The sequence below is a fragment of the Cibotium barometz genome, chromosome 37 (assembly GCF_041138505.1).
Source record: "Cibotium barometz isolate CiBa-2024 chromosome 37, ASM4113850v1, whole genome shotgun sequence".
Taxonomy (NCBI): Eukaryota; Viridiplantae; Streptophyta; class Polypodiopsida; order Cyatheales; family Cibotiaceae; genus Cibotium; species Cibotium barometz.
Window position 1 is genome coordinate 47,852,399 of NC_141082.1, and position 72,089 is coordinate 47,924,487.

A 72,089-nucleotide genomic window follows, 5' to 3' on the forward strand; every position below is an offset into this window, starting at 1 on the left:
TTCAACCCAAACCGGGATGCATTCTGTAGGTTTTATTTTGACATCAAACAAAGGATCAAACGGAAAGACATGTATCAACCTTTGACCAAAAAACAAGGGTCCCTTTTGGCAAACAACTCAGACACAGACTGCCCTTTGATAAACAACACATTGAAAAAGCCCTTACCTAGATAGAAAATCTTAGACATAGAACAGTCATGCAAGATACTTTCCTGAAGCCACTTGCCTAATTCACCCTTCGACAGAGGCTTTCCCAGGCAGAAAAGAAACACAATACCCATTGATAACAACCCTACGTGGCTTCTAATGAACGCTTGGCTCACAGCTTCAGGCATACCTTACTTTTCACATGGTTACAGAGTCTTTCATTTAGCCAATCAAGAACGCACTTCCTCTTGACGCACTCCACCTCGATCTCCTCACCTCTGCCTCCGGATCCCAGTCTCCCCATCCAATCTCTCCCTCATCGCACGAAGGAGCCACCCGCCTAGAGGCCACTCCCATACAAGACCCAATACGTCGACCACCCGTCGACGTATGATGGGTATGCACCCACACGAGGGGGTTAAACTCACCACTAACCCACTCGCCCTTCGCATGCGCAACACATAGGAGGATCCGATTGCACTCCACACCTCTCTCCTTGTAGTGTCTCAATTCTTTAGCTTTCCCATGCTTGAATTTAGCCTTCCCCTACAATCATTCCTCCTTTGTTTGAAGCTGTAGTTTTTGCCAAAAATCAAATCTTTTGCCTTCTTTGCTCAAAATCATTGTGTAAAATTTGCTTTTCCTTGAGTGGTCCCTAAAGCTCTTATATATCAGTGTCATGACCTTCATGACACTTGGAGAAGAAATTCTAATTCTCAAGCATAAAAATCAGAGCATAGCATAGGCTTGCACAAATTAAAAGCATAAACCTTAATAAACAAAATTAAATAAACAAGAGAGATGGAAAATAGAGAAGAGATCATCAGCGACACAAGATTGGGTTGAATCTCTCCTGGATGAGTGCGGCTCTCGTACCACTCACCCATATTTATATGTATTAGAAATCTTGCTTTTCAAAAAGATAACTCCAAAAACAAGCACAAGTGCTTTTTGAGTTTTTGGGTGTAAAAGCTATCTAAAACTATAGTAAGTTACAAATATAAAGTCTTGGGATTACCAAAAGTATAAAATACTAATTGGTATTGCACAAAGGTTTGAGGCCTTAGCCTTACAAAATATTAATGCCAAAATATGAAACCATAAAAAGTGTTCACATGTCTTCTAAAATATCTCATAATGGTCTAACACATGTTCCACCGGTGATTGACACTGCACATAATTGATTAAACACATTAATCTTGACTAGATAATATCAGTGCACACAACTAACCACATTAATCTTGACTAGATAATATCAGTGCACACAACTAACCACATTAATCTTGGTAGTAGATGATATAAATAAAAGGCGCATGCAAAATAAAATATCCCTGTTGCGTGACGAGTGAAGATCAATGCAAGGATACAACAAAAAGATACTTAGGGCTCTTGAAAGGAGTTCCAAGTTGTAGATGAGTGTGGGGGTGGGCTTGACAATAATCCCACATGGGAACTTTTGGGAGTTTTAGAGTTTTTGTATAAAAGGTGGCTCATTTGAGAGCATGGACACATTGGGCAAACTCACATTTGAGCTCTCTTGAGACTAGCTCTCCCTCTTTTCCCATAGAGGTGCAAGCTCTTCTCTCTCCCCATCTACATTATTGTAAGTTCTTTTGTTAATTCAATGCAATGAGTTGATGTTTGTCTCTCTTCTCATGTCTATTCTCTAGTATGCATGTTTCTTTGTTGATAGCTTCAAGGTTTGTGTGCATGCTAGGGAGTAAGAGCTTGAGAATGAAGGATGCTTTGAGCTTGTGTATGCAATAGCTTAGCTTTCTTCTTGTTTTGGATGCATGAAGGAGTGGGATGATGAGTGAATGAGTATGGCAAGATTGAGCTTGTGTGTGTGTGTTAAGTCCATGTCAATAGTAGTAGTTTTCTTAGCATTCTCTCCATCAAATGGATAAGCTTTTGTGCACCGGTACGGGTTGAATCCCTAGCTCCGAAAGGGATGAAAATCCCATTGGATTGAGCTACGTGTGGATCATACTACTCTTGCTACAAGTGAGAGAGTTTTCCGTCTCTCCATTGGCGCCGCTGTCGGGGAGAAGACTCAAATCCGGTTGAGAGTGTGTGGAAACCACCACTATTTCCTCTTTTGGTTGCAAAACCATTGAGTGATTAGGTTAAGTTCGGGTGTGCGATCCCGGTGTGAGTGGATAAGGTCAGGATAAGAAAAAAAAACCATTGAGCGGTTGAGGTTTCTCCCGCATTGTTTTTTATGTTTTATTGCTTTTCAAGTACCGTCATTATGCTTACATTCATTGTTTTTTTTGCCATTTCATGCTTTCATGCTCTTCGTTAACATGTGATTAGTAAAATTAAAAAAGAAAAGAAAAAAAAAGAAAAGAGGTGCGTTGCTAAGCTCTTCCATAGCTTATGCAAGCTCCATAGGCTCCCAAGCGTGAAGCCCGCTTAAGGAAGAGAGGAGAGAGGGAAAGAGAAGGGAAAAAAAAACGTGGAGAGAGGTTGCAAATTTTATTTTTGTTTCCAACAAGTTCCAAGCTGATTGAATGGCAATTGTTTCGCAGTTGCTAAGCGATGGGCATTCAGCCTTTCCTTTTCCACGTAGGCACTGACCTTGGCTTTTAAAAAGTGCGGAATATTAAGGTTATTATTATGTAGTGTAGTGTATAGAGGCTTAGGCGTGTGTTCATTAATTAGGCTAATCATACTAAAGAGGCTTGTGTTCATAGCTTGATAGAATGACTCGGAAGTCCTCTTGTTTCTTTTAAAAAAAAAAAAGATAAATACACTGAAGGCCGTCGAAGGCTGCTGGCAAGTGAGGCGTGTAGTTGAGTTCTGCACCGTTGTAGGTGAATGCGTGCAGGCGACCGGTGTGGAGAAGCCAGCGTGGAAGAAGGTCCGTGTAGAGGAGTAGCAGCAAGCGGTGGCCGCAAAAAAGAAAAAAAAGAAAGGAAGCTAACTGCAGAAGGTCTGTGTGGAAAGTGACGTGGAAGAGAAGGTCGCAGAAGGTCTGCGTGGAGAGTGATTGCAGCTGTGAGGCGATGGTGAAGCTGGCAGCCCAGGCGTTGACGGGGTTGGCCGTCTCTGCCTCACCCGCAGCAAAGAAGGTTGGGAAGGCAACTGACGGTTGGTTGCAGCAGACGAGAAGAAGGCGAGCGGCCGCGTGAAGGTGGTCGGTGTGGAGAGCCTGGCTGCGGATGAGCTGGCGAAGGAGCAAGGCACAAGAGCTGCTGGCCGACGAGGGCATGAAGAGCTGCTAAGCCGGCGGGAGGTTGCAGTTGTGGAGGCGACCGGCAGCAACTGAGGCCGACGAAGAAGAAAGAGGAGGCGCCTCATCCGAAGAGATGGTGGGAAGGTGGAGAGGTGGCTGTGTGGAGGCGACCGACTGACTGGAAGCGAAAGAAGGAGGCACGCCTGCAGAGCTGAGAAGCACAGAGAGCGGAGAAGGTGCTGCATCTGAAGGAGACGAGCTGCAAGGTATCTGAAAGAGCATTGAAGGCGCCGCAAGGAAGCACGTGAAGGAGCAACAGGCCGAATCTGCAGAGAAAGCGCCGAAGATAAGGTTAGTGATTTTTTGTTTTTTGTTTTTTTATTTATTTTTTTAATTTATTTTTTGTTAATTTCTTTTTTAATTATAAAAAATAATAATAATAATAAAAACCATAAAACAATAAATTTTAAAAAAAAAAGAGAGAAGAGAAAAAAAAAGAGAGGAAAGCAAAAAAGAAAAAAAAAGAAAAAAAAACAATTTTAGTCCATTTTTTATTTTTTAAATTTTTGTAAAATTTTGCATAATTAAAGTAGCTTGCATTTTTTTAAAATCTCTGTAATTTTGTGCATAAGTAGTATATTTTTAGCGTCATTCATATTTTTATGTAATTAGTATGAAATTTATTAGTTTTAAAAAAAACAACAAAAGGAGAAGAAAACAAAAGAAAAGAAAGAAAGAAAGAAAGAAAGAAAGAAAAAAACCATAAAACAATAAATTTAAAGAAAAAAAAAGAGAGAAAAAAAATAATTTTTTGTATTTTGAATCCATTTTTCATTTTTTAAATTTCTGTAAAATTTTGCATAATTAGAGTAATCTGCATTGTTTTAAATTTTTGTAATTTTGTGCATAATTAGTATTTTTGTTTAGCGTAATTCATATTTTTGGCAATTAGGAAAAGAGAAGAAAAAAGTAAAAACATAAAATTATTTTTTAAAAAAAATTCAAAAAAAAAAGATAGGTATACACATATTCATTTTAGTTGCATTTAGTGGTTAGGCAGGGTAAAATATATATATATATATATATATATATACACATATATATATATTAAAAAACACAAAACAAAAAACAAAGACAAAACAAAAAAAATAAAAAAACACATAAAAAACACATAAAAAACCAAAAAAAATTTGACCTTATGCACTTACGGTCGGGACGTCTTATAGATTCTGCCATAGGGCCTAGGGCACCTTCTAGAGTACCTACGCAGGAAAGTGGGACCCAATCGGTAGGAAATTTGGCAGATATTGCTGAAACCCTTTCTGAATCCCAATCCGATACCCTTTCCTCCAGAACAACTAGCTCATTGTCCATGGACAATCTAGGGCCGACAAATAGTCATCCCTTAGCTCCAAATAGGACAAATAGTCATCCCTTAGCCCCAAATAGGACACCCACAAGATCTTTTAATCCATTTGAAGCCGACACCATGGGGTTAACACTCAATGTGAGACTCCAATATGTCTACATGAATGCTCAAGGAGCTGAGATCTTTAGGGATCCACAACAACGGTATCTTGTTAAGATCGCAGACATTTTCTCAGAACTTGATAGAGCACCTCTAGTCAATGACCAGGGTAACATGTACATGGGTGGAGATGGTGTTCGCTACGAAGTCACCTACCATCCAGAAAATGTAGACAAATTAGGGGAGCTCTCTAAAACCGAGTTCTTTGACTTATCGAAGCTTTCCAACGCAAGGGAGTCTACAGATGACTGGCTCATTGAGCCGGACATGCCTGGACCCTCCAATGCCCAGTTTTCAAAGCCATCCATAGATGATTTACTTCTTGTAGATCTAAATTTGGAAAGGGATAGGAAAGGCAAGAGCAAAATGGATCAGGGGGCTGAGAACCAATGGGAGTTTGTACGACAAATTCCAATGACAAAGGTCTTACAGGATGACCCACTTCAAGAGGTCTATAAGGACTCGTTAGAGGGATATTATGCCACAACTAGATTGCCACAGCTCGATCTTCCTCTAGCACTGGTGGTGGTAGTTGAGAAGCTTGCAGGACACATGAACCGAATAATTGATAAATGGGCCAATGAATACCGAACCTTAGATTGGAAAGAGATTCGGGAACTCACGTGGAAAGGACAACCATTATTCATGGAAGTGTTCTCAACAAATACAGCCAAACCAGGAGAGACAGCCTTTCTTGGAGAAACTGTTGCTCCTTCCCTATGAGAGTTCACTAGAGAGGGACCCTCAACATCAAAATGGACCACTACTAGTAGCCCAACTCTAGCACCAAGACATTATCCGACACCAAAAGTGCGACCACAGATCACACCACAACAACATTTTTCTCACTATGACAATCGGAGGGTAGGGGAGCCAACTCGGCCTCCCATAAATGCACCTCCTGAAATGCGGGTGAAAAGATCTTTGGAGGGGTTTGGTGAGGCTGGTAATAGGGGACCCACACCAATTTTGGATGCATGTGGACCATCTTACCAAAGAGAGGAACAATTCCCACTGAGAGTGAGAGGCCGTAGGCCCTATGATGAGTATTCAAGACAAGTAAGGCCATCAACTCTTCAGAAACTGGTAAAGAAGTATGAAGGGTCGGGAGATCCATACGACCATGTAGCAGCATTTAGGCAAGCAGTTCGAGCTGAGCAAGTGGCTGACAAGCATACTCAAATTGAAGGATTTGGACTCACTCTTGAAGGAAAAGCCCTTGCTTGGTTTCAGGCATTAGAGGCTTCAGACAAATCTTCTTTACGAGTTCTGGAAGAGAGATTCATTGCTGCTTTTTCCTTGATGGGGATTCAGCATGACACAGTAGCACACACCTACTCTTTCAAGCAAGGCGAGAATGAGAGTGTTAGAGACTGTGTAAATCGAATGAAGCAGTACATTAATCGTTGCCCAGAAGATGAGAAGCCCGCCCAAAGTCGATTAATTTCTCTCTTCTTAAAAGGACTCAAAAATTCAACACTACATACACATCTCTATGCAAAGAAGCATACAAATTTCAATGAGTGTTGCCATGATGCTATGGATTTCACCGATAACTTCAAATTCCAAGATGGGTCTGGCCCTGAGGTGAAAACTAGAGATCAGTGGGGTGATGACCAAAGTTTAGGGTCTAGCGCTCTAGTAAATCCAGACCAGATAGCTAACCTAGTACTAAGGAGATTGGGACAGACCTATCGTCCACCCATGCAGCCACAACAACAGCAGCAGAGAATGAGGAGTGTACTTCCTACAGGTCCTCATCTTTGTGGAGCATGTGGCGGTAACCATAAAACAGAGGAATGTAATACCTTTTCTCCTCTAGTCACAAACCAACCCACAAAGAAGTGGTGCCAAGCCTGTGCTTGGAACTTTACCCATACCATACAGGACTGTACTCGCATTGCAAGAATGAGACAGGAGCGTGAGCAGCCAAGGGGTGGAGTGGCTCCACAAATGTATCAACAGTATACTAATTTTGAACGTAAGCTACCGATGGCACAAGAGCAAGCACGACCTGTTCTTGGTGCTCAACCTCCTGCTCCTGGGACTGCTCCTGTGAGGGTTGTTGACTACGACAATTCAAATATGTGTAGAGACTTGGTAAACCCAGGCTATGTGGAAGAGGAATACGCATCATATTCATCCAAAGAAAAGCTCTTTGAAAGTCCCGCATTCCCAAGCCCAGCACTGGAGGCTCAACCAGGGGAACAAAACTCTTTGATGTTGCTAGGCGGCTACCAACCTAGGACTCCAGGCCCCTCAGGTCAATGGCAGCCAAGGAAAGTAGAGGCCAAACCAATGGGCCCCTGTTATGAGTGCGGAGAACCCCATTGGGCTCGTGATTGTCCACATCGCTCAAGGCAAGCATCTCGATCCAATACAACAGTACAACAGTTTCCACCAATTGAAAGATATTGTCTAGGGTGTTGTGTAGAACACTTCCCAAAGGATTGTTTGCTGAAACCACATGAGGAAGGCACCTCTCAACCAAAGGTCTCACTCAACCTTGTAGGGGCAGTTCCATCACCAGCTTCATCTGAGAATGAGGATGTCGTGCCACTTAGAGTCATGACTAGATCACAGACACGAAATGCCGAAATACAGACTGATGAGACACCTCGAACTAGGGATGCAAAGGCAAATCTAGTGGACAATAGAAAAAGACCACTAGGAGGAAAAAGAACCGAAACAAGCGAACTAAAAGTACATCCACTAGTTCTCAAGAAGCCTCTAAACAAAACATGAGGGATAAAACTTTTACATCCCAAGAAGTGCATGAGGAACATCAACCTCAACCTGGGCCTAGTGTTAAACAAGATGAGGTTAGTACGACTGAGGATAGTTCTGGGGGTTCTGTTTTTGTGGATAAAGTGAATGAGACTCTAGAGGCCATCCTTGAGGCTCATAGAAGTCGCATTGCAGCTTTATCTGAGCTACCCAAGAAGCTTCAAGAATACCCAAATCCTCGTGAGGAGAAGATCAATCTAGCTGTACATCAGCAACTCATTAGGGAAGCTCAGTCAATACTTGAGGGACCACCACCACCTATTCCTCGGGGCCCAACCTCTCTTAAGCCAACATTAGAAACCATACCAGAAGTGTCATCAAGTCGGGAAATGAAAAGTGAACTCATTTCACAAGCTCATAGCGAAAGGTCTGCACCAATTGACACCCAATTGACAGGGGGTAATCTGCCACCACCTAGCCTTGTCTTCCCATGCAATGATGAAGTTATTGATGCAAATGAGGACATGGCAAATGAGATGTGGGCCGCAGTTCATGAGAAAGTTAATGAGAACATGTCTTCTATTAGTTCGCCTCCATTCTCTGAGGTGGATTTTACCAGGGGCACGGAAAACAACTTTAGACGCCCAAGCATCCAGGAGGAAGTTCAAACAATTGTTTCTCCTAGAAGTAAGCATACACTGAAAACCTTACCATCATATCTGGGAGAATATGAAAACTGCTCTCAAACCTTGAGGATACCCTCCATGCATAAAAGGTTGACAAAGGAGAAGGATATGAGTATCGTGCAAGCTATTTTGTCAGCACCAGTGGCTCGTACCTTACCTTTGCTTGACTTGATAAAAATTCGTCCTGAGTTGTGGAATGATATTGCCACATGTTTGTCAGAGCAGGTATTGCTACAAAAGGGTCACCATGAGTGTACTATACACCCTGAGACAAAGCATGTTATGCCAGTTCCTATCAACAAAGTAGGAAAATTTTGTGAGGACGATCAGGGAAATGCTACCCTCCCATTAGAAGTGCGAAAAGTAGTTTCAACTGCAATACTTGATAGTGGTGCAGGAGTGGGCATTGTGACAAGGTCCATTTGGGAAAAGTGGGGCAAACCAGCTATTAGGAGTACCAGGATGCGCTTGCAGCTAGCAGATGGAAGCTTAGAACATCCCCTTGGGCTGCTTGAGAACATATTGGTCACCACATGTGGGATTGAATATGAGCACACCTTTGCAGTAGTGGATTTTGGAAAACATCCAAACTATGAAGTGATATTGGGTAGACCATTCATGCGACAATTTCAAATGATTCAAGATTGGGGATACAATTATTTGTACCTCCGACATGATTCTGTCATCACAAGGGTCAACTTAAGGAATCACTCATATCGTGATGTAACAAGGTCTCCAATAGATGAGTTTGATTCTGCTTCATCTGAGGGCTCAAGAGTTACATTGTCAGACGGGCGAGAAGATCTGTGGATGTGTGGAGCCTCATGTAGGGATTTCAACACTGAGAGACTTAAGGGTAATCGAAGTGTATCAGATGAGGCATATATTCCACAACCCTTCCCTGAGCATTTAATTGATCCACTAGAATGGAGTCATGTCCTGGCAACATTATCGACCTGTGCTTTACCTAAGCCAATTCAATTCTGTGACTCAGATGGATATGACATTATTCCTATACGAATGGTACAACCACGTGACCTTCTAGATGATTTGTACTATAGGAATGCTTCCACAACAGCACTGCATGTAGAAGAAGTCTCAGTGGAGAATTTAACACTCAAATCTGCTAGTGATGCTGATCAAAAGGGTGGTGTTTCTACCTTATAAAACCCACTTTCAAAATCTGCTCTTGAAGCTCCAAAACAAATGATGTGGATAATTGATAAGTACTCAAGTGAGGGCCATGGCGGCTGGCATGTTCCAACTACTCTAGTCGCTGCTCAAAGAAGGCCAGGCAAGAAGGAATTATCAATTTGGCTACCCAAAGATGCGTACAAACTTGTACCATCTAGTCCAGTCGCTAAGCCTCCTAAAAAGCACATCTTTTCCAAGCCTAAACCTTGGATTGTTACTCGTTGGGTCCCAAAACATGTTCTTAAAGCACAAGGCTATTATGAGGGTGCAACAGCAATTTGGCTTCCAAAATGCCATGGTTTGCTAGGGGTAAAAGAGTGTATCAGAAAGATTCCCAAAGCCACCCTTGGTTTTCCATATCAGTGGGGGTGCAAAAGAAATCAACGCAACCTCTTCAAGATAGGATAGGTGGCTGTGATAGCACCTACAAATCCACTTGTGTTGATCTTCCTAAAACATGTATTGAAACACAAGTTGTCCCAATTTCTCCTTGTTACACAATTCCACCATCAACTTGTGTACCTAAGTCAAGTCTAAATGAGTCTCATTTGAGCATAGATTCTAGCACTTCATTGCCTAAATCCTCTTATCTTGCTCAAATTCCTCGACAATTGCTAAAATTCCCACATCTTAAGAAGAACATACCCAAACCCAAAGATAAGGCATTAGCACTACAATTGAAGCTCTTTGGTAGATCAATGTTTGAATAGAGTGGTTCTTTATGCCTTTAGAGGATTATGTTCTTTTTGAGATGATCTCCACCACCAGCGCAAGGGTAAGCTCAGCAACTCCACAATAAGATCGACAAGCCAGGGCACTTTTCTCCCATTGGGTTTTTCCCCTCGGCTATATATCGGTGATTGGCACCACTAACAAATTTTATTCCTTTGTTTTCTTTTCTTGTTTGTTAATAAACATTTTGCAGAGACCTCAGCTAAACAAGAGCATCAACCACGACCCAACAGTCCACCTACTGTGAACACAAATTAGGAAGGGGGGAGACATGCTATGCTATGCCTACAAAGACCAAGGAGGAGCAATCTGTACAAAATCAGCAATGCATCAATGCAAACGAACAACATCAACGGGCACTACAACAGGTGTATTCAAATCTTAATCTTTTGTTCTTTATGTGCTTTTAACTTTTGGATACATTGTTTGCATGTTCACACAATGTTGGCTGGTTTAAGTTTTTGATTAGTTGTTAAAATATGGTGAGTGAATTCTAGATTCTTAGAGGACTTAGTAATAGATATTTCTATTTAAAGACAGTGTAGGATATATACCAATGGAGTATGCCAAGTTCTTATGCTTTAAAGGTATATTAGTTATCCCTAGTGGTAGCTACCTCTTAGGTATGAGCTCGGTGAAAGGATTCATAAAAAATTTACGAAAATATACCCTAAAAAATATATATACGAGTGAATCAAGACATGACGTGTCTACAGCCATGTGGAATGCTTGGTAGGACCTGGGGTTGTCTTAGCACCTTGGGGCCAATGCCTTGGTTTCCATGGGGTAACACTGACGTCTAAAAACTTCAAAAAAAGACCTTCAAGGAATTATCGCCTTGATAGATGTTGGTAGGACTCTGGGGTACACTATGGGCCCTCGAGACCAATGCCCTCATCTTCATGGGGTACTCCTTATGTCATAAAAGAAAGAAAAGGGTCTGTCGCCTTTGAGATACTTAGCGGCCTTTAGATTCTCTTGGCGGAGGTCTCTTGGCCATTGCTTGGGTCTCATCGGGATGGAACCTTAATCTTTATCATCATCTACACACACATCAAAAAAAAAAAGAAAAAAAAAGAAAAAAAAAAGGTCCAATCACCTTTGCTCATATTTAGGAGTAGGTTTGCCACTTAGGAATAACTGAAATACTTGTAGGACATTGAGACTGCGGACATAACCTGCGGTGTACAAGCACACTTGCCTTTACATAGCACTACCTACCACTTAGTCTCACTTTGACTAGTCTTTACTCACCTATTTTAGTACTCTTTAAAACTCTAATCAGCCTTGCACTTGTATGCTCACGTGTGAAATTATCATTGTTGGTATTTTTTCTTTTCTTTTCTTTTCTTTTTTTCAATAAAAGACTTTACTTGTATCCATTGTTTTTTGCAGCTCTTGCTTCTACCGCGCTCGAGGACATGCGCAAAATAGGAAGGGGCCAATGGAGAGACGGAAAACTCTCTCACTTGTAGCAAGAGTAGTATGATCCACACGTAGCTCAATCCAATGGGATTTGCATCCCTTTCGGAGCTAGGGATTCAACCCGTACCGGTGCACAAAAGCTTATCCATTTGATGGAGAGAATGCTAAGAAATCTACTACTATTGACATGGACTTAACACACACACAAGCTCAATCTTGCCATACTCATTCACTCATCATCCCACTCCTTCATGCATCCAAAACAAGAAGAAAGCTAAGCTATTGCATACACAAGCTCAAAGCATCCTTCATTCTCAAGCTCTTACTCCCTAGCATGCACACAAACCTTGAAGCTATCAACAAAGAAACATGCATACTAGAGAATAGACATGAGAAGAGAGACAAACATCAACTCATTGCATTGAATTAACAAAAGAACTTACAATAATGTAGATGGGGAGAGAGAAGAGCTTGCACCTCTATGGGAAAAGAGGGAGAGCTAGTCTCAAGAGAGCTCAAATGTGAGTTTGCCCAATGTGTCCATGCTCTCAAATGAGCCACCTTTTATACAAAAACTCTAAAACTCCCAAAAGTTCCCATGTGGGATTATTGTCAAGCCCACCCCCACACTCATCTACAACTTGGAACTCCTTTCAAGAGCCCTAAGTATCTTTTTGTTGTATCCTTGCATTGATCTTCACTCGTCACGCAACAATCCCAAAATATAATAATGGGTGTCTCCATAGAGGTTATGACTAACATGTCTAAAAAGAAAACAAGGTTAAGGAGTAGCTTGAGCCTTTCCACATTTGACAGCCTCATGTTCTTGTCTCTCATAAAACCTCAATCTTTTATGAAGGTAAATTTACAGAGAAGATATTTGACACTTGGGCTTCTATGAGCCTCAAAGACCTCAAAATTGGCTACATGAGCTTTGTAACTTTTGTTTTAAGTAGTTTCACCTATTTCAAGTGACTATATCGTTTATCATAGCTTTATCTTGTCTAAGAAATTTGAGAAAAAACTTCAAGCATTGGCTTCTTTAAAGCTTCAGATGCCTCAAGATTTGTCTACACAACCTTTATGGCAATGAAGTCTTTATATAGGTTCGCTAATGAAAATTCCATATTAATGGAATAGCAGTATCAAAGACTACAACAATGTCATGTTTAATTCTTGAACAAAAACAGCTGCCGTTTTGGAGGGTGCATGCAATGGCGATTAGGGTTTAGTAGAAGTGCATCCATCCTCTTTCTTTTTTATTTTATTTCTTAAGCTACCTAACTTGCTTGATTAGGCAGAGCAGCAACCCCCCCTTGGGTGCATGGGCACCAAGTGGAGGGGGTACCCCGACCCTACTAATTCCAATGCCGCACTAGCGTAGAGCTCCTAGGGCATCAAAAGCAAGCATTTACCCTCTCATCAACTGTTCCCCCCTTGGCCCCCAGCAATGGACCCCAACATAGAAGCACTGACAAGGTATGACAAAATGGTCAAAGATTTTATGGAAACAAAGAAGTAGTTGGAGGACTTAAGAGCCAGAATCAAGGAGTTAAATCTAGTTCTGTTACTGAAAAAATGGATGAAAAGAAAGAGACTTTCAATATGGTGCCCCTGAAGGATGTCACTGCTCCCCCACTATAGGTAATCCTCCTTCCAATATTTCACAAGTCTGCTTGCCCCCAGACATGGTGAAATCTTTGGAAAAGGATTACTTAGCTAGATGTCTAGGACTACTATTTGGTCCTAGACCCCTTGTTAAGTTCTTAAGGAGCTGGGTAAGGGACAACTGGATAGGTATTGGAATAGAAGTGGAGGTCATTCAGGCCCTCCCCAATGGGTATTATATTTTTCTCTTTATGGACTCTAACATGGCCCTTAAGGTCATGGGATCTGGTCAGTGGATGTACAAGAATCTCCCCTTGTGTTTTTTTAGATGGTCTAAAGAGTTTAATCCTAATGGCCCCAAACTTTCTCCTTGCCCCCACCAGTGTGGGTGGAACTTCCCAATCTCCCTTTCTACTTATACCCATGGGTGAAGAAGATAGTCTCCCCCATAGACACAGTCCTTGGCGTGAGACCCAAGAATGACTATAACCCAGCCTGGCATCCCCAAATTCTTGTGGAAGTTGATCTTGACAAATCTCTAATTGATGAAATAGAGATTAATTATGGGGAGTACAACATGCAATAGAAAGTCCTTTATAAACATCTTCCCAATGTGTGTTTCCAATGTGGAATGCAAGGACATGTAATTAGGAACTTCCCTATTAAGTACCCTAACTTAAGAGTCCCTAGTCCCCCTTCCCCTCAAACTACCAATAGTAAAAGTCAGCAAATTGGTGGGATTAATCCTCAAGCCCCCCCCAGTGCCCCTGCTACTACAAAAGAGAAAGGTGATGGGTTTATTCTCCCCAATAGGAGAAGAACCTTCAAACAGAATAGATCGGGCCAACAGAGAGCATATGAAAACTCTTATGCCTTATTAGATAACCTTTCTGACTCCGAGAGGATATTGAGGATTCTCAAGAGACCATTCAATCCACACCCCTAGATAGATCTAGGATCAATGCAGAAATCAATCAGATGGACCATGACCTTATCAACTCTTACCAACCCTTAGAGGAGCACCTGAATGATGAGCAGAACAGGGTGAACTTGGTCCTATTTTGATAGAGAAAATGGTAATACAAATGAAATGGAGATGGCTAAGGAATTGAAAAGGGGGCACTCTTTGGTGGGCTCCACTACTCCACAATCAGCATCTAAAGGTGGTCATAAGAAGGTCGATTCCCAAAGAAAAGGTAAATTAAGTGCTCTACACTGAATGTCAAGGGTCTAACTGACCCCTCCAAAGTTCAGCTGGTTAGACAATGGCTTAAAAAGCAAGGTAAGCTTGATGTTATTGATCTAACTTGAGTCAAAGTTAGTAGTCCTAAGTCGGATAAAAGGCTTCAATCTATCTCTAAAGATCATATATGGATTTACATTGCCCACACTCAAGGTTCAGGTGGAGTTGCAGTAGGTTTACACATTGACCTAAAGGATATATAACAGGATGTGTATGACCAGTGGGCTGCCTTTGAGATGTCCACATACTCCTTTATTGGCATATATGCTGCAAGAGCCTAGGCCAAGAGAGCCAGAACATGGAGAACCCTGAGGCTGGTTCCAGATCCCATTATCCTAATGGGGGACTTTAACATGGTTGAGACCAGAGAGGATAGGTTTAGAGGACTAGGCCAGATCATCAAAGGTGCAGAGATGTGGTCCTGGCAGAACACCTTAGATCACTTTGGGTTGTGTGATCTGGGGAATACTGGTGATTTCACATGGCATAATTATGCCTTGGGGGAGCTAGCCAGGAAGGCAAGACTAGACATATGATATGTAAGCAAGAGCATTTGTAATGCATTTGTGAGATGTGAATGCAAAATTGATTTCTCTACATGTTTATCAGATCACTACCCCATGACCCTACTACTGGACGATTATGATAAAAAGGTTCTTAACCAGTGGTTTCACACACGACCCTGCATTGTTTAAGTTACCCATTGTGCAGGAGGAAGTCAAAACAATTTGGGGGATTTTTTTTGGGAGAGGACTCACTCCACCTAAGACCTGGAGTCTCGCCATTAAATCTACTCAATCCTTACTGATTTGCATCAGAAAGGAGGTGACCAGAATTAGGAAGTAAAGAAAAGAATTGCTCTACCTAAAGCAGAAGGAGCTGGAAGAAAATACAAACAAGGAGGACCTCTCAGTACAAAATGAGGTGTGCAGGACTAGAGAAGAGATTAAGGAGGAGGAAGAGATATCTCTTCAGCAGGCCAACCTCTTTTTTAGATATTGGTGTGGGTAGGGAAAAGTGATCTTCCCACACCAAAAATGTTCAAGATGCTGAATGTTCAACAAAGCAAGGATAAAATTCCCCCTCTCAAAGACAACAATGGCATCAATAGTAGTTCAAAGGAAGGGAACAAAAAAATGGTATTCCAACACTTTAACAATATCTTCAATAAAGGGGGGTGAGCTCACAAAGGATCAAATCAAATGCATATCAATCATAGGGGAGGCCAAGAAACCTACCATCCCAAAAGGAATCTCTAAAACAATGGAATGTAATCTCTCAAAGGAGGCAATAGATAATTTAAAGGGGGAGAAAAGCCCAAGAGTGGATGGCATGCTATCAGAATTCTACAAATCATTCAGGTGGGTCCCCTATTAGTTGTATAGCAAGAGGTTGTATCCTATGGGACTCTCCCCCTCTCAACAAGAGGGGTGGATCAAACTATTTCAAAAGAAAGGGGAGAAAGAAAACCTAGGTAGTTGGAGACCCATCACTATGTTAACTTGTGCATACAAAATTTATGCTAAGGCCCTGGCTATGAGACTTTCCAGCCAACTAAAAAGTTGGATTAGATAGGAACAGAAAGGGTTTGTAAAGGGCAGGTATATCCTTGATGCCATTATTGCTATGTAGGAGGGTATGGAGTATGCTGAAGAATTTGAACATGACTATATTTTTTTTTCAAAATTTGATTTTGATAAAGCCTATGATAGGCCTAGCTAGCACTATGTATTGGAGTCTCTCAGGCAAATGGGTATGGAGTATGCTGAAGAATTTGAACATGACTATATTTTTTTTCAAAATTGATTTTGATAAAGCCTATGATAGGCCTAGCTAGCACTATGTATTGGAGTCTCTCAGGCAAATGAGTGTAGGCAAACACTTTACCTAGATGGTGGGGACCTTATTTGGTAATGCTACACAGCAAGAGTTAATGTAAATGGGGTGCTCTTTGAGGTCTTCCCCCTAACTAAGTCCATTAGGCAAGGCTACCCTTTGTCCATTAGATGTGGGTAGCCTGGAATGCAGTAAAAGGGGATCTAATCCTATCAGAAAAGCCTAGCCACACATGGGGCCTCCATGGTAGAGACTCGATTTGGTGGCCTATTCTACCCTTTCCCCGAGTAGATGAGAACAAGGTTGAGGCTGCTCTTAGGATGCATAAGATAGGCATTTGTAGTTGGTGGGATGTGTGGGATACTTCTAGAAACACCTGCCTATCCAGAGCAGAGTTGATAAGGATTTACAATGTCTCTAATGCAGAGTTAGAACTCATGGTTTGGTGATAGGATGAGTTTGTGGAGTCACACTGACTATTGGTTACTCTCTATTAGAAACTTGCCACACCCTAAAGCGTTCCAATGGAGTTCACAGCTAACCCCTGCCGATCCTTGCTAAGAAAAGGGCTCCCCCTGTGCACTATAAACTTAACAAGAGATAGGGTCTTATGTGGGTCAGATCACAATGGTACTTTCTCTTTGGCAAACTGTGGAATAAGTATGTAGAGCCAAATAAGGCTTGCCTGGCCTGGCTAATAATGCAGAGAGCCATCTTGACTCAACAAAGAGCATTCAATATGAATATTGGGGGTGGTAAATGCCATAGATGCCAAGCTATGGAGGATGACATGCATATCTTCATCCACTACCCCCAAGCCAAATGATGCTTTGACTCTTTGCTGGCAACTTGTATTCAGTCCTAGAATGGTATGTCCTTAGGTTGGAAAAACCTGGTTTTGGGGAAACGTATTGGATGTTCTATGGAGTTATGGGCTGTGCTGAGGTCTGAAATGCTTTGGTGCATGTGGTTAAACAAACTAGATTTCATATATAACAGTAATCCTATTCACCACATCTAGCTAAAAGATCATTTGATGCATGTAGGTGAAAGATTCATCCAGACTGGATTTCATATACAACAATAATCCTACTCACCACATCTAGCTAAGAGATCATTTGATCCATGCAGGTGAGAGATTTATCCAAAGGAGACTGAGGGACTTGGAAGCTAAGATAACTCAGCTACACAAGAGAGCAAAGGACAGACATGATGACAAGCTGATCAGTGCAATCCAGGATATGATGATTTTGAGAGAGGCAGTAGTCACCAAGGATACTATGTTGGTGAAAACTCTCTATGTGATGCAACTCTTCTATAACTTCATAGCCATTACTTTGAAAAAAAAAACTCATGTAATAAGAATTGAAGTGCAAAGAGTTTCAACACGTGCATAGAGAATTAAATGCTGAAAAAAAGGCCACGTCCCCAAACGGCCATGGTAGGCCCTCGTGTCTAAAAGGCACGGTGCATTTAAGAGGGGGTTCAAGTGTGATCGACGACTAAGGGGCCCGATTTTGGGTGGGGGCGATCCGGGCCGTCGGATCCTCGAAAGTAAACTAGGGCCCCAAAGTAAACTAGGGATGCCCCGCATAACAAAAGCATATATTAATATGGGCCGGATACACTAGCTAGTAGAAATTATAGCCTAATGGTAAGACTATGGCCTCCCTAGCGGCACGTCGTCGGTTCAAATCTTTTCTTTTGCATTTTGAGACTTAGGCAAAAAAAATTCTAAGTCCAAACTCGGGAACTGGAGTAAACTAGTCAATATGGCAAGCCTGACTTTACTACGAGGTGGCCCTAGTTTACTTTGGGGCCGTAGATCTTTTGTAAACTAGAGGAGGCAAAGCACGACATCTAAAAAAAAAATTTGGCCTGTGAAGTAAACTAGGATCCCTAGTTTACTTCACACGCCGAGTGCGGACATCACAAAAAAACCTCAGCTTGTGAAGTAAACTAGGATCCCTAGTTTACTTCATAGGCCGAGTTTTTTTTCGGCCCTAGTTTCCTTTTGGCGATCCAATGGCCCAGATCGCCCCCACCTGAAATTGGGCCCCTTAGCCGTAGATCCCACGTCCTTTTCCTCTGTGTCCATAGACTCTGCCTGGCCCTCAAACCACTACAAACTTGAAGGGATATCAACTCACAGGCTCTCTACTACCAACAATTACAAGCCCACAGCTAACTCCGAATGACTTTCCTCTCGAGGATGACTAACTTTGACCTAGCTAAAGTAGAATCTCTCTTTTCTGAGTCAACTAGCACTTCTAGTTGCTCACACCACTCAAACCACACAAAATCCCATCACAATGGATACTCATCTGACAACACCTGAATCACTGCTGCCACACAGAAAGCACTCAGAACACAAAACCTTCCATTAGGAGATATGGATACATTAGACTATCATGTGGATCAGTTTTTTATTAGTGATGCATCCATTAGCATGCTTGAGATTGGGGATGATGATACTTTACATGTTGATGAGAGCATACAATAGTGCATGAGGAGCATAGACCTGAGTTCCTAGTGCTAGATGAGTCAAGCTACTCTTTTAGGGCTTCTATTCACGGGGATATCTATGATTCTATCTCTACTCCTAGCTCTCATAGCATACCTGGTAGCATTCACTTAGGTTTAGTGCATATGTTTGGGTAGTCAGGCACTGCACATGAGCATAGGAGAAAGGATTATGCATATGGATCTAGAGAGATTTTCATAGCCATGATTTTGTTGAGGTGAGACCTCGTAGGAGAAAGGATTATGCATATGGATCTAGAGAGATTTTCATTTGATCTAGATATGTACCTAGATCCATTTTTATTGGAGATAGATCTATCTTGGGATCTAGGCCATATAGGGGCATCATGGATTGGTATATATCATGAGCATAGCCATGATATTGTTGAGGTGAGACCTTGTAGGAGAAAGGATTATGCATATGGATCTAGAGAGATTTTCATTTGATCTAGATATGTACCTAGATCCATTTTTATTGGAGATAGATCTATCTTGGGATCTAGGCCATATAGGGGCATCATGGATTGGTATATATCATTCTTATAGGGGTGACCTTAGTGATCTTGGATATTCCGAGGCTTATAAGCGTGCATTCACAGCATTAGGAACATGTGTGGGGACCTAGGAACATGTGTGGCCCAGTATGATTGTGAACATGCATCCCGAGGTATGAACATGTGTGGTTGGATACCTGCAAACTTATGAACATGCATTCAGTAGAGTGAGAACGTGCATTTCTAGTTTGGCATGTTGTGAGGGGAAATCTGAGCCCCTCACAAACATGATGTATGTATATATAGAGTGTTTGTATGATAGTGTTGTGAGAATCCAAGGTAGCCAAAGATGTGTGGCAGGCAAAGGAAAAATGCAAATGTGCTAAACCAAAATAGAAGCAATACGGGCGATCATGGAAGCCAGGCGGCATAATCTTCTAGAAGAGAACAAAGGCAGCGACGACAAGGCTTGAAGAAGAAAATGGGTGATTAACCGAGTGTGGTTGGATAATAGTAAGGTTGGAGAGACCATCAAGAAAGAACTGCAGTTGTGTGGGCTTTTGCAAGTCTCACTATTGCACGCTAGAGATGCCTACATGTATTTCTAGGTCTACAAAGAAGGGTCAGATGCAGTGAGGGAGGAGTGTTTGGATCAAAGCACAAGGAGGTAGCCGAGTGAAGGATTGGCCAAGGTGTTTCCTGGATTCTCTAAGCAAAACCTCTATTACAAACATGATCCAGATTAGAACTTCTTTGACTATACCTGTTTTCTAGTTGAAAGCTGGTTAGTCGAGGATGAAGATGATGATGATGTAAAAATTGGAGTTGCGGGTCTATCTGTGGTGGCAGATCCTGAAAGTTTCTTGTACTTTCTTCAATTTTCTTTGAAGCCCAAGGTCTCAGGCTTGTTCAGATTGTTTGTTTGGTTTGAATGAAGGGTAGAGTGTTTTGAGCTTGTGTTTTTTGTAGTTTGGTGAGTTTTTGTGCCTTGATGCTTTATTTGTGTTGAGTTAAGTGAGATGATGGAGGGATCTCTGAGAGAGGGCAAATCAAGTGTCTTTTGTGTCAAAACTGATTCTGAGTTAGAATGAGAAGAGAAAGTATATAGAGTTAGTTCTGTGTAAGGAGAACATCAAAACCATTATCTGGGAGTAAGAGGATCTTGAGCTCACTTGTCTGAGTGTGTAAGAAGTGTTTCTGGGCCTCGTCTGATAGTCAGAGCTGTCGTCTATTAGTAATAGGAAGGCTTTGTGTTTCTGAGGGTCGGGCAGAGTCTATGGACACAGAGGAAAAGGACGTGGGATCTACGGCTAAGGGGCCCGATTTTGGGTGGGGGCGATTTGGGCCATTGGATCGCCAAAGGTAAACTAAGGATCCTAGTTTACTTCAGAGGCCAAGTTTTTTTTTGTGATGTCCGCACTCGGCCTGTGAAGTAAACTAGGGATCCTAGTTTACTTCATAGGCCAAGTTTTTTTTGAGATATCGTGCTTCGCCTCCCCTAGTTTACAAAAGATCTAGGGCCCCAAACTAAACTAGGGCCGCGTTGTAGTAAAGTCGGGGCTGCCATATTGCATAGTTTATTCTAGTTCTCGAGTTTAGACTTAGAATTATTTTGCCTAAGTAGCAAAATGCAAAAGAAAGGATTTGAACCCACGACGTGCCACTATGGAGGCCATAGTCTTACCAGTAGGCTATAATTTCTACTAGCTAGTTTAAGCGGCCCCATATTAATATATGCTTTTGTTATGCGGGGACAGTCCTAGTTTACTTTGGGGCCCTAGTTTACTATCGGGCGGCCCTAGTTTACTTTCAGGGATCCAATGGTCCGGATCGCCCCCGTCCAAAATCGGGCCCCGTTCAGCCGTGACCCTAGTTTACTACTATCGGGCAGGCCTAGTTTACTTTCAGGGATCCAATGGTCCGGATAGCCGCCGCCCAAAATCGGGCCCCCGTCATCCCACATGAACCCCCTCTTAAATGCACGGTGCCTTTTAGACACGAGGATGGTAGGCAGTGGGTAAGGGCAGCCCTGAGCTCCATGTCATCACGGAGAGAGAGAGTGACACAGAGAGCTGCCCTGCTCTCCCTTTGCGTGTTACAGACAAACCCAAGGCCCCCAGATCTTCGGTGTAAGCTCTTGCTATGGATGTACACGCCGAGAATCGAAGAGTCCTGTGTTATGGAGGCACAAGGAGAAGGAGAAGTGAACAGCAACAACAGAAACAACAGCAGCAGCCGTGGAGGTGGCGGTGGCCGATGTGCTGGTGGAGGAACAATGGCATCAGTTATCGGGAGATGCTAAGCGTAGATGAACACTTGTTTCTTCTGACGAAGGAATGCCGCCCTCCGTAGCGGACTTTGCAGGTATCTTGCACAAGTGCATAAAGGGGAGAAACCTAGGGCGGGTGCTGCGCTTGCATGCCTACATGCGTCAAAGTGGGCTGGAATCGCATGCTTCTCTCGGGAACCTCCTCATCTCAGTGCTGGTGGAAGTTGGAAGTGTGTGCCATGCTCAGCAGGTCTTTGACAGGTTGGCGTATCGGGATGAGCGTTCATGGAATTCACTCATAACAGGTTATGCTAAATGTGGCGAGTCACAGCATGCGCTTACACTGTACCAGCAAATGCAGGAGTATGATTCTCTACATCCTAGTCAATACACTTTTGTTGCCTTACTGAAGGCTTGCTCGGCACTGAAAGATCTGGAAAGAGGCTGGAAATTACATGATGAGATTGCTAGAAAGGGATTGCTGGAAACGGATGTTTTTGTTGGCAGCACCTTGGTCTATATGTTTGCCAAATGTGGCTCCCTTGCAAAAGCACAGGAAGTGTTTGACAAGCTTCCGGTTCGGGATGTGGTCTCGTGGACTGCACTGCTTGCAGGATATGCCGAACACGGGCATGGCGAGGAAGCCCTCAACTGTGTTGAACAGATGCAATGTGAAGGCATCTCTTGCAATGCTGTCACACTTGTTTGCAGCTTGAAAGCTTGTGGCAGTGTAGGAGCCATAGACAAGGGCGAAGAGATACACACTGAGATTGCTGGAAAAGGGCTAGAAAAACAGCTCCTGGTTGGCAACGCCGTGGTCGATATGTATGCTAGATGTGGATTTCTTTTAACAGCACAAGAAGTTTTGGACAAGCTTCCAGTTCGAAATGTGGTCTCGTGGAATTCACTTATCACAGGATATGTCGAACATGGGGGTGGTGAAAAGGCACTCAACTGTCTTGAACAGATGCAACATGAGAGAATCCCTCAGGATGCTGTCACACTTGTTTGTAGCTTGAAAGCTTGTGGCAGCATAGGAGCCACAGGCAAGGGGAGGGAAATACATGCTAAGATTGTCAGAAAAGGGTTTGAAAGAGACCTCCTCGTTGGCAACACCTTGGTCAATATGTATGCTAAATGTGGCTTGCTTACAACAGCACAGGAAGTGTTTGACCATCTTCCAGTTCGAGATGTGGTCTCGGTGAATGCACTAATGGCAGGATATACCGAGCATGGGCATGGTGAGGAGGCACTCTACTGTTTTGAACAAATGCAACATGAGGGCATCCCTCTGAATGCTGCTACATGTGTTTGTGTTCTGAAAGCTTGTAGCAGCATAGGAGCCACACACAAGGGCCTAGAAATACATGCTGATATTGCTAGAAAAGGGTTGGAAAGAGAGACGCTTATTGGCAACACCTTGGTTGATATGTATGCTAAAGGTGGCTTGCTTGCAGAAGCACAGGAGGTGTTTGACAAGCTTCCGGTTCAACTCGTGGTCTTGTGGACTGCACTTATTGCAGGATATGCGGAACATGGGCATGGCGAGGAAGCACTGAACTTGGTCAAACAGATGCAGCATCAGGGCATTTCTCCCAATACTTTCACACTTGTTTGCAGCTTGAAAGCTTGTGGCAGCATTGGAGACACAGACAAGAGCGGAGAACTACATGCTGAGATTGCTAGAAAAGGGTTGGAAAGAGAGTGCCTTGTTGGCAACACCTTGGTCAATATGTATGCTAAATGTGGCTCGCTTGAAACAGCACAGGAAGTGTTTGACAATCTTCCAGTTCGAGATGTGGTTTCCTGGACTGCGCTAATTGCAGGATACGCTGAGCGTGGGCGTGGTGATGAAGCGCTCAGCTGTTTTGAACAGATGCAACATGACGGCATCTCTTTGAATGCTGTCACATTTGTTTGCAGCTTGAAAGCCTGTGGAAGCATAGGAGCCATAGTCAAGGGCCAAGAAATACATACTGAAATTGTCAAAAAGGGGGTGGAAAGAGAGCTTCTTGTTGGCAATGCCTTGGTTGATATGTACGCTAAATGTGGCTGGCTTGCAACAGCAGAGAAAGTGTTTGACAAGATTCCAGTTCGAGACATGGTTTCATGGAATTCACTGATTGCAGCATTTGCGGAATATGGGCACGGTGAGGAAACAATCTACTTTTTCAAACAGATGCAACAAGAGGGTGTCTATCTGAATGCCATTGCATTTGTTTATAGCTTGAAAGCTTGCGGCAGTATAGGAGCCACTGTAAAGGGCCAAGAAATACATGCTGAGATTGCCAGGAAAGGATTGGAAAGAGAGCTCCTCATTGGCAGGAGCTTAGTCGATATGTATACTAAATGTGGCTTGCTGGCAGAAGCACAAGATGTGTTTGGCATGCTTCCAGTTCAAGATGTGGCCTCAAGGAATGCCTTAATGGCAGGATATGTGGAACACGGGCGTGGTGACAAGGCACTCAACTGTTTCGAACAGATGCAATATTACGGAATCTCTCCAAATGCTGTCACATTTGTTTGCAGCTTGAAAGCTTGTGCCAGCATAGGTGCGACAGTGAAGGGCCAAGAAATACACGCTGAGATTGATAGAAAAGGGTTGGAAAGAGACGCCCTCATCGGCAGCACCTTGGTCGACATGTATGTCAAATGTGGCTTGCTTGCAGAATCCCAAGCAGTTTTCGACAAGCTCCAAGTTCGAGACGTGGTCTCATGGACTGCCCTAATGGCAGGATATGCCGAAAACGGGTGTGGTGAGAAGGCACTCCACTGTTTCGCACAGATGCAACATGAGGGCATCTCTCCGGATGCTTTCACATTTGTTTGCAGCTTGAAAGCTTCTGGCAGCACAGCAGCCACAGACAAGGGCCAAGAAATACATGCTGAGATTACCAGAAAAGGGTTGGAAAGAGAGCTTCTCGTTGGCAGCACCTTGGTCGATATGTATGCTAAATGCGACTCACTTGTAGAAGCGCAAGTAGTACTCGACAAACTTCCAGTTCGAGACATGGTCTCCTGGAATGCATTAATTACCGGATATGCAGAACACGGGCATGGTGAGCAGACACTCCATTGTTTTGAACAGATGCAACATGAAGGTATATCTCCGGATATTGTCACATTTGTCTGCAGCTTGAAAGCCTGCGGAAGCATAGGAGCCACACTCAAGGGCCGAGAAATACATGCTGAGATTACTAGGAAAGGTTTGGAAAGAGATCTCCTCGTTGGCAGCACCTTGGTCGATATGTATGCTAAATGTGGCTCGCTTGCAGAAGCACAGGACATGTTTGACAAGCTTTTAGTTCGAGATGTGATATTGTGGAATGCACTAATCGCAGCATATGCCCAGCTTGGAGAGTGTGAAAATGTTTTCCTTATCTTTGACAGAATGCTAGGAGAAGGTATAAAGCCAGATCTGGTGACATTCGTTAGTGTTCTAAATGCATGCAGTCATGCAGGCCTAGTGGATAAGGGCCACATGTACTTTGAGGCCATTAGCAATGACTATGGGTTCATCCCAACTCTTGAGCACTACACTTGTATTGTTGATCTACTTGGCCGTGCAGGCCACATAGACAAGGCCATAGCAATGATTAGGAAGATGCCATTGCATCCTGATATTTTGGTGTGGCATGCTGTGCTGGGAGCTTGTCGAAAGTGGGGCAATGTGGAGCTTGGAAGACATGCCTTTGAACATGCGGTGCGATTGGATGAAAAGGATGCAGCAGCTTATGTTTGTATGTCTAACATCTACGCAGATGCTGCCATGCAGGAGGAAGCAAATAGGGTTGATGCAATGAGGGTAGGAAACCAAGCATGGAAGAAGCCAGAACACGGTGGACAGATGCTGGGGTTGTACATGTGTAACGCCCTACGTAGCTCATCCTTAATCTCATGTTGAGACTTCCAGCACTCAACTCTAGCAGTGTAGGGACTCCAGCCAGGGATTACTATAGTTTACTAATATGAAAATTAGTAATACTAATATGTATGCATGTAATTTGCATACAATATGCAAAATTATTTATTAGTGGTTCCTTTTTATTCTACTTATCTATGGTATGACGTGACAAAGCATGTCTTCTAAAGATCAGGTGAACCACTTGGTTGCAACTAGGTTGAGGTTAGATGGCTGCACCATATAAGTTAGATGGCTGCATCAACTTGCTTGAGCTATGACATACATCTCTTGCGAACCCACCCTAACATGGCTTTGTGCCCTACACCAAGGATTCTGAGGTTCAGGTTGAGCCAGAGTTGTGTCCTGCATCTAATCAAGCTCTCTAGCTCATTTGAACTCAATGTCATCAAAAACTACAAGCTCCAGGCTTTTTGGACAACTTATTGATCAAGAAAGTGATTAAGGATAAATCTTGCAAAGCTTTGATAAGAAGTTGCAAATGATCAAAGAAACAACATAATACAAACAGTTTACAAAGCTTTTAGCAACCATTTTAGTGTACAACCCTATCGGGAATTGAACCTAGTCCATTGGTCCCTATCGGGAATTGAACCTAGTCCATTGGTGTAAGCCAATGCTCCATACACCACAGGGTCTCCTAACTTGCATATACAAGGCTTCAGGAGTGGGAAGGTCTCTTGTAAGATTAAGTTATCCTTATGAAGTATCACTGAGCTTTACAAAAGTTATCAGCAAGTAGCAGTGCAAGCTAGCGGCCAATGTTTTAAGTCAAACCAAAGCAGTTTAGATTATGCCCATCAGCAAAGCAAAGAAGAAGAAACAACACATAGACAATGTCATAGCCATGGACTATTTTCAGATATTGGCAAGAAGGCTAAAGACTTGCTGACCAAGGATTATTAACGCGATCAAGAAATTACTATAACAACACAAAACACAAACTGAATCTGGATTGGCTTTTACCACCGCTAGTAGTGTCAAGAAGAGAGATCTCTTGATTGGTGATGCGTTGACACAATTCAAAAACAAGAATGTAACAACTCACATCAATAACAACACAGATTGAATATGGATTGGCTTTTAGCACCACAAGCAGTGTCAAGAAGAGAGATCTCTTGATTGGTGATGACAATTCAAAAACAAGAATGTAACAACTCACGTCCACGTCAAAGTGGACTCAATGAGAGAGGAGGAGGTTAAACTTTCAAGCTTTAATTTTTTAGGGTTTCACACCTCTTTTATACTTTGGTCTATTCACATTTTGGACCATTCATACCATTCACACTCTTGTCAAAGTTGGTGCCCCCACTTGTCCACTCAAGTCTTCTACTATTTTGCACTTTGTAAGCATTTTCCCAAGCCCTATCTTCACCATTAATCCATCCCATTTTCTTGCATTCCCACCTCCCCTATAATAGCATTGTAAAAAGGTTGTTTTCATGCAGCTTGTCCATACGTACACTTGGAGAGGATGTAGGTGATTATTGGGCTTGTTCACACGTCTTGTTTCACACAACCACATACATCTTGGGGATGTTCACACACTTGAGTGTGATTATGAGTCTGTTCATGCATGATTACATTTTGTGTGATTTTGGGGCTTGTGTTGAGTTTTGGTTGGCATTAAACGCAATGGCACTTTATTTGGGATTGTTCACACACGGTGTTGGTGGTGTTGTTCACACACGCTTTGAACATTGTTATGCCGTTCACACACTTGGTGGTTTGTGAGCGTGTTTTCACTTTTTTTTTTGTACTTTGTGGAGTGTTCACACATTTAGGGGTACCTTGTGGAGAGTGTTTATACACATTTATGGATTCTTCCTACTATTTTTACCCCTCAATCAATCAACACTCTACACCCCATCACTGTCATCGATATCACTATGTTATCATCTCAGATCTTGAGTTTAGGATTGTTGCTTATGCATTGTCTTCATGGCTCTATACGAGCTACCATTTCGTGTCACGGATCATATTTCTTTTGTCTCATTCACATACTTTTGGCACTTCGAGGTTTAGGGCTTTACACCATCATTCGTCTCGACATCATGTTATTGATGAGGAAGCCTATTCATGCCACGTGGTTTTTGGAGCTCGACGGATTGATGCCTAGTCACTCGTTGAGGTATTTGTTTGATAAGGTGGATGTATGTGCCAGATGGTCCAAATGGTCCGCACATGGGGATTTCATTATTTCATTGCTTGACTATGTCCACATGGATGGTTCGGCATTGTTCGCATGGGATGATTATTCCTTGGGCATCTTACATGAGTGTTTGACACTCTTTAGTTGTTCTGATTATGTCCTTGAGGACGTGCTACACTGACATAGATTCAAATGATGATGATGATGTATCACACACCCACATACCTATGATGATGTATCTCATACACATACACATGATTATATATTGCACACACACACATAATGATACACATGCACATGATCATAGTGATACACATACACATGATGCTATTTTCATATATATACATTCAAATGATGATGTACATGAAAGTGATGTGTGTGACTTGGATCATGTGGGCATGATGGACGAGGGTACATATGGTAGCAAACACACCGAGCATTAATACTTCTACGCCTATATTCTTTCCTATAGATCACGTGGATACATTAGTTGATCATGGGAGTATTTTAGAGAATAGTGTACATTCCATTAGTGATACATCCATTATAGCACACAAGTTTAGTGAGTCATACGAGTCATGTATTGGTCTTCCACGACATTGACATTCAATTTTGGATGTGATTTTTTGGCTTTTGTATATAGCCTTTGTATGTGTCTTTTGTACACATGACCACCCTTTGATTTCGAGGATGAAATCATTGTAGGAGGAGATGGTTTGTATTGAAGCAATTCTATGTGCACATGCACATGTATGTGTTGCCTAGGCACATGGAAGCTGGGTCCCTTGAGCATGGATTTGGGGTTTAGGCATATCGATTAACCAGTGTGAAATGGCAAGGCACTATATAAGTGACCTTGGTCTAGGCTACTATACCACCCTTTTGATATCTTCTTGATCATTGGATATGATAGACATCTTGTCTTCCTGGAGCTTATGACCAAGCTTTCATGGCTGATTCATGGTGGCAGTCTTTCCATGTCTAGGTGCTACTCCCTAGGATGAGTGGAACATGTGTGTACTCCATGCTAATGAGTGCAATCCCCTAGGTTCCTTCATTTCACTTGTGCCAGTAGAGCAGCTGAATGATGCTGAACAAAACTACACTACCACGAAGCAAGAAGAACGTTCGATGGTCTATGCCGTGAAGAGGTACCACCACTATCTGCCGGCTAAAACAAATTTATATTCTTTGTAGAGCACCAGGCACTTCTCTACCTGGTCAAGAAGCACCAGGCACTTCTCTACCTGGTCAAGAAGCCTTGTGCCATTGAAAGGATAACTTGATAGCTCTTAATCCCTCTAGAGTTTGATTTCATGGTGGCTGTGTGGAAAGGCTCATAGAATGTGCATGCTGATCACTTGTTGTGCAACCCTAATGGAGAATCACCGCTCAGAGGAGTAGAGGACGAACTTCTTGGCCCCCTTTCTTCAAACTTTGCTTTGTTCTAGAATAGGCCGAAGAGATCGCCCATTATTTGGCTAATGGCCTTCCCTAGAAGAAGAGACCCATCAATTGTGGACAGAGCCCGACGTCTTATCAAAAAAGTATCTTCTTACCAATAATTGGTTACATGACAATTATACAAGTTGGGCTAAGATAGAATCATGAGGCGTTGTCCTCAAGAATTTGAATATATTAACATCCTTGAGCCAGTCCACTCCGAAGTAGTGGACACACTAGTATTAAAAAAGCTCTATTGGTAGGCTTGTGGTGGCATACTTTGTTTGGAGATATGACTTAATTTGTAAAAGGCTACGATGAATGTTATTAATTTGTTGGCAACTGTGATAAAATGCCCCTACACCCTGTAGTGTCTCTTTAACGATTTGAAAAAGTGGAACATTGACTTTGTTGGCCCATTGGTCTAGTGACTTGCGATACTCATTGGTCTAGTGACTTTATCATCGCTGCTCTATAGACTATTGTACCAAGTGTGGGTAGAGGCCCGTGCGAATTGAAAGGATGATGCAAGAGTAATAGCTAAATTCCTTGACGAGAACATAATTACTAGATTTGGGTGTCAAGTCGAACTGGTAAGTAAGGGGAACACTCTTCATCAATGATGTAATCAAGTTTCATACACATAAGAAGTCCTCACCCTACTTTCCCCAAGCCAATGGTCAAGTGAAAAGCACCAATAAGATTGTCTGGCGATACTAACCAAGATGGTAGAAGCCTCACAGAACAACTGGGAACAAAAGTTACTAGCTACTTGTTGGGCTTATAAGATGGCCTACAAAGTTGCCATCAACACCATGTATTTCCACTTAAAATATGGAACACATGCTATCATGCCCATGGATTCTTGGTACCAAGGTTAAGAATTGTCGTTAAGGAGGGATTCACAGGGAATGTGTTGACCGATTGCTTATTTGAACTTGAATGGTTGGATGAAGCTTGACCTCACGGAATGATAGTCGAAAAGTTGAGACACAAGGAATAGTTTGATGTGGTGGCAATAAAGGAGGCAAGGTTGAGGACCCTAGCTCTCCACAAGAGAGAGGATTTACTATACCAAGAATGGCTTGAGGTGCACATTAGTATAATGACCCTGGCATTCTCCTCTCCTTCTCTCCATCTTGCAAGGCTCGAGAGTGTTCTCTCCTATGAATAATATATATCTATATATATTTGAGTGTGTGTGTGTGTGTATTTATATATGTATGTATGTATGTATGTACATACACACACACACACACACACACACACACACACACACACACACATGTTATAGAGATATTATATAGAGAGATATATATATAAATGTATATTATATATAATATATATATATATATATATATATATATATATATATATATATATATATATATATATATATATATGTTATAGAGATATTACACACACACACACACACAAAGTCACCATATGTGAACTTTGCACAATAAATATCTTTTGATATGTAGTGGATGGATTTGCTTGATGTAGAATCGTGAATTGATGGAAATAATGGAACAAAATGAGGACTGCAACTACACACCACCTACCTTGCTAAAATTTCATAGCAAAATATAGCCATTAGGTTAATTTATCATCCTCTACAAAGTTGTCGCTTTTCTAACAAACTTCATCTTGATTGTTGAGATGAAAAAAATCTTTTGCCGACTAGAAAGTTTTATGAGTAATTTCCAACCAACACTTTTTTAGAAGAGGCCAAAACTGATATCGGATGATAGTCCATAAAATGAAACATAAGGAGGTAGCAAGGCCCATAGAGTACTTACCCTCACCATCTTTGCCCGGCACCTTCACGTCCTTCTCTAAGGAATGTAGGCGGTTCCATGTAGACATGTGAAGAGAACAGAGAACTCTGTTTTTAAAATTTTTTTGGTTGAATTCTCTGGTTACTGTTTGTGGCTTGTTTATTGGCATAGAGTCCTTGAGGGAGGCAGTGTCATCCTTGAGATGTCTAAGGAGAGACCTACTCTTCCCGTGTGATAATATCATGTATCCTTGCAAAAAACCTGGGACTAGGCTAATTTCTTTAGCATGTGCCTATTTTTCTATCCTTGAAAAAAATGGTTGCTTTCTTTAGCATGCGCATGCGCTTGTTTTTTATGTTCTTTTAATCGAGTGTGTTATTTTTTTATTGCTATCCATGTGGCCACCTGTGGATGCTTGCTTTTCTACAAGCATCTTAGGCTACCCAAGGTAACAAGCTAGATCATGGTAGGTGTAGACATTGCAACTCAACTTTAATTTATATGCTTCAAAGAAAAATCTTGAGGAAAGAAATTAAAAGAGTCAAAGAAAGAAGAAGGTGCTAGAGTATAAACATGGAGCATGCAGGAAGTGTTGAAAATACAAGTGAATAGGGTGTGTGTGGGAACAAGCTCTTGGATAGAGGCTGTAAAAGAGAAGATGTAATTGTGAAAGAACCTGTGAAAAGGTGAGAAGAATCTACTGGGAGAGAATAAAGGGTAGCATGAGAGAATTTAGGAGTGTGGAGTTATTCAAGGAGATAATCAGGGAAAAGAGAAGAGGTGGAGAGAATCAGGCAAAAGGTGGAGATATTCTGGGAGTGAATCATGGAGAAATCAATGGGATTTGATGCTTGATGTAAACACTATAAATTGAGGCATAGCCCTAATGAGAATTTGCTAGTTTTTGAGTATCCATGCCTACATTAATCTATTTGCTAATTATTCACTAATTACATCTTAATCATTTGCTAATCACTTTGTTAATGATGTTGATTCTAGTGTAGGATCCACCATAGCTCATCATTATGCTCAAATTTCAACATGGTATCAGAGCCATGCCTAGAATCAATCAGATTTATGAGCCCATTAGTTAATTAATTAGGATTAGTAGATGATTAGCAAAAAAATTAAATTTTTAGTGAGTTTTTCACTTTCCCCTTCACCCCCAGCCAGTGGAGGATCTCTAGCACCTTGCACACATAGAGATAGGGCACAAGCTTCTAGCACATGGTAGCCAACTCCTTTGGCTACAAGCTCATCAAAAAAACGCTGCAAACCGCCACGTATATGCGTCGATTTTTGCTGATTTTTGGGCGCCGTTTTTCTGAGGAACTTTTGCCATTGCTACTTCATCAGGTCAAATCCTTCTAATTCCTCCTAGCCCAAGGGGTAATCAAGCATGCTCTACAAGCTGGTGAAGACAGAATTGAGTTTCATCAAGTCTATAGTGAGATCCAAGCTCTTCATCAAATCTGCAGGTGACTTTGGTAAAACAGAGATTAAGCTTTCATTATTTGGTTAAATCTTGTGTTTCTTGGCTTAATCCTCTACTAGACTCATTGCTATTGATGCCTTTGAAAGCATTTGAGCTCATTTGAAGTGGAAGGCACCAGATCTGGACTCCCCGCATACTCTGTTTTTTGCACACAAAACAGAGCATTAATTTGCTAATCAGTGAGATTAATCAGTGCTAATCACTATATTTTGGTGCAATTGAGGGTTCAAATTAACCATTAGGTATCTGATACAGATCCCTATAACTTCAGATTGCAAATCGGAGTTGGTTTGATACTCTAACCATCCCGTACAAATTGGTTACCCTTAATTTAATGTAATTTCTGGTAAAATTATGCTGATAAAATTGTGAAAATCATCATTTTGCATTTAACCCTTGGTTAATACCTGTAAATCTCACTCAAATTCAAGATTATTCACAGCCAGAGTTGCATTTGGAATGTGCATGAGAATGAATGCTATACGCATTATGTATTGGGCACATTGCATCAGTGTAAAAATGGGAACAGACACTGCCCTTGTCCAGAATAAGGCAAGAGGTAAGACCTCCCGCATAAATTTGGGTTTGCATTTCATAATGATACAAAATAAACATAAAAAGCCCAAAGGAACTGTCAGCAAAACATTGAAACATGTTGCTCACATGGAGCAAAATGACCTGACGGACGAGCTCATGGCCCCAGCCATGAAAGAAGAAGAATATCTCTTTCCAAGAAGAGGATCCACACCGAGAAGAAGATCTGAAGGAAGACATGGACACGAGAAGAGAAGCTGACACGAGAAGAGAAGCTGCCCCAAGAAGACTGAAAGAAGAGACGAACGCGTGGAGAGAAGCTGCCACGACAAGAAGACTGAAGAAAAGAGAAGATGTGAGGCTCCAAAGAGTGAGGAGCCATGTGAAAATCTCTGAGAGAGAGAGAGAGAGAGAGAGAGAGAGGCCCCACAACCCAATGTAACCTGCCCCAATAAAGTAAAACCACCTCTGAGCCACCGATGATGTAGGCCACGTGGTAGATGTATGTGTGAGCACTTTAGTCAAGGTCGCGGGCACTTATAGTAGCCTTGGACACATTGAGAGAGAGAGTGTCAAGGACTATGGAGTTTAGGGACTTGAGGCACTGGTCGCGGACTGTCAAGTAAGAAAGAAACTTGATACAGGGTCCAGGTGTGCTGAGATAACTTGAGGGGAGGAGTAGACACTGGTCGCGGACTACCAAGTAAGGGGAGGCAAACTTGGTATAGGGTCTAGGTGTACTAGGAGTATTCACTTGAGGGGAGGTGTTGAAAATACAAGTGAATAGGGTGTGTGTGGGAACAAGCTCTTGGATAGAGGCTGTAAAAGAGAAGATGTAATTGTGAAAGAACCTGTGAAAAGGTGAAAAGAATCTACTGGGAGAGAATAAAGGGTAGCATGAGAGAATTTAGGAGTGTGGAGTTATTCTGGGAGATAATTAGGAAAAAGAGAAGAGGTGGAGAGAATCAGGCAAAAGGTGGAGATATTCTGGGAGTGAATCATGGAGAAATCAATGGGATTTGATGCTTGATGTAAACACTATAAATTGAGGCATAGCCCTAATGAGAATTTGCTGGTTTTTGAGTATCCATGCCTACATTAATCTATTTGTTAATTATTCACTAATTACATCTTAATCATTTGCTAATCACTTTGTTAATGGTGTTGATTCTAGTGTATGATCCACCATAGCTCATCATTATGCTCAAATTTCAACATGAAGAGCCCCTCTACTTACCTCGACATGAAATGGACAACATCATAGATAGTCTTTTTGCACATCAATGTAATTATTCAATGGTCAACACCATCAACAACAGCCGCCGCCGCAACTACATTGTAGGTCTCATAACATTAGTAGGTTTAGGGATTACAACTCAACTTTAATATAAGAAAAGTATAAATGTAAAGAAAAATGTTAAGGAAAGTAGTTAAAAAAAGTCAAAGAGAAATGTTACGGGAAAGTAGTTAAAAGAGAAAGAAAAACATTGAGGGAAACAGTTAAAAGAGTCAAAGAAAATAGAAAGTGTTGGAGCATGAAGAACGCAAAGAAAAGTGGAAAAATTAAATTAAGATGGAGACTTAGTTTCACCACCTTGATGGAGAATCCAAGCTCTCTGCTCGACAAACCTGGCACCCAAATAACCACACATCAACCAACCACTACAACAAAACGAGGGGTTAGTGACGGTTATAGTGTGGCTTTTATCAAAGGATCTGGAAAAGTGTCGGGGTGTAAGCATCACTATTTTTTTTAACGCTATTTCCCAAGTTATAACCACCGCTATATCCCATGCTATTTTTGCCACTCAACAACGCTGTCAAAAAACATCAGCATCTCTATTTTTGCCGCTTAGTGGCGCTGATAATAACATCAGTGTCACTATTTTTGCCACTCAATAGCGTTGATATAAAAATCAATGTTGCTATTTGCGTCGCTCATCGTTTTCTATCAGCGATGCTGATAGAAAACATTACCATCGCTATTTCTGCCGTCGCTCAGGGGCATTGTGAATTTTTTTGGGGGGGCAGATTAGGGCTAATGTCCTAATCTATCCCAAAAAAAAATTAATTCAATATATTGAAGACAGTTCTAATTTGTACAAACAGACATGTGGACATATGAAAATACATTTGCAATATAGTAACTCCCGAAATGTTAATTTTATTAAATCCCAAACGCCATAAAAGGCGAGTTACATCCAAAATAACATAACAAGCAAGTTACATTAAGTATGGAGTCACACAATATGCCAGTCTCTACTCATCCTCCTCCTCCTCCTCGCCTATCGCCTCTTCATCATCTTCTTGTATCACACAAGATTAAGTAATGCTAAAACACAAATTAGATAAATTTCTAAAAGCTTATAAAACCAAAATAATATAAACTTACAATGGGCATAGCTTCATAGTTCAAAGCGACACCCTATTGTCAAAACCATTCAAATGTGGTCGAGATTCCGTTGCGATAAGCAAAGTCATACTCCTCACTCACGAGAAGGAGAACGGCCCACATCTCATTTTCCTACGTTAAACACACATTAAAAATAGAACAATTTGTAAAAGATTTAATTCTTTGGAAACCAAAGTTTTGAATACAAAATGTTTAGAGTTCAAATACTTACAAACTGAGTGAGGAAAGATGGCCTTCCACTCGATCATCCAAGATGAGAAGCCCGTCTTTTATGCATGCACACTTGGCTTCTTCTCTTTGTTGCTTGAATAGATCGGGATTTTCTTGGTATGTCTTTTTGGCCTTCTTCCAATCCTTTTTTGATTCTCCTGGCGGCTTGATGCCACCATGCTTGATGGCATTGGCAATCAATGATTTCCTGTGACTCACATGACCCCGTATATGATCTAGCATCTTAATATCATTAAATTGTAAGTCGGGGTGGGGCATAGGAAACTCTCTTTAATACTTGCAGAATGTATTGCTTCTTAGCATTGTCTTGAGTTCTCCAGTCAATACCCCAAACGTTTCTGAACTCAAGATTTACAAGGTGATGCATGCATGTCATGACATGCTTCCCCTTGATATCCTCAATGATCAACCCATCTGTCCTCCTCACATGGTGTGAGGAGTTTTTGGTGCCTCATGAGATGGGGTTTTGAACAAAACCCACAACAAGAAAAATAGTTTTGGTTGTAAGAGGAGTGGATAACACCCTGCGGAGGTGATGGCAGTTGTCATTGTGGTCATGTGTGTTTTGTTCTAGAAAGAATACTAGACATCAAGGGTGATGTATTTCGAGGTCTTTAGTTATGGAAATAATATGGTTTTCATATTTGGAAAGGAGGTAGTTACTATTTTATGTATTTAGCAGGTTTTTAAGGCAATGTTGGGTGGTTTTTATAGCATGAAGAGTAAAAGAGTGGGGAGAAAGTAAAGCAAAAAAATTTGTGGGGCTAAAATTAGAGAAAAAAAGTTGGAAGAAGGGGAGAAGAAGTCGTGGAAGTGAAGTAGAGGGCGTCGCAACAACTACAGGAAAAAATAGGAAAACACAGTTTTGCTCATAGATTTCTCATCTGGTGTCAGAATTAGGTGAACCAAAAGTCAATATTAGGGTTTTTGCATGCTCCAAAGGCAATGGTGTAGTCAATTTTTTGAGTTCAGGTTTGGTTTTTTTTTCCTGCAGCAACCACGACCCTCTTTCTACATAGAAGATGGCAGATTTGCAAAGATAGCTTTGGTCGGATTGTGTTGGTTTGCAAGAGAATAGGTTTGAGTGGATTTATGGAAAAGGAAAGAGTCTTTGGATTAGGCATTTGTTCGGTGATTTGTTGGAATTTGAGGAGTGGAGAACCCTTTGATGTAGTTTCCAGAGGTGGAGCTTCTTTAGAGCAATGATGCTGTAATTTCTGGAGTTCTTTTGATCTATGGAGAATCAATTGTTGGTTGAAGCTAATCTAAGCTCTCTTTCTTTCTACCCTTTCTCACAATCTTATTCCATATAGTCATCTATCTGTAGTTGTTTGATGTATTATTCTTGCCGCCGATGAAGCTTTGCATCGAGTCTCTTAATAATACTTGCTGCTATCTTATGTTCATCCATCTATAGCTTCTCTTAAAGGATTTTATTGAAGTTCTTGTGAATATTTCTCCTTGGTTCTTTTTCTTGTGAAGTTGTGAGAGGTGTTATAGAGGCCATCTCTCAGAACCGTCACACACTCTAGTGCCCCCACTGAGGAGTAGAGAGTTCTTATACAAGGCTTTTATCAATAGATTGGAATCCATCTAAAGATCAAGTCAAGACTCATGGTAGGTATCGGATACGAGCCATTTAAAGGGGCGAAAGGTGAAGATATAGACTAGTTTTTGAGAAGAGTTGAGTTGATAGCACTTAACAGTATAACAGGGACGATGATGCTTACAAAGTTTGAATGGTTGGTCTATTATTTGAAGGAAGAGCCAAAGAGTGGTTTGAAGATGTTGTTTTATGAATGAAGAAAGAGAGAATTGGGGACTGTTGAGAGGAGCATTGAGAACAAGGTATGGAAAGGCTGATAATCCAGAGGATCTTTGGAGAGAGATAAGTAGATTGTATCAAGGCAAGGAGGAAGAAATTCCAGCCTTTGTCAATAGGTTTGAAGGGATGTGAAGAAGAATTATAAGGGTTTTGGGAGAAAATCAAGTACCGCCTGATTATCAAGGTCTTTTTGTGTGCTAGCATAGCATGTTTATCCTTTGCAAAAAACTAGTCAACATGATCCATTCCTGTGGAGTCAAGTGGAAGAGGATGCTTTTAAGAACATCAAGAATATGATCTCCACTCTTCCTATCATGATGCCCCCAGATTGGAACCAGGTATTCTACTTAAGTCTCAGTGTTGGGAAGCATGCAGTAGTAGGAACGGCGCTTATGCAAAAGGGGAGGAAATAGTCATACATGAGGCATGTCTACTACATTAGCAAAACTATGGGTGAAGTGGAGAGGTCATGGCATGAGATTGAGTTGCTGATTTGGACTCTTGTTTATGCTACTAAGAGGTTGAAATCGTATCTGATTTATAGGCCTTTTGTGGTACTTACCTCTTGTAGCTTGTTGCCTCATGTGTTGAGATATCCAGGTGACAATCCAAAGGTGCAAAAATGGGTTATGTCTCTTCAAGAATTTGATATGAGCTTCATCAAAAGGAGGATAGTGTGAGGGCACATATGGCTGATATGCTCACCTATAAGGAGATACAGACAAAATCCAAGCCTATAAAGGATGTTGAGAAGCAAGTTATTCCCGATTCTACAATGCATGAAGAGTTACAGGACATAGATGGTATTTTGTTTTTTGATGGAGCTTTCAAGAGGAGTATCATCAAAGGAGGAGCTGGTTTTTTTTGGTGGATAAGCAGGGAAAAGAGATTTGGTATGGATGCCAAGAGATAGTGGTGAAGAGAGCAACAACGAGGCCAAATATTTCAGCTTATGGTTGGGTCTTGAAGAATGTAAAAGAAGAGGAGTTCGAAGGCTGATTGTAAAGGGTGATGCTATGCTCATTATAAGGCAAGTACATGGCACTTGGAAGGTTAACAAGGATGAGATGAAGGGCTGTTTCTTCAAGGTAAGGAGGCTTCTTAATAGTTTTCAAGCTTTCCAAATATGGCATGTATCCAGGGATGAAAACAAGAGAGAACATGAGTTGGCAAAACAAGTATTCATCAAAGATGTGCATGCTATAAAGATTCAAGAGCCTTTGTATCAAGGTAGAGAGTCTCTTCATGAAGAGGAGTATGTACTTCTTACAGGTTTTGCAAGGAAGAGTTTAAAGGTCTTGGAAAGAAAAGCTATTGTCAAAAGAGTTTAAAGGTCTCGAAAAGAAAAGTTGTTGTCAAAAGAGCAATGAGGTATGTCTTGATTGGTGATTGTCTTTATCACAAGGGGATTGATGGCATTTTGCGTAGTGTTGTGTCATGATGAAATTCAGGAATGCTTGAATGCTTGCCATGAGGAGGGATGAGGAGGTCATTATGGAGTTGAAATTACAAAGAGAAATATTTTGGCAGCCGAGCTTATGTGGCCAAGCATGAATAGGGATATTATTCATTGGTGCAGGAGCTGTCATGAGTGCCAAGCTTTTCAAAAGAAGGTGATACTTTTTGGAACCTATGCATCATATTTTAAGCTATGGAGCTTTTGAAAAGTGGGATGTGGATGTGATAGGCCCTCTTCCACATATAAGAAATCAGAAACATTATATTATCAATGTAATAGACTATTTAACTAGATGGCTAGAAGCAAGAGCAACAAGCGATGCTACAGCAAAACAGGTGTGTAAGTTCATTTATGAGATGATTTGTTGTCGTTTTGGGGTTCCTTTGGATCTGGTTTCTGATCAAGGGAAGGAGTTTAGAGCTTATTTGATGAAGAACCTCACAGAGATGTTGAACATAAAGCATAGGTTTACAACTCCCTACCATCCGCAATGCAATGGGCTCATTGAAAGTTTTAATGATGTGTTACAAAAACTTCTATTCAAGCTTGTAGAGGAGAATCCAAAATATTGGGACATGTATTTGGATAGAGAATTATGGGCATACATGGTGTTAGAGAAGAAGGCTACAGGATTCACCCCCTATCATTAAGTGTATGGTAAAGAATGTGTGTTGCCTATAAATATTATGCTTCCATCACTTGATTTTATTTTGCAGCATGATTTGGTGCAGGAAGAGCAAGAGAAGAAGAGATGCACTAGCCTTCACTATCTTCTTTGGATAGGCATGAAGCCATCAAATGGTATGAGAAGATGAGCAACAAGATTTTGGCAAACAAAATTTAGAGTAAGATGGGAAGGTCCATATGTTATTCATGAAGCTTTCTCTAATGGAAGTTACCAATTGAAGGATCTTGATGGCATGATGCATCCAAGCAAAGTCAATGGCCTAAGGTTGAGGCTGTATCACATCCAAATTATGTAAATCAAAGACGATGGAGTGAAACACTTGAAAGTGTTTCATAATGGGGTTGGGGCAAATATGTGAGGAGTTTTTTGTGCCTCATGAGATGGGGTTTTGAACAAAACCCATAGCAAGAAAAACAGTTTTGGTTGTCAGAGGAGCGGATAACACACTGCAATGATGGCAATTATCGTGGTCATGTGTGTTTTGTTCTAGAAATAATAATAGACACCAAGGGTGATGTATTTAGAGGTCTTCAGTTATGGAAATAATTTGGTTTTCATATTTGGAAAGCAAGTAGTTACTATAGTTATGTATTTAGCGGGGTTTTAAGGCAATTTTGGGTGGTTTTTATAGCATGCAGAGTAAAAGAGTGGGGAGCAAGTAAAGCAAAAACTTTGTGGGGCTAAAATTAGAGAAAAAAAATGGAAGAAGGGGAGAAGAAGTCGTGGAAGTGAAGTAGAGGGCGTCGCAAACTGCAGGAAAAAACAGGAAAAGACAGTTTTGCTCATAGATTTCTCATCCGCCGGTGTCAAAATTAGGTGAACCAAAAGTCAATATTACGGTTTTGGCATTCTATAACAAAAGATCCTATATTGATAATGCAGACTTTGTCACTATAAAAAGGATCGTTGAGGATCAGGCTAAGAGTGTTTGCCTTTTTGAAAAACTCTAGATAGATGATTTGTCATATGTTGAAATGGACTTTTATGCCATAGGTTCAACCAACCAGGGGATTATGAAAATTGGCATCGCATCCTAGCAATAATTGATGAGGTATCTAAAATGGGAGGTTCTTGCTTTTGTAATGAGAAGATAGAATGAAAATAGCTCTTATCATACAATGGATGCTATTTTGGATTCAGAGATCCTTATTAGACTATACCAAGAATTTAGGCTAAGGAATCAAGAAGTTGAAGCCTCCTTAAAAAGAGCACAAGACACCTTAGTCGAGCTCTAGTCATCTATTGGTAACTTGAAAAAGTCAGTCATACTTTAGACAAAAAAGGACCTTGCAAAAGAATCTAAGAAGAAGAAGGCTAAACCTATCAAAATTTTGCAGAGGAACCCTCAGTGATCAAAACTGATCATGACTAACTATGATATATAAGAGCCATTGAGACCCATGAAACGTTTAAACAAACTTGGAAACCCAGCCGAGGGGAGAGGGGCAACAACATCTATACGAACACCTATCTTCTTGAGTAAGACTAAAATCCCTTCCCATTCAACCTAGACTCTAGTACTGATCAAGCTCTAGGCGTTTGGCTAGGCAAAAACAGAACAAAGAATTGGAAATGAAGGACCAAGAAGCCAAGGCTAATATGAAAGCCTTAAAGAAAGAAGAAGACAAGGGGAACACTGTAAGATTTCTCCCTCCATCTTTTGAGGTGTACATGTGTAAGAACCTCCCCTTCTAATCTTGTAATTATTCCCCTCTTTGAAATAAAAGAAAGATTCTGTTTTACCCTGTTTTGACCTAGAGAGAGAAAATGTCTAGAGAGAGATAATCCAAACTTGAGATATTTTTGGATATAAGTGTCTAAAATGGTTTCCCCTTAAATAGAAATTCAAAAAGAACTTTCCAATGTGCAATTGGAATTAATTGAAAAAATAGGTAAAAAGGACCTTAGCCTAAGGGTCCAGATTTTCAACAAAAAAAATTGAATTATGCTCGAATTAAGGTTCCTATGGGGGGCCAATAGGATCACTCCAAGTGTGGGGAGAAGATAAATCCAATTTATAAAAGAAAAACCCCCAAAAATGATTAAATGCTCACATAAGATGAAGAGTTGACTAAGGACAAGGTTTATGAGTATTACTAAAAAAAAGAGATATTTTGGGTGTAATGATTCAATTTTGACACCTTGGTAAGGAGAAGGGGGCTCTTTTAAACTCAAAAATATTGTGATATTTTTATCTCTCCTCTGTTCTAGATCAAACCAAATCAAAAGGGAGCCAAACTAGGTCCAAATCTTGTCCAAATTCTAGAAACTAGTTGGACTTGGTTAGAGGCCTCCCTCACCTATAAATAGATCCTTAGTCCTTTGTAAAAAAATATGAGAACTATACCATGCCAGTATTATACCGAAATAATGATATTTTCTATTATCCTCTAAAAGTCCTCTACAAATTGAACAGATTGGAGCTTCTCTCTCTCTTCAATCTTCCTTGGACATACCAAACCAATTGATTGGTTGGGAGCCTCTACTTTGATCAAAGAATCAAGCAATTTAGGAGGTAAATTATGGTTTATGGTCTTTTTTCTTTAATCTCCAAATGTTTCTCTCTTCTCAACCCCTCTCAAGCTTGAGAAGCATTCAATTGAATGGCTTTTTAATACAATTGAAGTTCTTTAATGAATTGTGGTGATAAAACACATAAAATTCCATTCATGCTTAAATTAAATATTTTTTTAAAGAATGTCTCTCTCTCCCCCAAAGAATGGTCATTCCTATGACCTATTCTATATTCAAATGAAGCTTCTCATAAAGCAATTCTCTAATCTAAAAGAAATTTCTATGCTTGTCAAATTAGAGGCCAAATAAGTGGCTTTTTAATGCTTTTATGCTATTTAATTTATGAAAAAATTAAGAATCAAGTCCATAATTGGATATTGATCCAATTAATGGTTATTCTAATCATAGGGATATTACTAAACTTTATGCTTTCAAATTATTTGAAATTATCAGTAATAGTAGCAGCGAAGCTATGGTAAAATTTTTGAAGAAAATAACACATATATCATTTTCATTCATAATATGAAAAGAGGACTTCCTACCATATTCTAGGATTAATCATCCTAGATTAATTGAATGATTCTCATTATAATCATGGAAATTTTAATTTTTATGTTTATGCATAAATAGTAATTAGCAAAGAGAAATTTCTAGTAATTCATTTTTTTGTTAACAAAGGAATTCCTATGACATTTGGAATTCCATCATTGAGATGGGAAAAGAGAAATTCCTAGTATATTGGAATTAATGAGTATTTTAATTAAATTCAAAGATGAAATTTAGATAAAGTTATTTTATCTATGAGAAATATTTTTATGTTAAAAGAGGAATTCCTATGACATTTGAAATTCCATCATTTAGATGGGAAAAGAGAAATTTCCTAGCATATTGAATTAATGGGTATTTTATTTTAGATGAAATTACTTTATGAGAAATATTTGATGATAAAAGAGGAATACCCATGACATTGGAATGCAATTAATGAAATGCAAAAAGAGGAATTCCCATGGTATTTGAGATCCAAGAAATTAAATGAGAAGAAGAGGAACTTTTAGTATAATTCAATTTATGATTATTTATCAAAAGTGGAAATATGGGTAGAATTGATTTCTGTAAATCCCATGAATCCTTTTATTCAAAAGAGGAATATTGAATATAATTCATTTGAGAAATTGAGAATGAATATGAAAATAGCCGTCGAGAAAAAGAACCTTTAATTAGGCCAAGCAATTGGCAGAAATTTAGAAAAAGTTCCATTATCGAGATCAACCTAGGAAAAAAAAAGCTATTAAGTGGGAATAGCATGTGAATGGATGAGATAAGGTGAAAATAGGATGCGATAAGATGTGTATAGGATGTGATAGAATGTGAATGGATGTGATAAGAGGTATATGGGATGTGATAGAATGTGAATGGATGTGATAAAAGGTGTATGGGATGTGATAGAATGTGAATGGATGTGATAAGAGGTGTATGGGATGTGATAAAATGTGAATGGATGTGATAAGAGGTGTATGGGATTTAATAGAATGTGAATGGATGTGATAAGATGTGTAGGAGATGTGATAAGATGAAAATAGGATGTGATAAGATGTGTATGTGGATGTGATAAGGTGTGTAGGGGATGTGATAAGATGAAAATAGGATGTGATAAGATGTGTATGTGGAAGAATGGATGTGGATGTGTATGTGGAAGAATGAATGCGGATGTGTATGTGGAAGAATGGATGGGGTTGTGTATGTGGAAGAATGGATGTGGATGTGGATGTGTATGTGAAAGGATGTGATATCGATGTGAGTGAATGAATGAGATGTGATGTGATGTGAATCGGGATGTGAATGAATGAGATGTGATGTAAATTGCGATAGATGTGAAATGAATGAGGTGTGATGGGATGTGAAATGAATGAGGTGTGATGGGATGTGAATATGGGTTGATGCGAGTGGATGAGATGTGATGAGAATAAATGAGGTGATGAGATGGAAAATGATGTGATTGGATGAGAATGGGTATACATATGCATTGGATATGGATTAAGTAATGTGGACGGATGTGGAACAATGTGAAAGATGAGAGTTCATTATAGGAACTGTATTTATGATCTGTTTTTAAATTATTATTTTATGTCAAAAATGTTGGGGAAGCATTTTGACCATCTTGTGAATGAGGTCGTGTGGGGAGACCTAGCTGATAAAGTTGCAGAAGCTGACGGAGAGTCAAGAGAGGACATCTCATGTAGCTAGGTTGGCCGAGGTCTTGACCAGCCTCGGTTCGATTTAAATGGTGAGCTTCTGGTGTACGGTGGATGAGGGACCAAGGAAGCGGCCTATGAGTGAAGCGCTAGGTCACCTGTGAAGGATCCTAAAGGGTGCTGACCATACTGTGCTCGGGCTCTGGGTCGCCGAAGATACCCACACGTGCGTCGTGGAAGATATTGGAACAAGGAGTAAGAGTTGTTTTCTGAAACCAGGCATGGATCTGGTTGATTGACCTTGCTGGTCCTCAACGGATAAGTCCATGGCTCTTTTATATGGATTTGTTGGTTGATCTTGCTGATCTTTAACGGAGATTCCATCTTGATTTTTATAAGTGCATATATTGCCGGTTACTATGAGCTAGGAACTATCGAAAAGGCCCCTAAGTGGACAGGTGGTGAGCGTTATGGTTGCCAATGACGCCATAGATACACCAATGAAGAAATGATTGAAAATAAGGATTCAACCGGAGATTTTGAGGATTATGATCAGTGACACTATGGTTTCATTAAATGATTATTTTAAAGATAGCTGAATCTGTGAAAAAGGCAATTTCATATTGGGTGTGTAAAAGGTGTGACTGGCATTAAATTTGCATGAATATCCGGCTAGGGGGCTTGGGAACTCTTTTCCCTGGTACCTGAGACAAAACCTAACCAAATTCCTAATTGGATCGCATCACTACAATGGTTGGGCGGTTGGCTAACCCATGGGACTGGATGGGGTTAGGCTGGACTGATGGATCCGTAAAATGAGACTCAATTCTGTTATAGTATGATAGATGAAGTAAATCCCGGATAGTAATTGTTCTATGGAAAAAGAATCAACGGCTGTGCCTCTCAATGGGGAAAAAAGCGTTGGTTTCTATGATCCAAGTGCAAGTTTCTTCCTTGATCTGACCAAGTGACTGGCAAGTTCAGTCGGATCAGTTTGGTCAGTAATGACCCTGACTATGTTAGAGTACAAATATCCTAGAGGAATCGCTCGTGCTTTCCGCACCCAGATGTGGACTAGATCCTCTAATTAGAGTCGACGTGGGTATAGAGGTGCGTAACCTAGGAGTAGAACCACCCATCAGAGTGTCTCCCATCGGTGCAGGGTTAACTCTGGAAAGAAGCGAGGGTGAAAAAAAAAATGTTCCACACACTCTCTCTTCTATACTGATGCGACAGCAGACTAGCGGCCAACTGTGAGAGATGCTCCATGTCCAGATCATCAGCAAATGGACATTGAACAATGCCGACATTGGGCTTCTTGAGTTTTGATCATCCCCCCACATGTCTATATTTTAAAAATGAGGCATGATCAAACTTAAATACCACAACAGCGATGTGATATTAGAACTTTAATGAGACATTTGAGAATCTTGCTTAGACAAGCAGGGTGGACAGTTCCTCTTTCGGAAGATAGATTTTGAGGACTTTCCACATTCTCCCCACTAATAAAGAGAAAGGAAACTTCTATTTCTATTTTACAAGAGAAGGATAATGAAAAGATCAAGGGCTCCCCCTCCACTATAACCACCTACTCACGGATAACCACTCTCATATTGACTTAGCTAACATTCTAAAAGGCTTACAGTAATGCCCCATATCTCTATGAATTATGCTGTAAGCCTAAGAGAATAGAAAAATTGAACTCCCATCACCCAAGGGTGCAAAGAAAATATATGAGAAGTATAAGAACATTGGAGAGTACCTCAAGAGGTGGAATGATACTGGAGTCGCTCTATGTAGAAGGAGGGCACAACAATGCAAGACCTAAAAAACATAACATGCAAAAACAATGACACATTTATGAGAAAAAATGTGTATAGTAACACATCTATTCTTGATCTATATGCATAGAAATACCATATTAGGGAGTTTGGAAAAATTCCATTACTTTGGGAATTTTCTTTTCAATCTAGTTTTTGGTGTATCTTGTACATACTAATTCCAAAGTTGTCGGAGAATGTGGATTTAGAACCTAATCTTCAAGACCTTTCCAATGATATGTCAGATGAGGGGGTTTTGATAAAATCTTAAAAGGGTTCACCATTTCCCCCCCCCCCTTTTTGATCTTGCAAAATGGGAATTGGAGAATTTTCTTTTTGATTTTAGGTGTATCTTGTACCTACTAATGCCAAAGCTATCGGAGAATATGAAATTAGAACCTACTCTTTAAGACCTTTCCAATGATATGTCACACATGAGGGGGTTTTGACAAAATCTTAAAAGGGTTCACCATGCTCCCCCCTTTTTTGATCTTGCAAAATGGGAATTGGGATTTTTCCAAACTCCCTAATATGGTCTTTAGAGCTTAATGCATAAAGCTCAATCTATGCATTAAGCTTAATGCATAAAGCTTAATCTATGCATTGAGCTTAATGCATAAAGCTTAATTTATAAATTAAGCTTTATCTATACATTAAGATTAAGGCATAGAGCTTAATCTATAGATTAAGCTTAATACATAGATCCTAATTTATGCATTAAGCTCTATGCATAGAGCTCTTTGCATAGATTAAGCTTTATGCATAAAACTTAATCTATGCATAGATCTTAATGCATGGATTAGGCTCTATGCATAGAGCTTAATGCATGCATCAAGCTCTATGCATAGAGCTTAATCTATGCATTAAGCTCTATCCATAGATTTAACTTAATACATAAAGCTTAATCTATACATAGATTAATCTTTATGCATAGCGCTTAATCTAGATATATTAAGCTCTATACAGAGATTAAGCTTTAAACATAGAGCTTAATCTAGATCTATGCATAGATTAAGCTTAATGCATAAATCTTAATCTATGCATAGAGCTTAATCTATACATAGATTAATCTCTATGCTTAGAGCTTAATGCATAGATTAGGCTCTATGCATTGAGCTTAATGCATGCATCAAGCTCTATGCATAGAGCTTAATCTATACATTAAGCTTAAGCTAGATGTATCCATGCTTAAGCCTAAGTTAATCTTGAACCCCGTTACCTAAGGGTGAAATAATAGATAGATGAAAAGCATAAATGATTAGAGGGCTTACCTCTTTTTGGTGAAGTTGAAGGAGAGGATTAGAGGACCTACAAAACAAAAGATTACATAAAGTAATTAGTAATACAAAGCCCTAAAAACTTAATGCATAGATACAAAACCCTAAAGAATACAAGCAAAAGAGAGGTTACTTGTATATTGTCCAGCTAAATGAGATGATTACCTACACAACATAAGAAGACAAAAGAGTCATTAGACTCTACCTACCAAACACAAGAAACATACAAAAGACCAATACACATTAAGTATATGCACAAAAAGGAGAAGGAGAAGAAGCAAAAGGAGAAGGTTAGTTGTCTATGCATTAATCTTAATCTCATTATGTTTCTTATTAATCATTAGGTTAATCATAATAGAAGTAAACCCTAATCATTAGGTCACATTGTAAGATTCCTCCTCAGCCTGAATAATGAATAAGCTTTACTTCAATCCTCTGTAATCATTCCCTGTTTCTGAATACAAGAAAATATTATTTTTTCTTGTTTTTGCCTAGTGAGATAAAAAATTCTAGAGAGTGGTAATTCAATATTGAGATATTTTTGGATAGAAAATTCTCCTAATATCAAATATATATTTTCCTGAAATAGAAAATCAAAATAAATTTTCCAAGGTGTATTAGGAATCAATTAAAAATGATTTAAAAGACCTTAGCCGCCTAAGGGTCAAGATTTTCTGAAATTTTTGAATTATGATCCAATTAAGGTTCTTATGGACCAATAAGATTAATCCAAGAGTTGGGATGAGATAAATCCAATGAATAAAAGAAAATACCCAAAAATGAGTAAATGCCCACATAAGATGAAGAGTTGACTGAGTACAAGATTTATTAGTTAGAAATTATGAAATATTACTAAAAAAATGAGATATTTTGGAGTAATCATACAATTTTGACACCTTGGTAAGGAAAGGGGGAGCCTTCAAGGAGGCACCTATTTCACACATGTGAATGAGTTTTAAACTAAAAAATATTAAGATATTTTTATCTCTTCTCTCTCCTGGATCAAACCAAATCAAAAAGGGAGCCAAACTGATCCAAATCTTGTCCAAATTCAACCAAACTGAAGCTAAAAAATTCTAGAACTTAGTTGGACTTAGTTAGTGGCCTCCCTCACCTATAAATAGACCCTCATTCTTTTGTATTCTTATCTGTGAACTAGACCATGCCAATATTACATTAGAATAAGCATATTTTCTATTATCCCCTAAAAATCCTCTACATTTTGGAGAGATTGGAGCTTCTCTCTCTCTTCAACCTTCCTTGGAGCTTTCTTCAACATACTAACCAATTGATTGGTTGGGGGCCTCTCCTAAGAATAGAGAATCAAGAAAAACAAGAGGTAAGGTGTGACTTTATGGTTTTTTCTTAATCTTCTAAATGTTTTTCACTTCTCAACCCCTCTCAAGCTTGATGAGAAGTATTCAATTGAATGGTTTTTCAATGCAAATGAAGCTTTCTAATGAATTTTAATGATTAATCATATAAAGTTTACATTTATGCTTAATTTAGGATGTTTTTATGTATATCTCTCTCTCCTCCAAAGAATGGTCATTCCTATGACCAATTCTATATTCAAATGATGCTTCTCATGGAGCAATTCCTAATTCTAAAATCAAACTTTATGCTAGTCAAGCTAGAGGCTAAAGAGATGGCTTTTTGATGCTTTAATGTTACATAAAAGATGGTAAACTTAGGAATTAAGTCCATAAATTGGATATTGGTCCAAATGATAGTTACTATATCATAATCCTATTACTAAGTCTTATTCTTTTAGAGAATATTGAAGCTATGGTAAAATTTTTAAAAATTAACACATAAATCATTTTTATGCATAATGTGAAAAGAGGACTTCCTACCATATTCTAGGATTAGTCATCCTATGTTAAATGAATAATTCTTATCATATCCATGGAAAATTAATTTTTAATATTTATGCATAAATAGTTAATTAGAGAAAAAGAAGAATTTCTAGTAATTTTATTTTTATGATAAAAGAGAAATTCCCATGATAATGGAGATCCATGTATTCCAAAGAAAGAGAAAATTTGGAATATTAAAATAATGGATATTTTATTTAAAATTAAAGAAGAATTTTAGATAAATTATTTTTATGCATAGGAAAAATTTAAAAGAGGAATTCCCATCATATTGCAAATTCAATAATTTAAATGAAAAAAGTGAAATTCTTGTTATATTAGGATTAATGGATAATTTTATGTAATTTTTAAGAGAAATTTTAGTTAAAATTATTTTATGCATGAATAGATTTAAATGTTGAAAGAGGAATTCCCATCATAATTGGAATTCAATCATTTAAATGGAAAAAGAAGAATTCTTGGTATATTAGAATATTGAATATTTTTATAGAGGAATTTTAGATAGATTTAAGTTATGATAAAAGAGAAATTTCCATGACATTTGGATTGCACTCATTAAATGAGAAAAAGAGGAATTTCAAGCTTATTCAAAAAATAGATATTGGTATTTAGTTAAAAGAAAACTTTTATGATATTTAAGAAAAGAAAGATTTGAATTAATTTTAGGTGTCAAAAGATGAATTTTCACCATAATTCTACTTAGGGAATTAAGGTTGAGAAATTAAATGGTAAAAAGAATATCTTTAGATATTTTATGTGGCTAAATCACTAAATTGGTATTTACCCAAAAGAAGAAAATCCTTGTTAGAACTAAATCGAATGATTAGACTACGAGAGGGACGGACAGTAAACCTACTTATCCATCTCTCAATCTGAATCAAGCAAAAACTTCATGACCAATTCCAGTTCCTAAATACAAAGAATAGACCACCGTTGAATTAAACTAGTTTTCCTTTGACTGAAATCACCAAGAATCTAGTTGGACAATCAGTCAAATGATGGGTAGATTACCCTGATGAGAGATCAAGGATTCTCGTTTTATGAAATTGGAAAATTAAGGAAAAAGGGGTTTTTGTGAAACCAATCTCAAACTGGAAATTTTACTTGCATAGAACCTCTGTTTTCATTTAAAGGACTGTTTTACGCCAGAATGTTGGAGGAAGCATTTGGCATGTGTTTTACTAAGAGGAGGTTTGTTGCAATAGCTGGCGGCGGAGAGTCGTCGAGGGACGTCGCTCGCAGCAGCGGCAAAGCTTGCCGAGGTCTTGATGACCAGCCTCGGTATGGTTAAAATGGTGCACTTCCGGTACGATGGGCGAGGACCGACGAAGCGGTCCCTGAGTGAAGTGCTAGGGCACCTAAGGAGGATCCTAGAGGGTTCTAACCAGGTGATGCACGGGCTCTCGGTTGCTAGGACACCCATGCGTGCGTCGCGAGGAAGATTCGGATGGACTAAAAGGAAAGATTTTTGTGAATCAAATTTTGATACTGGATCTCGTTGTGGTTGGCCCAGCTGGTCTTCAACGGATATGGACTCAGAATTTTGGAGGATGATGATCAGTAATATTATGATTTCTATTGAAGGGTTGTTTTAAAGCCAGCCGAATCTATTATAAATGGCAATTTCATATTGGGTGTGTACGTGGTATTCCTACCTTAATTTTTGCATGAATTGTCGGCTAGGGGACCTGAGAACTCTTTTCCTCGGTACCTGGGCCAAACACAACCAAATCTCTATAAAGGAATCCCACCAATACAATGGTCGGCGGTGGTTGGCTAACCCATGATGGGCTGTAGGCTGGATGCGACTAGTTACATTAGTTAGATTAAGTCCTGAGAAGACCTTGTTCTGTGGGAGGGGATCAGCAGTGCCTCGTTAAAGGAGGAAAAAAGTGGTGATTCCTTGGACCAAATGCAATTCTCTTCTTGATCTGACCATGTGACTTCAGGTTTGGTCAAATCAGTTTAACTAGTTAAGACTTTGACTCGTTAGAGTAATTCCCCTATTAGAAGATTTTCCCATGGCAGAATCGTATGTGCCTTCTGGGCAAGGGGCGTTTTTTCGAGCTTGGTTTTGGAGGAACCGCCGGGCTAGTCTCTCGTCCGGACATCCGCCGCGGGCGAGGCCCCGAGTGTGGATCCTCGTCCCGCGCGGGAGGCCGACGCTGCTTCTACCACCGACGCCCCCGGAGGGGGATCTCACAGCTCATATCAGAGCTTTGTTGAAAGCTAATAAGGAGAAATGAATTCTTATGAGAAAATTGTAATAAAAACTCAGAAAGAGCATTTACATATTGTATTTTCATTCCTTAAGCTTCATTAATGAAGATTTTTAATCAAAGAATTTGATTTTATGGATGGAAGTTCCACACTTATCTGGTGTTCCTGACCTTACCCAGTCACAAGACATGACTGCATTCGCCTTCGAGCATCTCATCTCTTCCACTACAACTCGAACAAGTCGAGCCAGACTCGCAGGCCATTTCAAGGATCTATATTTTCCTGACCCAGTGGAGAGACGATAGCACAAGTGGTTTGCAGGGCAATATGTCCATGCCCCTTGCGACCGTGCGATGCTAAGGAAGAATCTCTCACTGACCATGATTCTGATGAAGCTGAAAGTGATACATGGTGTTATATTATATCACTCAACGCCTCAAAATTTCAGACTTTCTTGCCAAATCTACAGACTCCTTAGTCGCTTTATTCCTAAGGAGAAGATCCCCCTATCACCACCAACCTTCACGGCAAGGCCAAGAAATTGCTCTATCCCACCATGTCCTACCTGAAGGGCATGCACCTCACAAGAAAACTTCACAAGCTCATGGTGTATCAAGAAGGTGGCCACTTGGCCGAGCATCTGGATTCTTTGCATGGTGTAGGACATGTTGCCAGCCTTATGCTCGTAGTTGCGATTCATCATGAAGGTGGCAATTTGGTTGCTTCTTTTGGCAATTTCATCCTCTGAATCCCCACACATGCGGATGGGATTCTATATAGATTACCTACCGTTAGTATGTCCATCCACAAGCTGCTTTTCAAGGGTTGTTTGAATATTCCACTACAAGACAATGCTGCCATACACGCGTTTCATACACGCGATAAATTACGTGCGCGTATATGGTCGCGCATGTATTTGAATAGAATCGGGTGCGTGTATTTTAGCATTTAAATTCGCGTGTATATTGGTATTTATCAGCGCGTGTACAGCGCGTGTATAAGCGCGTGTATATACACGCATTAATACACGCATCAATACACGCTTGGCAAAGAAAAATTGAATTCCTTTACAAAATTAAAAACTATTTTCTTTAAACCATCTCATAGTACATTACAGTATATATCATTACACAATCCCACTACATGCATTTACAACAATGAAATATATTCAAAAATAAATCATGAGATGATAATTAAAAGACAACACATACAATAGAAATGTCATCAATTTACAACGATACAGTGACGGATTGGTTAGGGCTCGATCTCATCTTCAATAAGATCCATCCTTGCCAAACGATCAACATCAATATCCATTTGATCAATTTGTAAGGCTACGATTAAATTTATTCCACTATCGATATTCTGTACTCCATTGATAATGGTATCGATGTCCTGATCATCCTCATCAACATCACCATCATCCTCAATGGTAGGGTCATTCTCATGATCATGAGAAATGGCACGCTCATTCTTATTATCATGATCATCTCTTATTTCTTGATCATCGATCACAACATCTTCATTGGCATGTTCGACATCATCTTCATTGCGGCTTGTTACATCCTCCATATGCTCCATATCAGTGAATGTATTATACATCACTTTGGAACGTGGTGCAATAGGGATGACGTACCACCATTTAATGTCATGCACCATTGGTAGATAGATAACCTACTCAAATACACATACTGCAGTAATTAATTAGCATATCAAAAGTCAAGGGGTACGCGAGCTTAGATATATATGTACATGAAACACATTAGTAAAAAAATGCATACCTGCTCACATTGTTGTGGCAATATGAGCCTATCTTTCTTTGTTTGCCAAAACTTTGTAGAGTCAATAGTTACATAGCCACTTGCATGGCGTTTTATCGTTGCATTAAGCCCTTTTTCCACCACGTTCATTTGCCATTTGACATCCAAAACATACACAAAGAAGCGACGAAAGTCAAGCCTAAATATGTCTTGGATTGTGCCACAATAATCATCTATTTTTCCATTAGCTCCCTCAAAGCTACTAATGACACGGCAATCTTGTGTATTCCTCTTTTCATCAATTCTTTGTGTTCGAAAATGCTTGCCTTCACACCATATAGCATTGAACATAGTGCACTGGACCAAAATAGAAGCAATATTTGTGTAAGCAATGTGAATAAATATTAAAAGCAAATCACTTACAACTAATGCAAAACATTAGTTCTATGTACCTTTAACATGCATCCTCGTGCATACTCCCATTCTTCTGCCGTGATATGCAGCCCCTCGTCGCTCTCTGCTCTCTCCATTTCCTCATGCAACCAATCAACATGGATATCATTCGAAAGTGTTGCTAGATGCTTAGGGTACGCCTTACGAGATCCATGTTGCCTCCGAAAGAGAGCTCTTTCTGCTTGCCTTTTTGTCTTTGCATCCTCATATCTTGTAACCCATCTGCTCATCACATCACTATTAAGGATGCAAGTGAAATTGAGATCATCAATCAATGTTCTGTCAATTACTTTACTCTGTCCTTTTCCTTGAGGCACAATAGAGGTCATCCTCAAGTCCTCTTCATTGCTCCATAGTCGTGGCAAAGAGCTGTCCACCTGACCAAGAAATTCTGAAATATATACAAGAGACTCTTGTATCAACCAACCCTCGGCCATGCTTCCTTCAGGCCTTGCACTTTGCCTCACAAAGTCTTTTAAGGTCTTCATGAAGCGCTCTAGGAAGAACATCCAACGTGCATGCACAGTGCCACATAAAGCGATTTCGTCCACTAAATGCACAATGAGATGTAGTTGACTTATGAGAATGGTTCGCGGAAAAGTCTCCTCTACCAAACAAACCACCTCCACTGCCATAACACGCGCATCATCCAACGTGGCTGGATCAATTGCTTTGGAACTAACATATCTGGGAAAAAAAATAGTACGTTATACCTCATGCACGTACGTTCATTTTGCAAGGTATAATGAAGGGTGATCTGACATGGGTTTTACATACCTCACAAGCTCGCCCATCTTATAAATACATTTTTTCAAACTCTTATTTGCACAATGATCGATGCTAGTAGGTAGTATGAACTGCGCACATAAGAGCACATGTATGTATGGTTTATGGCATTACAAAATTTAATTTCAACGTACAAGACTTGGAAAACACTTACTTGGAGCATCTTGTGACAATCGTGGGACTTCAACCCATATAGTTGCTCAACGCCTCTTTTCTTAGTGGTTGTAAAGGCTCCCTTCAATGATCTCATGCATCCAGTGGGAGTACGCAAAGTGGTGATGGCATGCTTTACCTGCTTCTCCTCTTTCTTTGATATAATCCATGGTGCAGGCGAAAGACGAACGTGCCCACCCTCCTCTCGTGGCCAAGCTTGACGCATACGTCTTGCGACCCGCAAGTCCTCACGTACGCTAACATTGTCTCGTTTACCAATAATATGTTCCCAAATACCAAATCCCACATTCTTGAAGATGTGCATGGGATCAAGAAGATGGTTGATCTTAAGATGGGTCCAATATGGTAGCCGAAAAAAAATGGAGTACCTACACAAGGGATTGCTCTATGTGACCTTTAATCCACTTAGAGACTACACAAAACAAGATTGAAAAACATTACTATACCTATTCATGCCATCTGGAGGAAGAATATTTGTAGACTCCTAAATACGCTTCCAATCTTTTGCACGAAGTGTTTGTGGAGGAATGTTACTCTTACTAGCAACATATTTAGGATGATCTGAGGGGAGAAATCAATGATGATTATCGAATATGGTCTTACACAAACCGTCAGCATACTCATGTACTAACGAAGGGCCACAAACAGGACATGCATGTTTATCGGCACCATATCATCAAACACTTCCTCTTCCACAACTTCGTGGGGTGCAGGGCTATTGTCATCCCTTTCCCACTCATCTCTGACAATAGATCCCACTCATCTCTGACAATAGATCCCGAAGCTCCAGCATCATCTCGTCGACGCTTTGCGTGCTCTCGCCGCACGTAGGGCTATTGTCATCCCTTTCCCACTCATCTCTGACAATAGATCCCGAAGCTCCAGCATCATCTCGTCGACGCTTTGCGTGCTCTCGCCGCACGTAGGGCACCATGTTAGGGTGTGGTACTGCATCGTACTTTTATTAGAGTTTATATATTATAACTTCATTAATTTAATTTGGATACCATGAGTCATTTGAATACCATCAATTTACATCTACTCACCTCTAAACCTGTTTGATTCCATTCTCCATACATGGAGATGTGATTTAAGGTAATTCGACGTGCTCGTACAATGCATCCTTGACATCGATTACACATACATTTGATCCGTTGTCCCAACCACACATCGCGATTACGATGACGCATTGTCTCATCTTTCCTAGAACTGCTTGAGGAGGCCCGATGACATCTTATGTACAAACCAGAAAACACAAAATCATGCCAATGTTTTTAATGAAAGTATTAAAATCGCGTGTATAAACGCGGCTATTTCCCAAAAATTACGTGTATTAACGCGGCTATTTCCTAAAAATCGCGTGTATAAACGCGGGTACTTCCTGAAAATCGCGTGTATAAACGCGGCTAATTTATCATACACGCGAAAATACACGCGTTTCTACACGCTGTGTGATGTTTTGTGGGAACCTCAAACTCAACTTGTACATGTGTACATGAGTGTTGTTCGTGTTGTGGTGAAGTCATGGGGGCACCCATTGACTCAGTGTGGGCATTGTGGATGCGGCAATCAGGCATAGGGTTTTGATGGAGGTGTATGTGCAGGGACAATGTTGAAATTCTGGAAGCACAGCTTGTCCGGAACGAGGTCCGCTGGAAATGGTTTTAGCTGTTTGGTCGCCTTGAGTTGTGTGCGCGTCCAAATGAGTGGGCACCGAAGGTCGCATTGAAGGTATGTGGAAGGCATGGGCAATAAAAATTGGAAGGGGCCAAGGTAGGCTTGGACATGGTGTGAAAAGAGATATTATGGTGGCCTTTTTTTTTTCAAAACAAAATAAATAGAATGGTGAACGTGGCCTTCTTTTGGAAAGGTGGTGTGGAAATTGGGAGCGCCGCCAGCGAAATTCTTCGAGAGGATCCAGAAGCTGGCGAGGAGGATTACGTGTAGAGGGGCTACAGGCGCTACAGGCGCAGCTAAAAAGAGACGGTGGGGTGTTGTTTTTGAAGAGACGGCAGGGAGCCGACGGGGAGGAGAGCCCCGTGTGTTCTGGGGGTGAGGCGCTGCAGAAAGAGTAGCGGGGGAGAGCGCGAGGACGGAAGGGGCCTCGTGTGTGTTGCTGTGGCTAGCTGCAGCCACAAGCGCAGAGGAGTGCAGGTTCCAGTGACGGCTGTGTTGAAGAGGAGGATCCTCTGGCAGAGTTGCTGAACAAAGAAGGGAAGGTTCTCTGGGCGCAGCTGAGAGACGCCTTTGAATGGGTTCGTAGTGTAGAGAGCTGGGAGACTCTCTGGGGACCTCTGGAGCGTACGAGCGCAGCTACAGGTCTATGGTGTGAGGTTGGCTGAAGGAGCTGCTGTGTGGGAGCTTGTGGGAGCTGGTGTGGAAGACGCTAATCGTAAGGTGACGGGCTGGAAGGCTAGCGAATCTGTGGAGCGCAGCCGGCAAGGTGAGGCGTAGCTGCTGGGCGAGAGGAGAAGGAGCTGGTGATCGCAGCTGATAGTAGGGTCGACTGTGTGAGGTTGGTTGGGAGCCGACGTGAGGGGCTACAGGCGCTGGAGGGCGCAGCAGGGAAGACGAGCGAAGGGTCGCTTCGTTTTGAGCAGCGTGTGCAGCCAGGCGGATAGAGCCATGTTGGTTGCAGCAGAGAGGGAGCAAAGAGAGTAAGCTGCTTACAGGTAAAGAGAGTTGCTGGAGATGCTGATTGGATTGAGGCGTGGTAGGTGACTGAAGCTGAAGACGGGCTGGTGAAGTGCTGAAGAAGCCAATGGGTAGGCGAGGAGCAAAGAAGGGAAGACTGTGGTCGTGGAGCCATATGTGTGTGTGAGGGTTAGCATTGCAGAGGCAAAACAGGCTGGCGCAACTTTATCTTTGTGTGTTCATAGCGGCAGATAGAGAGAGCCGTGAAGGAAAGTGTGGGGAGCCACCAAAGAAGGGCAGAAGTTGAGAGCAGTAGCTGGATTTTGGTTTTGCCTTGAGGACTGGCAGTGAGTTGATGGTGTAGCAGAGAGGACCTCAGCTGAGGTGCAAAGCAGAGAGCGAGAAGGGCTGCTGCAGAGAAGCAAAGAGCGAAGGGATTTGGAGCGACCAGGAGCTGGAGCAAGCAGATTGTGAGCGGGTGCTTGGTGTAGCTGGTGTCTGGGATATCTTGGGATATCCACCTCTGTAAAGGTCAAGGTCCTTTCTGAAATATGAGTCTTGTTCATGCTCTTTGGTCTGGTGTTCTGGTGTGTTTGCATGCGTGTGTGGAAGTGTGGCATGCTATAAGGGCGTAGACAGCTTTACCGCTTCCGTGCCATCACTTTTTGGTGCCTCCATAGAGGAGCAGATTTCCTCTGGTTTGTGAAAGAGAACAGGGCTGTGTGAAGAAGGTTGGAAAGATGGCTCAGGATTTTCCGGAGTATTGGGGATTGCCACAGGAGAGTGCAGTTAGGTTTCTGGAGAAGATGGAATTTACAGCTTTGATGAAAGACAGGGCAACCCCGGAGATCCTTTCTCGGATTTTGGCTTATTGCTTGCAGGGTGATGCAAAAGCATGGTTGCAGATGTTTGTGGCTACACACAGGAATGTTCATCGACAGGATCCTGAGTACCGTGTAGTCAGAGCTGCCTTTTTGGCACGGTTTGTCCATGTGAAGAGTCTGAATGAAGTGTGGAAGGAGTTGTGTAACATTCAGCAGAAGGATGGTCAGGATGTGGATCAGTATCTGATAGAGTTTGGTAGACTGTGGAGTCTATGGTGTGAGGCTTTGATTCCTGAAGTACCCCCGCAGATGATAAAGAGAGAGCGGTTTGTGGCTGGACTGGAGCCAACAATCCGTTTGAAGGTGGAGCTGAAGAACCTGGATAGCTTTGAGGAGGCTGTCAGAGTAGCTCGTGAGAAGGAGTGGAAGGTGAAGTGTCTGAGGCAGATGGGAATGCGGGAAGAGCCAAAGAGGTTTGTGAAGATGCCACAGATTGAGAGTATGCATCCTGGAAGAAAAGCTACTGTTGTTCCTGGACAGGAGGACTCATTGAAGAGGGAGGTTCATGATGCAGTGGAGCTCATGAAGTCTTTAAGCTTGAATTGGATAGAGTCTGCAGGAAGAGGACGAGGCACAGGTGTTATGGGAAGGAAGACTGATGCATCATCTGGTTCTGGAGGAAATTCAGCAGATTTTGGGAGAGGGTATCTATGTGATGTGCAATGCCGGAATTGTGGTGAGTGGGGTCATATGAGTCCACAATGTGAGAGACCAGCCAAAGCTAATGGTGGCATATATCAATTGCCTATGGGAATGAGTGATAGGGTGATGGACCCTAGTATGGTGAAGGATGCAATTCAGCCCAGTGTTTGTGAAGCCCATAAGGTCACATTTGCAGAGCAGGGTATGGGACAGGTTAGCCTGTTGTTGGGAATGGAGAAGGATGAGGTTTCTGGAATCAGCCCTGAAGAGCTTTCAGAAGGCGAGGAGGAGAAGGATGAGGTTATTGATGATGTTGTGGATTGTGAGCAGATGCCAGTACTTCAGCCAGTCAAGGTAGAGAGTGATGATCAAGGTGTTACTAATGAAGATGCTGTGGATGGAGTTCATGTGGATGATCCAGGTGATGAGTTGGATATTGCAGCCTGTTGTGAGAGTGTGGATGGCGAGCTGGACAGTGTACTTGATAGTGCACTAGATGATCTGTTGGAGATAGCTTCCTTGAAGAAGAGTGCTTGCATGCCAGTTGTGCAGCAGGAAGAGAGTGATGGTGTGATTGATGGTGAGCTGGATGCTCCTTTGGTTGATGGTGCGATAGATTTCGCAGGTGTGGATGCTGATCAAAAGGTGTGTGTTCCTTGTCATGCCCAAGAGAATGAGTTGGTGGTTGTGAGTGGTGAGGATGCATGTGAGACTATCGTTGTTGGTCAGGGGGACCAAGATGCTTTGCCTGGGAGTTTGGGGAGCTTGGACTTGGTAGGGATGCCTGTGCAAGATGTGGAGAATCTTGGAGGATCGCCAATGGTCTTGTACCAACAAGTGCTAACGTTGGCGCACGCTAAAAACATCAGTATCCGTTAAGAGATAAGTCATCTATACTACGTGCAGCATGCAGGAATGTTGTGTTGAATCCAATACTCAGTCCTGCAATTTGTGGTTTTCTTGCAGAGGAAGTTTCCCAACAAGTGGATGATACGGTGGGCGGGCTTCGTGTTTTGTGTGACTGCTTGGCTAGGATACTTCGTGTAGTGTAGAGTATATTTGAAATGCTCGAATGCACATGAATTTGAAAACATACTTGGAAGCAATGCTAGAGTGACATCTGCAATCAATGAACTCGAAGCTTGTTCTTATGTTCGATGGGGATTCAAAAGTACCTCGCAAATTAGAAAATTACAAATTCATTACCACATTTGAAAATGAGTTCTGTGTCATGAATCAACACGTAGGACTAATGGCCACCTTCAACACTGAAGATGTTTTAGTCCACTTTCGATATCTAAAGTGCTATTTGGGAAACGGAGGAAGGGCACGTTCTCCCATGTTTATAAAATTTCGGGGAGGACTGTACAAAATCCCCGCCATACTTTATGTATGGTCTTTTTTTTTTTTGCTTCACTCACACAAGCAAGCACAAAAATCCTTTGAGTTGATGAATAACATGTAACTCAGATTCAAATGTGACCTGATGAATTTGGAATTATCTACCTTGTAATGTACTGTGCTATATCTGTTGATGTCCATCGATTCCTCTCGTTGAATATATAATCATAGGCTTGATGTTCATGCTCATTTGAGCTCTATAAGCTGTTCATATAAACTTGAGAAAGACACGCATACAAAGAGAATGTGTTGTAGAATTGGTATGGGTTGTCTGATTCGGTTGAGTGCCAATATGTTATTTTTGTTGGTAATGGGAGTAGCTATAATGTAAAGGCACATTCTTGTACTGCAAGTTGGAAGAATGTGACAACAACTCGAAAGGACTTTGTTACTACATGCCTCTTCGTGCTTTGTTTGGTAGAAATGATTCAAAGTGGGTGCTTTTGAGAGTGAAGAAATGTTTCCAACAACTCTCATGTTTGTGGGAATCGGCAGCTGGATATTGTGGTGAGGTTTCGACAATGAAAGACAACATTAGAAAATAATCATAATCAATTCAGCTTTTTAGCTGGATGGAGCCGCAGAGGCTTTATAGGCAGAGGAGCTGTACCAGCTCGCTCTCGATCGTTTTCATGGCAGCCTAGCTTAGCTTGAGTACTCGTGCTGCTGCTACACGTCGTTCCTATGGCTCCTGCAAGGTGGTGCACGGTAGTGTCATCAGTGCGTTGCTTTTTGTTATGATGCTGCATGCTGCGGATGCGATGCAGTATACAGTGGAATGGACGGTAGGTACCGACCTGCAGCAGTGGGCATCCCAACACACGTTCTACGTGGGCGATGAGCTATGTATGTGGCCAGGGTGATATTAAACTAGTATATCATGTCCTGTGTATGGTTATGGTGTATGATATACATGTATATAGATATCTATTGGGCTAACTATGTGGATGAACGACGACTGTTTGAGCCGTCAGATTTCCCGTATCCGACGGGGCAGAGCAGCGTGCTGCTGGTGACGGAGGAAGACTACAAGGAGTGCAGCACAAGCAAGCCGGTGAACTCGGACGGAGGCGAGGGGGACATGATCATCCCTCTCATGACTCAGGAGACCTACTACTTCATCTCGGGGGACCCCGACCAATGCTCCCACGGCTTGCGCTTGGCTCTGGATGTGCAGGAGCCTCCGCCTACCCCCCACCATGATATCCCTTCCTCCTCTTCGGCCTCGCCTGCTATCATCCTCACCCCTCCCCACTCCATCGACGGTACCACCCCCCTCTCCACGGCGGCGGGCCTCCGCCCCTCCCTCCCGCATGATCAACGTTCTCACGACTACACTCCTAGGTGTAGCTCTCGCACTCGCACTCGCCGGCTACACGTGCCTCGCCTACTGATCGTAGGAGGCCTGCCCAACGTATAATGATGCTGCTGCTGCTGTTGCTTGCGTTTGCATGCAGCATGCATCACGGGATTCAACAACATCTCCCATTCTTGCATTAGAACACACGCTCGCTTCTTGCTCACATTAATAAGCACAAGGATTTGTTACTCAGCTAGCACAAGGGCTTGGTCTTTGAGTCTCTCAAGAGGGGATAAATGTATACTCTTTATTCTCGATTGTGATTTCTTTACTATATGTCACGTAAATGTGTAAAGGTCTTTTGAGGACCATGACATATTGTACATAATCAAGATTTGTGTTTTACGTCGAGTTTCATGCAACAGTCCATGGAGGCCTCCCTGTTTCCTATCTAGGTAATGCTCTTTTAAAGTACTTTCTAATATCCCTCTTAAACGTCTCATCATCCTTAATAGTTCAACCAATGGAGCATATGCTACACCCTAATGTGTCGTGGAAAGTTTCCTATCCGTTGAGCTCAAGCAGCATGGCTCAAGAGCTCCCCATAGCTACTCGTCACACTGTCGTCCTCCCACACTCGTTGTCACATCAAGGCGGTTGCTCTAATCCTACAGGTGATGCAATCTCTCTCGCAAAGATCATGTGGGATTTCCATGGAAGAGTATCATGTTGGTTAGCCTAATCACAAGAGAGCGAGAGAGAGAGAGAGAGAGAGAGAGAGAGAGAGAGGAAGCAAGAGGGAACAAGTGATTAACAATAATCACTCCCAAACCCTAACCCTAAGCACACCACACATGCTATATTAGAGTTGCAAGAGAGAGAGAGAGAGAGAGAACTCCACTTCTATTGCACAGTGGGAGAATTGGGTTACAAAAAAGAGAAATTGGCTTTTATACTTCCAAGCCTTTTCCCACTATGTCGTCCGTGAGTAAGTGACCCGGGGTGCCCAAAACATAGTTTACAAGGCTTTTCTCTATGGATTGACCTCATCTAACCAAGATCCTCTTGTCTATCCTTCAAATCTCAATACACTCGACAGCATCTTTAGGGTGTTTCTCTCTTCAAATGGTGTCGTCTCCCCATTACATAAGTGTGCGAACATAGTTGTCACAGGAATGTGTTAACCAATATGTGGTTAGCATACTCCCCTTCCTAAAGTCGATCGCATCCTTGTGATCGGTAAGAGGTTGGTGAGGCATGCGGGGAAGTGTCACACTTGGTTGATTCTCCTATCTCTCTGGAAATGAGAGGGGGTGGGGGAGTTAGTAAGATGGAAAGAAGTGAAAGGAGTACTAGCGAGATTAAGTATACAGCTAGTCGTATAGGCTATGATGAGTTTGCTTTTTTGCATGTGCCCCCAGTAGTACTCTTTATTTTGTTTTTGGTGTTTTTTCTTTTTTGTCTCCTTTGCAACAGGACATCCTCATCAGAGGAGTCAGAGTATTTGAATGAGTAGACTAGTATGGAATACGTAATGACCAGTATCCCAGTGGTAGGTGGTATGATTAAAGAGAAGTTAGTAAAATAATGGTTTTATTAAGGAAGTGGTTAGGGGGGGGAATTCCGGAGGGGGGACAAGGAGGCAACATGCATGGAGACTTCTTGTGCTCCGAGATGCTGGATGTTGATTGGCGACATTCATGAAGCTCTAGCATCTTTGTCAAGACATCGGGTATCTTGGCTACTGTGGAGGTATCGGTTTGCGGTGTTCTCTCTTTTTCTTTTGTGCTTTGTCTTCTTCTATCATTCGAGCTCTGGTTTCCTATGTTGATAGGAGTGGTAGTCAACTGGTGAGGATCCATAAATGTGGCCGAAGAAGAAGTTAAGGAGGGAAGGATTGATTAGGCATGAAGCATAGTTATTCTTGTGAAGACGGGGTGATTAAGACAATCCAGGCGATGGGTCGTACCATTGACTAGGCTTACCATGGTCCCCCCATTCAAAAATGTACCTGGATGGCTTTGTGCGGTGTGTGCACATAGGACAGAGCTTAGTGAGATTTACAAGAGTTCTGCATGGTTGAGGGCAAAAGGTGTGCCCGTGGTCCTAATCACCTAGAGACTCTCTCTCTCTCTTTTGACATGTGTTTATTGGTTAGCACCCATAAAGAGGGTTTTGTATTGAGTGGCCCATGTGGCTAGAGTTGTGAGCTTATCTTTGAGTTTATATGTGAGTGGTTGGATAAGCTCAGCCATTTGTAGCCATGCCCCTTGGTTTGGTGACGAAGTTGAGGGGCAGGGTGGAGCTTCATGAAGGAGGCTCTGTTGGGGAAAAGGGGTGGGAAAATCGAGCCTTTTAGTGCCCATGGGTTGGGTGTGGGCAAGTCCAGAGGATTTTGTCAAAGGAGGAGGGGACTTGCTTGCCTATTGGTTTGCCAAACCATCTTTGTTGACTAAACAGGTACTAGCTTGGTGGGTGTGGTTTGGGCGAACTGCTTAGAGGTATGTTTTGGGAACCAAATGATGGAATTGCCATCATGGAGGCCTTGGGATTCTAAGAGACATTTGGGCACCCAATGCTACCGAGTGATGAAGCTCTGTGATCAGCAAGACTTCTTAATTTTTTGTCAACAAGGCTTTGAGCTAGGTGTAGTTCGGTGAGGATAGGGTTTTAATGGTGGCTTGGGAAGCCACCTCTATGCTTGGGGTTTCCAACCCGTGGTTGTGGGACCTTTTATCGCGGCTTCCTGGGGAGTTGGTGTGGGTGATGGCACATGCGGCATGCTTGGGTAGCCAAAGGTGAGTGTTGCCTTCACAGTAGCCTTGTGCTTGTAGCAGGCAATCGGAGACGAGCCAACGTTAAAGCTTTGGCTTTGGGTTGGTTTTTTTTGGCTTGGGTGGTGGAGATGGCAGTTTGGGGATCCATTGTTCAATACAACCATTGTAGAAGCCCTGTGCGGCAAGAAGATTCTTGGGAACCCACCATTGATTGTCATGATAAAGAGATAAGGTGAGGGTGCTTGCAGTGTGGGTGGTTGAGGTTATAAAATTGAGGGGCAATGTCGAAGATGAGGCTTGATTGTCATTGGTGGATGGTGTCAACAAACAGTGGCCGATCAACTAGCTTTGGTGGTGAGGCATGGGGTGGGGGCACAGGGGAGACTTTTGATGATGAGGATAGGGCATGAGGGGGATGGGCAGTCCAGGGCAAGGGTGTGTGTGTGATTTCCTCTTGGGACACAAGAGGGCTATGGCCTTTTGGCCATTGATTTCCATGGTGGTCATTTTTTTGCACCAATTGATTTGGAATTGAGTGGCATCAATCCACCCTTTTCCAATGATAAGCTGGACTTAGAGTGCCCCTGCATCAATGACATGAAATCTACACTCCAACTGGTTATTTCCAATAGAAATTTTAGGAATGAAATACCCAACACTCATTAGATGCATTTTGTGTGATATTTGAATGTAAGTGTTTTCTTGTGTTAGTGTGGGTTTTCCAAGAGCTTTCCATGCCTCTAAGATTATGCGATTAGTGTGGACCATAGGATAGATGTAGGCATGCCACCGTGTAGACCATTTGCGGTCAGGATTCCAATCCATATTCTTGGTTGGTTTAGTTCTAGTGGTAGTTCAGGGGCAATGGAAGACTTACCAGGTTATTGTGCGGGGTGTGAGAATTCCCTTTGTGGAAGTAGTGGGTGGGAGAAGAGGATCAAATTTGAGGCACTCCCTATCCCAAGAGGATCATTGTTACCTTGCCTTGGGGAAGCTTGAGGATAGTTGTGTTGTCAGCTAGGTTGATTGTACTTGTAGCATTTTGGACCCAGCTTCCTTTGAGGATGACTGCTTCTTTTATCTCATCTATGGAAACCACATAGAACTTACAAGCCAATGGGTTAGATATAGTATGTACAGTTTGTGTAAAGGACCCAAATATTTGTATATGTTGTCCACCCGACAATTGAACTTTGGTGTAAGCAGTTTCAAGAGATGGTTTGCCCAAAGAGACCCATGTTTCCCATGGCAAAAAATTGTGGCTAGCTGTGGGTGATGGCAAGGCACATTTCCGTTGCATATTTTTGCCAAAGGGAAAATCTATCCAAACCCTAAGGGTGGTTGTTTCAAGTTGGGGAGCTACACTTACACTGAGGGCATTAAGCAAGGCAATGGCTTTGTAGGGTTCATGGAGGGTCTAGCCATTTGGGAGCACGAATTATGTGCTGAGTTTGCGACCTGGGAGGGTGTCAAGTGTAGCAAGGATTTTAAGCCAATCATGGTCGAAGTCATCCTCGCTATTGACAAAAGCGACCATGCATGGCACCCGTGCATCATCAAGGGCTTAATGTGACAGACATCGTAAACCAAGAGATCATTGCTCCTGGTGGTGGTCACAGAGTCTTCAGCAAAGGGAGATTTGTCCATGGGGTGTGAGTGCCAGGTATATAAATTGACTTTAAGCATTTGAGACCCTTTGCGGAGGTAGACATGATGCATGTCCCAGTCATGGATCAGCCCGGTTTGTCTCATGATGAAGGGTCACCCAAGACGGCATCATATGCGGCATTACAAAAGTCCGTGACCACAAATGTGAGGTGGAATGTCATGTCATAGACTTTTACCTTGAGGTTATGTGCTATGCATAGGGGATTGGCAAATTTCTCATCCTCCGCAAGCTTGATCACCAAGGCGATGGATGGCCCCAGTTTTCCCAACATGTTTGTGTGAGGATGCTTACACCAGCACCTCCATCTAGGATGCCTTTAACCACATGTACTTTACAAGAAATGGGCAAGGTTGCGTTGGTGTCATCACCCTCAAATTAGTGGTCTAGCACATTGATGTGAATTGTGGTTGCACCTTTGGGTTTTGGGTTGTGGTAATGAAGTAAATCTAGATGATGGGGCTCAGATTCATCCAAGGAATCCAAGGGAGCTCCCTCCTCCGCAGAAGCCTAGAGCTTGTGTTCCATCCAATCGCGAGGTCATTCCATAAATTTGGACTACCTTTTACCGATGGTCATTTGGATTTGGGAGGGAAGGAAGGCAGAGAGGCCGGTGAGTAGGAGATTCTTGAGGGGCACGGCCATGATCATAGGGAGGACCAACAATAGTATATGGTAGTTTAATTTGGTCCTTATTTGACAGGTGTGGAGGTTGAGAGTTGACTGTCGTAGGAGAATAAAAGACCTCAGCAAATTTGGTGTGCAGACCTCATGAGTCACTACTATCAGACTTTGTGTTACTATTCATAAGTGCCCAGTCGTTTTTCCTGTTTGGTGAGTTTTTGCTGGGCTGCATGGGGGAGTGGCAACTTAGCACGATCATTACTCCCGAAAGGACGATGATGCAATCTTTGTTGAGCCAATGCGAATGCTAACCCAATGTTCTCCGTGTGGCCAACATGATTACAGCGTTATTTCTTTTGGGATGTGGCCTTCTTTAACTTGGCTTGCGAACCGTGTGACGACATTCAATGGGACAATCAAAATCTTCCCATGTTGAACGCTTAACAGGTTGAGGGATGGCATGCCTTCGACTGCAGAGTGAGAAATTAGTTACAAAGGGAAATATTTATAGTAACGGTCAATTCCATAGCCATGACATTATGGTGTCATTGGTAGATGTTTCTTTTGAGCATTCAACCACTCTATGGGGTCTTTAGTAGAGGAAACACATGAGAGGTGGTTTCCTCACAGGTGCACCTATAGTGTGCACAAGTGGTTTAGGTCCATGTGAGGCACTGGAAAAGGGAGATAAGGTGTCAAGGGTGCCTTAGGGATGGCATAGCGCATGGGCTCCAAAGGTTTAGCAATGGACCTAGTTAGGATCTTTCCATAAGCAATAGGATTTTCCTGGAGAAGCAACGGTTGGAGTGGAAAGATTGGCATTGGAGAAGGTCATGGTGACGCTGTGAGAGTAGTTAGTTTGGGGTGGTGCCACCAGTAAGACTTGAGGGGCCGAGAGGAGAGAAAGGTAGAGCTTTGGGTTGTCATTTTGGCGCAGTGACCAATTGTGTGGAATAGCTTTCTCATATGTTATCAGCAAGAAAGATCGCCCATTTGGCAGGCCTGATCAAAGGTGGAGGGGTCCTTGACCAACATGTGGTGTAGTAGTCTTGGATTGTGCAACCCCAAGAGGAAACGATCGATCCATTAAGTTCTTGTCACTCAAATTTTCCCTCTCTTCGCGCGTGAGTCAAGGTACTTAATGTGGGCAATGTAATCGCGTAATGTTTCCTCTAGTTTTTGTCCTAATTGTTGGAACAATTGGATGATGGGGCTCCATTTGGACCCGTACGGTGCAAAGCCAAGTATGAAGGCCTCTCTCATTGCTTTGAAATTGCCTTTGTGCCAAGGGTCCAAGGGTTGGAACCATTGCATGGCCTTGCCTTCTAGGCTGAGTCCAAGGAGATGGACTTTGGTTACGTAGTCAAAATTTTTAAATGCCTGATAGTTTTGATTAAAGACCTCGATGTGGTACACAGGGTCCCCAACACCGTGGAATTTTGGTAGAAATTTGAAAATTTTTCCTGCATAGGTTTTGTATGTGAGATTTGTGGGTGCAAGTGTTGTGACACTCCCCTTCCTAGAACTTGATAAGCTCGGGATATCAAGTTGTAGCGCAAGGGGAGGTGGTGCAAGGGTGGGGGGTGGAAATAGATTGGTGGTGGATAAAGAAGAAGGTACATGAGTATGCATGGGGATTCCATCCACACCGGGATGCATGTATGGGGGGCCCACTAGATGAGGGCTCTTCAAAAATCATTTCGTCCTCATGGCCAAATGTGTGTGGCATGGAGATCACATATGTGAATGTGTAATTGAGGCCGGGGTGCCACCGAATGGAACGGAGTCATTGGGGGCATGGAACCATGACCTAAATATGTCCATGATGTGCGGAGAAGCTTAGAAAAGCCTCAGCGATTTGCACACGGGCCTAAAATAGGAGTTTTAGCTCATTTTTATCTTGCGCGTGAACACACCCTTAAGGTTAAAAGTGGTCTTTTGATGCATTTTTATGTGTGTAAAAATGCCCCTAGTGAGTCACGGAGGTAGACCAAAATAACCTCTAAGGATTTGAAAATTTTTATTTTTTGTTTTTAAAGTTTTTTTATATGGCCATACGCTTACAAGATACCCGTGGCTTTAGTATGGAACAGCCGTGCCATTTATTTTTTTTAAGTTTTTTTTGGTACGGTCGTACGCTTGTGGCTTTAGTATGGAATGGCCGTGGCAAGTGTGGAACGGTAGTGGCAATTTTTTGTTTTGAAAAAAAAAAATTGGGTACGGTTGTATGCTTACAAGCATATGCCTGTGGCTTTAGTATGGAGCAGTCGTGGGGCAAGTATGGAGCAATCGTGGGGCAAGTGTGGAAGGGCGTGGCTTTTTTTTTATAGTAAGTTTTTTTGGTATAGCCGTACGCTTACAAGCATACTCCCGTGGCTTTAGTATATGGAACGGCCGTGGCAAGTGTGGAATGGTCGTGGCTTTAGTATATGGAACGACCGTGATTTATTTTTTGAAAAAAAAAATTTGGTACGACCGTATGCTTACAATGGCTTTAGGTTGGTATAGCCGTGGGGCAAGTGTGGAACGGTCGTGGTGGCAAGCTGGAATCCGAATTTGAAATTTTAGTTTGAAATTTGAATTTCAAATTCGAGGGAAGTGAGTGGGAGACAACTAAGACCCCCTCATTAATGCTAGGTAGGTGGGAAGGACTAAAGGTAGAGGCTACCTCTAAATTAGTGGATTTCTACTAATTTAGAGGCACTCTAACTTAACTAGTTAATCTCCTTAATCCCACTGTTAATCACTCCTTAATCCCCTTTCTTTCCCTCTAATTACTCCTAATTGGTGAGGAGTTTAAGCATGGGGATTTGATAGGTGGATTAGAAATGTTTAGGTCCAAAGATGTGATTATCCCTAAATAATTTCACTAATTAATCCACTCAAAAGAGGAAAAATAAGAAAAAAGAGACCAAATTAGTGCTAATTCTTGCTAATTAAGGCCTAATTAGAGTGGACTAAACATAGGTTTAGGTCAAGGCAAGTGTTTAGAACACTAATGCCAACTTGATAAATAACCCGCTAAAAAGAGTAGATCCAATTAGTCTAATTACAAGCAATTAGGCTCAATGTTATGGTTTTCTCTCTCTTTAAGTCCACTAATTACACTAACCAATAAATTAGTGATAATTAGTAAAAAATTAAGAGATAGTTTATGATTTTTAGATAGATTAGAGTTCTATTTAACAATTCTAGCTTACCCATGCAAAGGAATTAATCAAAAGAAACAAGATTAAGTAAAAAATTAAGAAAAATGGTCTAGGCTTAAGATTAAACCTTCATGATTAGGCTCTTTAATCACCCAAATCTCAAATTTTTTCACTCAAACAAGTAGTAATCCTAATCTAAACACAAAGCTATACATGAATCACAACAAAAACCATGCAAAACATCAAAATACATCAAAAAATAAAAAAAATCAAAGAATCGCATGCCAAAGAGCTTGGCTATGGAGGCTCCTTCGGATTTGAATCAAAGATGGCGTAGACAAGTAGCGGATTGGCTATCCCCCCGACAGTGGTGCCAAATATGTTAAGGAGAAAATCCCACCCTAATGTGTCGTGGGGAGTTGCCTATTCGTCGAGCTCAAATCATGGCTCGAGAACTCCACTGTAGCCACTCGTCACCACCGACCTCCCACACTCGTTATCACACCGAGGCGGTTGCTCTAATCCTATGGGTGATGCAAGCTCTCTTGTAAAGATTGTGTAGGATCTCCGCACAGAAGAGGACTACATTAGTTAGCCTAATCATGAGAGAGAGAGAGAGAGAGAGAGAGAGAGAGAGAGAGAGAGAGAGAGAGAGAGAGAGAGAGAGAGATGTTAAGAGATATGGTGCTAAAGAGCACAAGGAAAATATGGAGTGAGTGTGAGAAGCCACATCACCTAGTGAGAATTATCCCACATGCAAGAGAAAGGCCAAGTTGTACTCTCCTCATATAAAAGGAGGACATTTCAAACAATGGAATACAAGCACAACATCTCAAGTCTTTTTATAAGTACAAGTTTCCATCTTGTAACCTAACTAAACATGAGTCTAAACTTAATTAGCACACACTCATCACAATGAGTCTCTTTCATTTCTATCCACCTTAGATTAGTATTTTCTTTAGAGTAAGATTAGTGTGTGATTAGATAGTTGCCTTTTGTCCATAGGCTAGCCTAGATCCATATCACTCAACATGGTATCAGAGCCATGGTGGCCCAAGTCTATGGTAGGATTAATCCTTCTTTGTTTAAGGTTGGTTCTTCAACATTAGGGATCCTTGTTAGCCTCATTAGGAGAAGGAGATTAGTAACCATTTAGAATTAGCAAGTTGTAGGGTTTGTATTGGTTGTTCCCCTAATCTCCCCATTAATTTATTTGAATTAGAGAGAATTAGTGTGTTTTGTTTTTACTCCTTGTATGAGCATTGAGAGGGTTGGGTTGATTTTATGTGAGAAAGACTAGCAAAGAAGCTTAGTGCAGCCTGCATTCAACAACACAAAGGCCATTTTGCCACCATTGGAATAAAGCCACTATGAAGAGCAGCGAGCCTACACGTATCATTGCAGCATAGGAGAAGTACATAGAGGAAAAGAAGTTCCTGCTCTTGGGAGACGCACAAATTCAGGCATAGTTGAAAGAAGGGCTCGTTTCACATACAAAGTGAAATAGCCAGTAGCAAGAGCTCGGGTAGCAAATATTGAGCAAAATAAAAATGTTGGAGGCGATGCCCTCCTACATCTTTGGATAAAGCTTCTGAGTTTGTTCGTGAATTGGGGTTTAGGTCACACAACAACAACTGAATCGAGGGTATCATCAGGCCCGAAGATGATAGTGTTCTAGATCATGGTGTTGTTGTCTTATGGGGCTCCGCTATGATGCATGCGGGAGGGTCGTGTTGTAGGCTTAACATCTCGCATCAGATTTGTAAGATTCCTCCCTCCAACTTTTGAGGTGTATAGGTGTAAGAACCTCCCGTTATGATCTTGTAATTATTCCCCTCTTTGAAATAAAAGAAAGATTCTGTTTTACCCTGTTTTGACCTAGAGAGAGGTAATCCAAAATCGAGATATTTTTAGATATAAAAATCCTCCTAGTGCCTAAAATGGTTTCCCTTGAAACAAAAATTCAAAAAGAACTTTCCAATGTGCATTTGGAATTAACTGAAAACATGTATAAAGGACCTTAGCCTAAGGGTCTAGATTTTTAGAAATTTTTGGATTATGGTCCAATTAAGGTTCCTATGGGCCAATAGGATCAATCCAAGTGTGGGGAGGAGATAAATCCAATTTATAAAAGAAAAATACCCAAAAATGAGTAAATTTCCACTTAAGATGAAGAGTTGACTAAGTACAAGGTTTATTAGTAAAAAACTATGAATATTACTAAAAAAATGAGATATTTTGGGTATAATGATTCAATTTTGACACCTTGGTAAGGAGAAGGGGGCTCTTCAAGGAGGCACCTATTTCACATGTGTGGTGGAGTTTTAAACTCAAAAATATTGTGATATTTTAATCTCTCCTCTCTCCTGGATCAAACCAAATCAAAAGGGAGCCAAACTAAGTCTA

The 72,089-nt window shown here is 41.4% G+C and overlaps 1 protein-coding gene across 1 annotated transcript; it reads left to right on the forward strand.

The window, feature by feature from the left end:
• The first annotated feature begins 21,657 nt into the window (after positions 1 to 21,657).
• LOC147617345 (pentatricopeptide repeat-containing protein At3g02330, mitochondrial-like) lies at positions 21,658 to 57,227 on the forward strand. Its single transcript, XM_086776464.1, has 9 exons — positions 21,658 to 22,636; positions 22,748 to 23,002; positions 23,114 to 23,316; positions 23,359 to 24,839; positions 24,981 to 25,445; positions 56,477 to 56,645; positions 56,733 to 56,861; positions 56,920 to 57,049; positions 57,097 to 57,227. Exons 1-9 carry the CDS (start codon positions 21,658 to 21,660, stop codon positions 57,225 to 57,227), a joined length of 3,942 nt encoding a protein of 1,313 aa, XP_086632590.1.
• The last annotated feature ends 14,862 nt before the right edge of the window (positions 57,228 to 72,089 follow it).

Coding starts and splice junctions, on each gene's coding strand:
- LOC147617345 (XM_086776464.1), top strand. CDS start 21,658: ATGCCGCCCTCCGTAGCGGACTTTGCAGGTATCTTGCACAAGTGCATA. Junction 24,840..24,980: donor GGCAGCACCTTGGTCGATAT/GTATGCTAAATG, acceptor TATCTTTGACAG/AATGCTAGGAGAAGGTATAA. Junction 56,862..56,919: donor TGAGAGACGCCTTTGAATGG/GTTCGTAGTGTA, acceptor GTACGAGCGCAG/CTACAGGTCTATGGTGTGAG.